The sequence below is a fragment of the Aquarana catesbeiana genome, linkage group LG11 (assembly GCF_042186555.1).
Source record: "Aquarana catesbeiana isolate 2022-GZ linkage group LG11, ASM4218655v1, whole genome shotgun sequence".
Lineage (NCBI taxonomy): Eukaryota > Metazoa > Chordata > Amphibia > Anura > Ranidae > Aquarana > Aquarana catesbeiana.
Genome location: NC_133334.1, coordinates 266014824 through 266086912, shown reverse-complemented (window position 1 = coordinate 266086912; position 72089 = coordinate 266014824).

Here is a 72089-nt window from a genome sequence, read left to right as displayed (position 1 = left end):
TTGCGCAGTCATGCAACGCTGTACACGAATGGCATTTATATATTTTTTTTTCACACAGATAGAGCTTTCTTTTAGTGGTATTTGACCACCGCTGTTTTTTTTTTAATTTTTTATTATATAAACAAAAAATGACCAAAAATTTTGAAAAACAAAACCAATATTTTTTTACTTTCTGCTACAAAACAAATCCAAAAAAAAAAAAATTGAATTTCTTCATCAATTTAGACCAAAAAGTATTCTGCTACATGTCTTTGGTAAAAAAAAAAAGTGTATATTGATCGGCTTTGCGAGGAAGTTAACGTCTTCAAACTATGGTATATATCCTGGAATTTTTATTATTATTTTTTGAATACTAATAATGGTGGTGATCAGCAACTTATAATGGGACTGCAATAGTGTGGCGACACTAACTGACACTGGGTGGAAACTGACTAACTGCCACTGACATCACCAATGACACTAATACAGTGATCAGTGCTAATAATATACACTCCCACTGTACTAATGACACTGGCTGGGAAGGGGGTTAACATCTCAGGTAATCAAGGGGTTAAGTGTGTGCCTAACAACATGTAATGTGTGTACTGTGCGCTGCTTTTTACTAAAGATCTTTGTTTCTTATCCCTTCTTTGCAGGGGTAAGAAACAGGGAGATCGTTCTCTCTGTATAGAGCCCTGTGTTGATTGTCAACACAGGGCTCTGGGCTGTGATTGGACACAGCCGATCAGCAGAATGATATAAATCATTGAAACATACATTTTTTTATTAGATTAGTGTTTTATAGCAGAAAGTAAAAAATATTGTTTTGTTTTCTTTTTCAAAATCGTCGCTCTTTTTTTGTTTATAGCGCAAAAAATAAAAACAAAGTGGGGATCTAATACCACCAAAAGAAAGCTCTATTTGTGGGGGGAGAAAAGGACATAAATTTCATTTGGGTACAACGTCGCATGACCGCGCCATTTTCAGTTAAAATAACGCAGTGCCGTATTGCAAAAAATGGCCTGGTGGGGGGGGGGGGGGGATCTTCCGGAGGTCAGGTGGTTAATGGGTTATTCTTTATCTTCTCCTTTTACTGTAGAATTACAGGCTGTGAGTAGGCCCAGGATGACCTGGGCTTAGGGGAAGTGTGTTGAATGGTGCTGGCCACCAGACTGAGGACATCTGGTGGCAGAAAAAAGCACTGCAGGGGAAGTCTCTGGATTGAGGCTGAATATTGCAGCCACAGCTGTTTTTTGTTATTTCATCTATTAACGGCTTATTAATTATCTTCTCCTTTTTACTGTACAATCACAATCACAGTCTGGGAGCAGGTCCAGGACAACCTGGGCTCAGAGGCAGTGAGTTGAATGATGCTGGTCACCAGACTAAGAAAAAGGAGAACGGTAATATTATGCCAATCTGGTGCCACTTCCGGTATTGGAAGCAAAATGAAAATATCCCCTAAAGTGGACTTTAACGGCACATAAAAGTATAGTTGAAAGAATGTACAAAGTATTTATCGCACAAAAAATATTTAGTAGTGATTAAACATGATCACTAAAGTAGTACATATGTAGATATAGAACGATGGAATGTTTAAACAATTTCTGATGTTGTCCCCATATTTATAAACACATATGAAGTCTTCTTTGCACCCAACGCGTTTCGGAATAAATCTTTCTCCTTCTTCAGGGGACCAGACTAAGGACATCTAGTGTCAGAAACAAATACTGCGGGGGGGGGGGCTTAGGGGAAATATCTGGATTGAAGCTGAATATTGCAGCAACAACTGTTTTTTGTTATTTCATCTATGAATGGGTTATTCCTTAACTTCTCCTTTTTACAATCACGGGCTAGGAGCAGATCCAGGATGACCTGGGCTCAGAGGAAGTGGGCTGAAAGATGCTGGCCACCAGACTGATGGCATCCAGTGGCAGAAACAAGTACCGTGGGGGGAAACCTCTGAATTGAAGCTGAATATTGCAGCTAAAGCTGTTTTTGTTATTTGATCTATTAATGGGTTAATCTTTATCTTCTCCTTTTACTGTACAATCACAGGCTAGGAGTGGGTGCAGGACAACCTGGGCTCAGAGGAAGTGGGCTGAAAGATGCTGGCCACCAGACTGAGGGCATCCAGTGGCAGAAACAAATACTACGGGGGGGGAAATCTCTGTATTAAAGCTGAATATTGCAGCCACAGCTGTTTTTACTTAATCTATTAATGGCGTATTAATTATCTTCTCCTTTTACTGTACAATCACAGGCTGGGTGCAGGTCCAGGACAACCTGGGCTCAGAGGCAGTGGGTTGAATGATGCTGGTCACCAGACTGGAGGACATCTAGTGGCAGAAAAAAGTACTGCAGGGAAAAACTTTTTTATTGAAGCTGAATATTGCAGCCACTGCTGTTTTTTTTTTTTTTTTATTTCATCTATTAATATATTAATGGCTTATTCATTTTTTTTATCTTGCTATTTTTGGCTAATGTTCTGCTTTACATTGTCAGCGTGTGTGTGTTTAGATTTCTTTCTCTTTTTTTTTTTCTCGTTGTCTCTTGTTCGTTAATTGATGGCTTTTAGGTTCTGGACGCGATTCAAATGAACATCAGAAATATGACAGCTCGGGATAATAGAGCAGGTGCTGCAGGCCCGGGGAAACTAACAATGGTTCGGGCTTCCCGTTTGCACATAGTCTGTGCTTATCCATGCATTTTCTAATTAATTTCAGCCTGCCTAGGAAAAGAACTTTGTACGGAAAAATCAGAAAATATAAAACAATAATTGCAGAACGCTGTCCAAACGTCGCAGGGGGCTGGAGACTTTTGTGGCATCTAATAAGCCTTAAAGCTGAACTCCACCAATCCCCAAATATCATCTAAATCCATCCATCATGTGTATTCTTCCTGAATCTCGGAGTGCTTTGTGTATTTCTTCCATATCTGTGCAGTAATCCAGTGTGAGACTTCCTGTAATGAAGACCGCTCACTACTGATCTCTCTCCTTGTGCAGGGTGACTGGTCTTGGCTCCACCCCCTCCTGTGGTTTTCTTCAGGTAGCCTGTAGTAGGTGGGGTCTGCTGGGCCCCTCCCACATCTCTGCTCTTTCTCCTTGTGCAGGGGGACTGGTCTTGTCTCCGCTCCCTCCTGTGGTTTTCAGCAGGGCAGCCTGTAGTAGGTGGGGTCTGCTGGGCCCCTCCCACAGTTCTCCTCTTCCTCCTTGTGCAGGGTGACTGGTCTTGTCTCCGCCCCTCCTGTAGTTTTCTACAGGCAGCCTGTAGTGGGTGGGGTCTGCTGAGCCCCCCCACAGCTCTGATCTCTCTCCTTGTGCAGGGTGACTGGTCTTGCCTCCGCACCCTCCTGTAGTTTTCTGCAGGCAGCCTGTAGTGGGTGGGGTCTGCTGGGCCCCTCCCACAGCTCTAATCCCTCTCCTTGTGCAGGGTGACTGGTCTTGGCTCCGCCCCCTCCTGTAGTTTTCAGCAGGGCACCCTGTAGTGGGTGGGGTCTGCTGGGCCCCTCCCACACTCTGCCCCCTCTCCTTGTGCAGGGTGATTGGTCTTGCCTCCGCCCCCTCCTGTAGTTTTCTGCCGGCAGCCTGTAGTGGGTGGGGTCTGCTGGGCCCCTCCCACAACTCTGCTTTCTGAACAGGCTGTGTTCAGCCCAGTGATGATGTCACTGCTACCTTTGCAAAGTCATACCTGGGATTATAAAGGCATTTGGTGGATTTTTATCCTTTGTGACTGTTGAGGAATTGATTTAAATTAAAGTTTTAAAGCTTAGCTTAAAGATATATCTAAATATTTAGTTTCAGATACAGTAAGGAAATGTTACATTGGTTGTAAACCTCTGACATGAAATATGAACAAAGCATTTCCTTCTATAGCATGAACTTGTCTCACTCCAGAGCAGTAAATGTCATTTATAAATCTTCTTTGTTTCACAGCCATAACCAGACAAATGCTCAACTGGTTATGGCTGTGAATCAAAGAAGATTTTTATTTTTGTCCTCCCTTTGCTGGATTCATCTGGCCAGCCGTACAGGTTCAGCCTCTTTCCTGTGACGAAGCCCCTCCGTTCGGTTGTAAAACTTCCATACGAGGGAGACACCCCCCCAAGCCTGGATACTGGGGGGGCTGGGATACTGGTGTCTGGATGCAGGATTTTTGCAAGCATGTAGAGCACTTATGATCACATCCATTTGTTTGGGAATCTTTGGCACCATATGTGCATTTGCTGGCATGAAATGTACAAGAAATGGTGGGAATAACCACATGGAAGCTAAAATTGTCTGCTTAGCAGGAATCCTTTTGATACTTTCAGTTGATGAGGAATTCCATTTATGAAGAAGATTATGGACTGTTTTTGTGTCAATTTTATCGATTTGTTTTTATCATAGTTTTGTTTGATTTATTTGCGCTGTACTGCCTTTTCTATTGACAATTGGGGGATTTGATCACTTGACCCTCAGTATTTCAGCTGCTGTATTAGGTTTTTATGTTGTGCTGGTTCTCTTTATTTTGTGCCAGTTTACTGTCATTCAGACTCCAGGGAGGTTATACTGTGGCCAGTGGAAGTAGACAATGTCTCAGATTTCAAAGAGAGAGGAATATTGCCCCATCATTGGTATACTTTAAACAATAATGCTCCATAGTTGGTGTCAGCAGAAGGAAAATTGCTCCACTGTTGGTGTCAGTGGAAGGGGTAGCCTCCGACTGTTGGTGTCTGTGGGAGGAATAGTGCCCTATAGTTGGCATCAGTGGAAGGAATAGTGTGCCACTGTTGGTGTCAGTGGAAGGAATGGTGCCTCATTGTTGGTGTCAGTGGAAGGAATGGTGCCTCATTGTTGGTGTCAGTGGAAGGAATGGTGCCTCATTGTTGGTGTCAGTGGAAGGAATGCTTTCCTCATTGTTGGTGTCAGTGGAAGGAATGGTGCCTCATTGTTGGTGTCAGTGGAAGGAATGCTTTCCTCATTGTTGGCATAATGGTAGAAATAGTTCCCATCGTTGGTGTCTGTGGGAGGAATAGTGCCTAATTGTTGGTGTCCATAGAAGGTTTGGTGCCTAATGGTTGGTGTCAGTGGAAGGAATGCTTCCTCACCTTCAGTGTTAGTGGTAGGAATAGTCCCTAATCGTTTATGTCAGTGGGAGGAATTGTGTCCCATAGTTGGTGTCTGTGGAAGGAAAAGTGCCCCATCGTTGGTGTCAGTGGAAAGAATGGTGCCTCATTGTTGGTACTAGTGGGAAGAATACCAACTAGTGCCCTATACCTAGTGTCAGTGTAAGGAAAAGTGCCTCATTGCTGGTGTCAGTGGGAGGAATGCTTCCTCATCGTTGGTGTCTGTGGGAGTCCCATAGTAGGTGCCAATGGGAGGAATAGTTCTTAATAGTTTGTGTCAGTGGAAGGAATAAGGAATAGTGTCTCGTTGCTGGTGTTAGTGGAAGGAAGGGTGTCTCACCCTTGGTGTCAGTGGAAGGAATGGAGTCTTATCGCTGTCTCATCCTTTGTGTTGGTCGAGGGAATGGTGTCCCATCGTTGGTGTTAGTGAAGGGAATGGTGTCTCATTGCTGGTGTCAGTGAAAGGAAGAGTGTTCCATCGCTGGTGTCAGTGGAAGGAATGGTGTTTCATCATTGGTGTTGGTGGAAGGAATGGTGTCTCATCCTTGGTGTCAGTGGAAGGAATGGTGTCCCATCGTTGGTGTCAGTGGAAGGAATGGTGTCCCATCATTGGTGTTGGTGGAAGGAATGGTGTCTCATCATTGGTGTTGGTGGAAGGAATGGTGTCTCATCATTGGTGTTGGTGGAAGGAATGGTGTCTCATCCTTGGTGTTGGTGGAAGGAATGGTGTCCCATCATTTGTTTTGGTGGAAGGAATGGTGTCTCATCATTGGTGTAAGGAATGGTGTCTCATCGTTGGTGTTGGTGGAAGGAATGGTGTCCCATCATTGGTTTTGGTGGAAGGAATGGTGTCTCATCATTGGTGTTGGTGGAAAGAATGGTGTCTCATCATTGGTGTTGGTGGAAGGAATGGTGTTCCATCATTGGTGTTGGTGGAAGGAATGGTGTCTCATCATTGGTGTTGGTGGAAAGAATGGTGTCTCATCATTGGTGTTGGTGGAAGGAATGGTGTCTCATCATTGGTGTTGGTGGAAGGAATGGTGTTCCATCATTGGTGTTGGTGGAAGGAATGGTGTCTCATTGCTGGTGTCAGTGAAAGGAAGAGTGTTCCATCGCTGCTGTCAGTGGAAGGAATGGTGTCTCATCATTGGTGTTAGTGGTAGGACCACTATTAGTGGGATGAACAAGGCCCCATGGTCCAAGATAAAGGCAAGCAAAGGGCCGCAGTTTGAAGACCACTGCCCTATCTAAACTGAAAAAAGTTTGGCTGCAGTTCCACTCTCACCTTTCTCACTAAACTGACAAAGAAACCTAATGTGCTTAAAAAGCTTTTCAATCTATAAATCCATCAAATAAACATTATAATTTTATACTTTCCACTAAATACAATGCAGAGAAATGAATGAGACAGGAAGTCACTTATTACTTGTTATTTCATAAAAAGAGACAATCAAATTAGGAATGCTTTTACATATGTCTGCCGGTGAGCCTAAGCATAACTTATCAGCTCCCTGAACGCCATGGCGCACATCCTGCCAGCGAGACGCCCCAACGCGCGTCTTTTATGCCAACTCTGCCTTGGCTCTCCTCTCAGCTAATTTTTATTTTTTTGTTTGTATCAAATCAGTTAAGGATTCATCTAATTTGCTCTTTTTTTTTTTTTTTTCCTCGCATTGCATAAAATACCGAAGCGCCATGCCAAGGGTGACCTTGCCGCTTCTCATTTTAATTTTCTAATGAATGCAAAAAAGTAATCAGAGAGATAGCCAGACATTCAATTCTTTCGAGAGTGATTCAGATTCACTTGTCCCGTGTAGAAGCCAAAGAAAGAGAGGCCTTATTAATTTAGGCAATTAAAGCACTTTGAAAGCAATATCCAGTGCATTAAAAAAAAAAAAAGTCCCTTCCACTAAGTGCAACCTACGATCGGGGGGAATTTAATTTTTACACCATTTAAAAGAGAAAAAAGGTTGTTTTTATTTCATGAACCTCACAAAAGGATTTTTGGTGTTTCAAAGGGGGATAGCATTGAAAAAAAAAAGCTGGCGCATTTAAAAAATAAATAAAGAAACAACTAATTGAAATTAAAATAATTAACCAAAAAAAAATAAAAAAAAATGTGTGAATGTGAGAATTGAGATCCAGTTGTATCCAAAAATCTATATATATTTTTTTATGTACTGTATTACATTTATATCTATTTACTAAGGCTAGCAGCATACGGATTAATATAGTTCACGTTGATTGAGAGAGTTTAATTCCGCTTTAGGAGGTTCCAATCCTAAGATGCGGTATACTGTATAATAGGGGTGCAACGGATCAAAAAACTCACGGTTCGGATCGTTCCTCGGATCAGGAGTCACGGTTCGGATCATTTTCGGATCAACAAAAAAAAAAAAATCTCCCCCACTGTAATATCCACAATCTCCCTATTGGCAGGGTAGTGGCAGGGTATTGGCAAGGTATTGACAGGGCATTGCAGCAGGGCATTGCAGAGTATTGGCAGGGCATTGCAGAGTATTGGCACTGCTGCCATCCGATCTCTCCCCTCCACTGTACAGATCAGTACACAGAGGGGAGAGAGAGGAACCGGCGTCATGACATGACGCCGGTTTGTTACAAGTGATCGCTCCGTCATTCGACGGAGCGATCACGTGCTAAACGGCCGCCGGGTGTACCAAAATGGCCGCCGCTCTGGAGCTAGGCCAAAGCCGCGGCCTTTCCTATGGCCGAGGCCACAGAGCGCTCCGCGGATCGCGGTTGTCCCGTAGGGATCAACCTCTGCGGATCGGATCACGGATCGATGACGATCCGTTGCACCCCTACTGTATAACCACTTGCCGACCGCCCCATGGCAGATCTACTGCTACAGGGCGGCCATTCTACACACTTCCGGATAGGGGGTTTGCGCATGCGCCCGCCCCTTCTGCTGTGATTAGTTACAGCAGAAGCCTAGCAGCGGGTCAATAGATGTCCACCGGCAGGGTGGAGCTCTGTAAACAATGCAGAGCTCTGTCCTGACAGCGGGGATGTGATGGATTTTCTTTCCCTGCAAAGCAGGGAAAGCAGGGAAAGAAAAGCAGGGAAAGAAAATCCATCACATATCTTAGTGGAAAGCACCACACTGTGTATACATTTAACCCTTTGATCGCCCTAGATGTTTAACCCCTTCCAGTGCATATTTTTAGCACTCATCACTGTATTAGTGTCACTGGTTCCCACAAAAGCGTCAGTTAGTGTCAGACTGTCCGCCGCAATATCACAATCTCACTATAAATTGCTGATCGCCGCCATTACCAGTATAAAAAAAATAAATAAATAAAAATTCCAGTAGAAATCCCATGGTTTGTAGACTTTATAACTTTTGTGCAAACCAATCAATATACGCTTATTGGGATTTTTTTTAAACCAAATATATGTAGCAGAATACATATTGACCTAAATTTATGAAGAAATTAGATTTTTTTTCAGTTTTTTTATTGATATGTTTTATAGCACAAAGTAAAAAATATTGTTTTTTTTTTAATTACCAGTCTTTTTTTGTTTATAGCACAAAAAATAAAAAAACGCACTTTTGTTGCCAGCCAGTTTAGACATTAATGGCTGTGTGTTGAGTTATTTTGAGGGGACAGCAAATTTACACTGTTATACAAGCTGTACACTCACTACTTTACATTGTAGCAAAGTGTCATTTCTTCAGTGTTGTCACATGAAAAGATAGAAGAAAGTATTTACAAAAATGTGAGGGGTGTACTCCCTCCGTATGTTGTTTATTGCACTTTTATGCATTGTGGATGGGGGAGGGGGGTGCATCTTGAACCAGGGGCGGATCCAGAGTCTAGTCTCGGGAGGGGCACTGCCAGAAAATAAGGCTACTTTCACACTGGGGCGGGCGTCGGCGGTAAAGTGGCGCTATTTTTAGCGCCGTTTTAACGCCGCTATTTGGCCGCTAGCGTGGTGGTTTTATCCCATTTATTTCTACTGAGACACACAGCCGCTATATCCCAATATGACATGCTGGTGCGGGTCCTTGAATAAACCCTGCCTGCATTCTGGGATCCACAAGCATGACATATTGGGATATAGCGGCTGTGTGTTACAGTAGAAATAAATGGGATGCTGGCATTGGGATGCATGTAACACTTTATGCATCCCCAAGCCAGTAAAAGACAGCCCTGTATGTTAGACGCATGTCTGCTGCACGCCCTGTGTAAATGAAGCCTAAAGATGAATTTTCTGTCATTCTATATCATCATTATTATCATGATAGTCACACAATACAGGGGCTGTGCCTCAACGCACCTGTACTGTGTGATTATCATGATGATAATGATGATGATTGGTAATTGTAATATGACACATGGAGGGGGTTAATGTACTCACTGATGTATTACTGACCAGTGGCAATTAATTAACCCCTTTGTGCTGCATTAGTGGCACTAGTGGCAGTGTTTATAAACCCCTTCATGCTGTAGCATAAAAGGGGTTAATTAACATTGATAGTGCCACTGTCATTAATGCTGCACAGAGGGGTTAATTGCCACTGGTCACTAATACATCAGTGAGTACATTAACCCCCTCCATGTGTCATATTACAATTACCATTGTAAATTATTTAACCCCCCTCTCCTCCCCCAAAGCGTTAACCTCTTCACAAGGTGTTAACTCATTAACATAAGAATGCCCACCGTAGCTAATTAACATAACAATGCCCGCCATAGCTAATTAACATAACAATTCCTTAGCTAAGTGCTAACTCACTTGCAGTGCACTGAGCTCTGGCTACAGGTCCATCTTGTCTTCAATCCTGCTGCCTCTGAATCGTGAGGTCACACCAGCCGGGACTAGGAAGCTCCTGTCGGGTGGAGATCACTCCGCCTGACAGGGAAGTGAAGTGACACTCGCACCGCTGTGCTGCAAATCTGCCAGTGTGTAGCAGCGGCCCCGGTGTCACATCACTTCCAGACCCCCATAGTGATGCCACTGGCCCCCTCTAAACGAACTGATGGGCCCATGGAATATATTTTAGGCCACCTGGGACTTTGGGAGAGCCAGGGGAAGCAGAAATAAAGTCCCTGCAGCTGCATTTAGAAGCCTCGTAACGCAAATCTGGTGAGGTGGGGAGAAAGCCTTGGAGTCAGTACTATTTTCTGGGGGGGGGGGGGGGGCAATTGCCCCGTTGCCCCCCCCCCCCCCCCTGGATCCGCCCCTGTCTTGAACAAGTAGACATTACCTAGGCATTGCTTGGGTAATTTCCTAATAATGTAGGCATGTCCCCTCTCTACTATTACAGTTTATCCAAATATATTTTATATCAAGTATATTATCTATTTTCCCTTCATAGGTTCTTCATTGCAATTTTATGAAGTGTTTAAAGATGGAGGAGAGAGGGTCATCTTGATTAAGTGGGCCTTACCTGAAGGTCTGTTCATCATTCAAAGGATGTTCATCTTGAATAAGCAGGTCTGCTTTAAGAAGTAACAAAAAAAAAATAACAATCAATAGAGGCTCATCCTTTATCTGATGTCTTGCACTGCACTGGTACTCAAGTTCTTAGATGTTACAGAACCCAAGGCAGGCAACACAAAATAGTTTTACCACATGACTGCTGAGGTGCAATAAACCCAGGTCCATACCATGATCCATCCAACTTAGACCTTACCCCTTCTTCCCATCCAATAAAGACCACTTACCACCATTCATGTTGGAAAGGGCAAGGCCACAGCTTTTATTAAATTCAACTCTTTAACAACTTAAACATACATTTAACATTCCACAGTGCCAGTCACAGTAGCACTGTGAGCACTCAGTTCCGACTGGTGGAAAGGGAGATAACTGAGGGGCCTGTCCTTACCATAAGTGCCGGACTGCCGTCTATCTCCCAATTAGCGTGAAGGGCATACCTCTTACCGCCGTGTTTTGCTGGCAAGGTCACCAAAAACCGCCACCCGCCTGTCAGTAAGCTACTGACTGGCGCCCCACCGCAGCCAGCGCCTGTTCCACGCCCCTCTGGAGACCCAAATTAAAAATATCCAGTCCGATGTCATTCAGATGAACTCCATCCCTCCGCAACAAATCGCTATTATCCCCCTCCAGGTCCCTGTGGCGGACCACTACACCCCCTATCTGGCGCACAAACTTAGCCACTTGGGCATTGACCTTCCTACGAAAATGTTCTAGAAGGGGGCCAGGGACATCACGCGCCCATACCGAGCGGGGCACGATTTCCGACCAAACAACTGTCAGGTTATTAAAGAAAGCACAACATTGGGCAATGTCACTTTTTACAGCAGATATGATGTCCACGGATCGCATATACCCAACGTCATTCCCACCCGCATGTATGACCAGGATGATGGGACCAGAAACGTGGGCACGAAGTCGCTGACATTCCTGAAGAACCTGAGTCCAACGTAACCCACGCAACCCGATCCATCGTATCCTCGCCACATCGTATGAGAATCCCAAGTTCTTGCCGTAAGTTCGGATCTCTGCCCGGCGAGCGGCCCAGTATACGAAAGAATCCCCGAGGATCCAAATCTGAGCCGGAAAAGAACCTGGAAATCAACACAACAGATGTGGTCGGACATACAGAGAAAAACGAGAAGACTCCCATCTACCCAAACGCTGAAGTTCCGTATCAGAGAAACCCAAACCCGACGCGGCGGTCGCTGCGCCAATGCGAAAAGAGTGGGTGGAAAATTCCTTCGCAGGAAAACCCAAAATCTCCAGACAACGACGAAAAACGCGCAAAAATTGAAAACGGCTGAGAGAAGTTGCATCAGCATGGACAAAAAATGTAGGGGACAGGGGGCGCGAAGGCACGAAAGAGAGGGCCAGGGACACCGGACAAAAGGGGCCGCCGCAATAATGCAAGACTACCCGGCGGCCCTTGCCAAAACAATCAGTCTTGGATGAACGCAAGAAAATCGTGACACTGCGGTGCGACAACGCCACGTCCTCCCATAGGATGCCCCCCGGGATCAATTTTGACTTTGACACCAATTCGCCAATTCGAAAGGCACCAAAGAAAGCCCAAGAAAAAGCTACCCTGAAAAGGAGAGTCTCATATTCCGATGAACATACATTCGGAAGAAGAGACAAGATGCCCAAAAGAATCTGAATAGATATAGGGCGTCTGGTATCCGGGAGGTGCGTAACCTGCTTCCAACCCCGGATAACCCGCCGGACAAGAAAAGCTTTCGTTACATCCTCCCACCCTAAGAGCTGGAACCAAAATGACAGGGCCGACAACGCGGATGAAACCTTCGACCCGGAAACGCCTTTTTCCGATAGAAATAATAAATAGGCAAATAAGGTTAAACGACGGTCATCCGGAGAATAAATGTTAAACTCACCGCCCGACACCTGGACCCACTCATGCCAAACCCGGCAGTACGCCGCCCACGTCCGCGAGGAAAGCGACGACCGGAGGAGCTCAGTCAAACGCCGGAAACGAGGTTCCATAAGTGGGCCGGACAGGGGAGGCCCTCCAAAGAAGCCATCGGAGCCAGTGTTCGAAAACGGCAAAACTGTTGACGAGAAAGAGCATCGGCAATATCATTAGAGGTACCCGGCACATGCCTAGCCCTAACGCAGATGTTGAAATGTAAACATTTTAAAACTAAAAACCGTAGCAACGAAACTACCGGAGGAGAACTGGCTGACTGTTTATTCACCACCTGCACCACACTCATGTTATCCGACCAGAAGACCACCTGGTGATTGCGCAACCTTTCACCCCAGAGCTCAACAGCAACAATTATTGGAAACAGCTCCAGCAGGGTGAAGTTGCGCAACAAATCCATGCGGGCCCATGAGGCCGGCCAGTGTTCAGCAGCCCATTCCCCTTGAAAGAAAGCGCCGAACCCACAGGAGCCTGCAGCATCGGTATATAGCTCCAGCTGTGAGTTCGGTATTTCCTCTCGCAACCAGCACGACTGTCCATTGTAAGTCTGCAAAAATGATAGCCATATCCCTAAGTCATCCCTCATAGGCTTGGTGATCCTGACATAGTGGTGAGGGGCAGTTATGCCCTTCGTGGCCCATGACAGTCGCCTACAGAAGGCCCTCCCCATCCGGATGACCCTACAGGCGAAAACCAGATGACCCAGCAACGACTGTAGCTGTTTCAGCTGTAATTTCTTCGTCCCTTTCGCCAAGCGGACCAACGAGAGGAGCCTGGACAACTTGTCACTAGGCAACCTAAAAACCATCGCCACCGTGTCTATCTCAATACCTAAAAAAGACAGGACTGTGGCGGGACCCTCCGTCTTGTCAGCGGACAGCGGGACGGCGAAAAGCCGGCATGTATCCTGAAAAACAGTGAGCAGCCGCAGACACCGCCCACTGCCCGCTGGACCCACAAAAAGAAAGTCATCAAGATAATGCAGAATGGACTGAATACCCGCCTCCTGGGTGACCACCCAGTCAAGGAAGCTACTAAATAGCTCAAAAAAATAACACGAGATGGCACAACCCATAGGGAGGCACATGTCGAAAAAATAGCTACCCTGAAAGTAGCAACCCAGGAGGTGGAAACAGTCTGGATGGACCGGGAGGAGGCGAAATGCGGACTCAATGTCCGCTTTTGCCAGAAGGGCAGACTGCCCCGCCGCCCTGACCAGCTGAAGCGCCCTGTCAAAGGACGCATAGTGCACTCGGGATTCCTCCCTGTCAATGCCATCGTTCACCGAGGAGCCAGAAGGGTAGGAAAGGTGATGAATGAGGCGAAATTTTCCCTCCGCCTTTTTGGGGACCACACCGAGAGGAGATACCCTCAGGTTGTGGAAAGGAGGGAGATCAAAGGGGCCTGCCATTCTTCCCAGTTCCAATTCCCTCCAGAGCTTCTCGGCCACGACGGACTCGAATTCTTCCGCCGATTTTAAATTATGAGACATGGTCGGGGCGTCCGACGGGGTAAAGGGGATCCAGAAACCGCGGTCCAAACCGTCCCGCAGAATCAGGGCCTCTCTACGAAGGGGGTACCGGTCTAGCCAGGGAAGCATCTTTATGACGTTCACCGGCGTCCTCCGGCTTAAGAAGGTCAGTCTTGGCTCCGGGTCTGGAAAACGACTGTTTTCCCTTTCGAAAACACTTACTGGCGGGGTGAGCCCCTCCACAACTGGAGCACTCATGTCTGAAACGACAGGCGGAGTACCACTTGCAGTGGCTTTCGTTGAAAAGCCAGCAGATACCCTTCTTTGGAGCGGCCGACGCTCCGGACTGAGGGGCGCCGACCGCGGACTGAAAGGACGAAGGCCTGTGAGGGCACATAAGCAGCAACCACAGGCTACCGTCCTGACAATCAAAACGAAATTCCCGCCGTGCCGCCATTTTCTGCCGAAATTGAGTGTCATAATGGAACCAGCACTGACCCCCATAGACCTTGTATGCACCCCAAATAAGGTCTAAATAGCAAAATAACGAAGTGGCCAACTCCGGGAACCGCTCACTGAGCACTCCCGCATAGGCACAAAACCCCTGCAGCCAGTTCCCGAACGTCCTAGGAAGCTGTTTGGATTTGTCACCCTGCGCCGATACGTCAACCCGTCGAGATTTGTCGATCGTCTCCCTGTCCGGCGGAACGAGGGTAAGAAAGTCGACGAATTCGCGACGCCATATCTTTTCTTTCGTCTCGTCCGCCAAGTGGGTACCCGTCGGCGACACTGCCCATAACGCACCCCCATAAGCGGAGGTAGGGTTGGGAGATCCCGAGACACCCATACTAGAGAGAACTGATTTCACAACCGACGCTATGCGGTCATCCGGGCCCGATACGGAAGCATCAGCAGCTCTACCCCAAATTAACTCACAGTCACACTCACTTGGACGAGGAGGCATCGCGGGTGATGGACGATCGGCCACCGGGCCCGGCAGCGAATCCGGCTCCAAGGCGATCCCAGAGGACTGTAAGCGTAGGCGGGCCACGTAATCTGCTGGGCTGTCCCGACTCAAGGAAAGGTCCAAGGGCGGGGGTCCAACCACGGACCCGGTCGAATCCGACTGACTATGGACAGAGGCTGAGCAGCGGCAGGTACACCTGTCTGCTCCTCTTGTTTGACCCGGGGCGGATGCCGCCGCCAGCCCGGGTCTGGAGCCGAGATCCCCCGCCCTGGGGGGCGCAGGGGGATGAGGTTGGGCAACCGATGCAGGCATCCCATCAGGACCGCCAGCCCGGACGGGCGCGTAGGGAAGCGGTTGCCCCACCGCTGGGGTGGAGGTCAAACGCACCCGGCTGGCCTCCGCCCTGCGGGGCGCGGGAGGCTGCCGGTGTGCACGGGGTATCAGCGGGGGAAGGGTTAACTGCACATTGCCCGCCCTGTCGGGCGCAGGGGAAATGTGCCTTCCGCCAATCCCCGCAGCCTGGGACGTGGATGGAAGAAACCTGTCCCCTGCCCTGCCGGGCACAGAAGGAACTCCGCAGGATAGATCCTGCACTAGTGATCTCATGCCCGCCCAGGCGGGCGCAGGGGGACAGTGCTGTGGCCAATCATGTCCATCTCCACACACCACACTGCTGTGCTGCCCAACATGCCTAGTATCCAGCTGTGGTGTGTGGAGATTCAAATCTCCCGCCCAGTCAGGCGCAGGGAGCGTTGCGTCCACCAGATGGCGCTGGTCCCGCTCCAAGTCTCCGGCAGAGCGAACATCGCCAGCGCCGAGGACAGCTGCAGAGGACGCAGCAGCGGCCGGCCGACCGATCCGCCTCCTCCTCCCTTTCGTCCCGGAGGGTTGCCCGGCGGAGGAGAAAACGGATCTGCCGCTCAGTACCCCCCCCCCCGCCATCCGCGAACGAAGGTATGCTGTCACCACGCTGGGGAGGAAGGGGGGGCCGGGGAGCGCTGCGGCTCCAGCCCGGCCGCCTCCTGTATTAGCAGGGGGGAGGGGGGGGCGAACACTGGCGCGGGGGCTGCGTGAGCGGGGACAGCGCGAGGAGGCCCGAGTAGAGGCCTTAGCCCGCGCAGGGGACCTCCGCCGCGCCGGCAAACTACGGGGGATGACAGAGGAAGAGCCCTTCCCCGTCGGGACAGGCAGGGGGGAGACAGGCAAAGGAGGGGGAGAGGGGGAGGAAGGATGTGGAGGAGAGCAGTAGGAGGCCCTAGAGGGGCTGGGGCTGAGGCGGGAAGGCGGACGAGTTCGCCTTCTAACCCTGGGGGGGGGATCCTGAGGGGGATCAGGTGTGTGAATAGGAGAAGAATCCCCAGGAGTCAGGAGGGAGAAAAGCCACCCTGCCTGACCCTGAAGAGCCATCTCTCGGACCCTGGCCAGAAGGAGCTCGGTATCCAAGGTTGGAGGGACAGGGTGGGGTTCAGCCACAGCTCTTACCGATCTTCTTCACCAAAAAGGCCCAGAATCCCCTGGGGCAACCACCTTAGTGAGCTCAGGCCCAACCCCACTCCGTCCGCCCACCAATCCACCGTGACCCCTAGTCACCATACTCCGCCCTGGTTATGCCCCCATCAGTCAGGGCTCTCTTTCCCAATGGGTTCAAGAGGCCTGCATGATGACTCTTATCCTAACACTAGCATTTTTGCAGGAATAGTTCCTAGGAGGTGGGATCATTAGGGCTGCTCAGGTCAGTTCTTATTAATGTAGGCACGTCCCCTCCCTACTATTAAAGTTTATCCAATCATGATATTTTATATCACGTATTTTATTTTACCCTTTGTAGGTTCTTAATTGCAATTTTTTGTACAAGGGGAGGGGTCACCTTAAATAAGCGTATCTTACCCAAAGGTCTGCTTCAAGAAGTGACCAAAAAAATGACATTTTAATACACTCATCCTTTGCCTGAGGTCCTGCACTGGTACTCATGTCCTTAGAAGTTACAGAACCCAACGCCGGCAACAAAAAATAAGTTTACCAGATGATGACCCTTACTCTAAGAGCCCATTCACACAGGGGCAACATGACTTTCAGCGCGACTTTGGGAGGCAACTTGGACACGACTTGAGTATGAATCACAGCGCGGCTTGGGGCGACTTCAGCGCGACTTACAACACGACTTGAAGTCGCCTCCAGGACAGGGAGCTGAACATACCAGGCTCTTAGGTCTGGTATGGATGTTAAAGGGAACCCCCTACGCTGAAAAAACGGCGTGGGGGTCCCCCGAAAATCCATACCAGACCCTTATCCGAGCACACAGCCAGGCCAGTCAGGAAAGGGGGTGGGGACGAGCGAGCTGCCCCCCCCCCTCCTGAACCGTACTAGGCGGCATGCCCTCAACATGGGGGGGTGGGTGCTTTGGGGAAGGGGGGCGCCCTGCGGCCCCCCCCACCCCAAAGCACCTTGTCCCCATGTTGATGAGGACAAGGGCCTCTTCCCGACAACCCTGGCCGTTAGTTGTTGGGGTCTGCGGGCGGGGAGCTTATTCAAATTCGGGAGTCCCCTTTAATAAGGGGGCCCCCAGATCCCGGCCCCCCACCCTATGTGAATGAGTATGGGGTACATCGTACCCCTACCCATTCACCTGGGGGAAAAACGTGTCAATAAAAAAACACATTACACAGGTTTTTAAAGTAATTTATTAAGCAGCTCCAGGGGTCTTCTTCCGGCACTTCCGCTCTCTCCGACGTCTTCTCTCGGTGTCCGGTTCTTCTCCCGCTCTCCGGTTATTCTCCTGCTCTCCGGTTATTCTGCCGGGCTCCTCCACTATCTTCTGCTCTTTTGCCGCTCTTTTGCTAGTGGTGGCCCGGATAGAGGATACCGGGGTTATGCTAGCCAGCTAGAGGTTACAGCACACATTACGGCTCACTGATTAGTTGCTAGAGGTTACAGCACATGATCTCCTCACTGCAGGGGAGCATGCTATACATATGAATGCCGCCTTTATTTACATATCAGTGCTGCCGGACGTTGCTATTTACATATGAATGCCAATGATTTACATGTAAGCACAGGGTCTGCATAGCTCCCAACTGTCCCTGATTTGGAGGGACTGTCCCTAATTTGGAGCAAAGTCCCTCTGACCCTCATTCCTCCTCATTTGTCTCTCATTTTGGTCTGATCCATATAGTTGTATATAAAATGCTCTTTTTATCTTTCAAAAAGTGTTTCCCAGTGCTAAACCTTTCATCCAATTTCTAAATTGTTGCATTTGTACATTTTAAAAGCCAATATAAAGGAATAGTAGTGGTAAAAAAAAGTCCTTGTGGATTTAATTAACCTTTTTTTTTTTTGGTTAATTCTCCTTTAAGGGGGCGTGGCAGGGGGCATGTCCTATGCCTACATACATTTGTTAGTAGATGTCCCTCATTCCCATCTCAAAATGTTGGGAGGTATGGGTCTGCAGGTGAGTCATCTGTACATGACAATAGGGCAGAGCTGGGCAGCATTAATAGCAGCACTTCACACTGAGATATCAGGACACAGCACAGGACTAAAACTTCAAGGGACAAAGGAATTTAAACTGGGATAGTTGGAAAGTATGAGGCAGCTGCTTTGGGCCCCACAACAATGACAGGGCCCAGGGCAGCTGCCCCTTTTGCTCTGCCTTAAAGACGGCCCTGGTCAGCACCTCTAATCCAGACGCATCTGGAAGCCATAGTCCGGTCTGAATAATGTGTCTGGGTTTCGGGCAGTCTAAAAGCCGGGCGCCTGATTCCGAACCCGAACTGTCCGGGTGAATCCCGGACAGGTGGCAACCCTATCCTGCACTGGTACACAAGTCCTTGGATGTTACAGAACCCAACACCGGCAACACAGAATAGGTTTACCAGATGATGTCCCTTAATGATGACCCTTATCGCAACACTGGAAAATACATTGAATCCATTGAGGTTGCTTTTAAATGTCAAAGGTAATGGATTGTAAATGCTGCAGCCAAGTTTATTTTTACTCGGCAGGATAATGAATTGCTCTGATCTGTGATGGACGCCGGTAATGATTATTGCCATTAGCTGACGTTTTCAAACTGCAGCAGTTTACAGATCGCCATCGGTAATTTGTGAGGTGGGGTAAGGCGCAGTTTATGTACTCTTACAGAAAGTTCTCTTATATAGCAATTGCTTTAATGAAAAGCAAACTATTTTTTAAAGCTGAATCCCAGGCAAGTAATTAAAATAAACCTTTTACTTCATAAATGATATTAGAAATTGTTAAATTGCTTCTAAAGTCTAAAAGTTTTTCACCGTATTGCCTTCTCTGCATTAAAGCGGAGTTCCAGCGAAAACATTATTTTTTAATTTTTTTTATTGATCCTTGCATTATTACTAATTTAATTTTTAAAAAAGTATACGATGATCTTGATCAATTTCAGTAAAATATACATTTCTTACTGTAATATTCTCTCCCTCCATTTGTGGCCGTTGCCATCTTGATTGTGGGCATGTGAAGCCCAATCCAGATCACTTCCTGGATTAGCTTTGGAGAGGTGTGTGCTGGGTACCCAGCATGCACCTCTTGATCGAGCGCATGCGCAATTCACCGGCAGCCGTAGTGATTTTTAATCACAGTGCTGCCCCCAGACTCCTGGGAAATGATGTGTCGTCAATTCCCAGGAGCACAGGCGAGGGATGAAGTCACGAAGGTCTCCGCGGACCAGGAAGTGGCAGATTACGAGGACTACATAGCAACAGGGCGTTTAGGGTAAGTATAAAAAAGAAAAAAAATTCCTCCAAATGTTTGTTTATAGGTTAAAAGGAGTCTTTTAATGCAAAAAAACATTTTTAGGGAGGAACTCCGCTTTAAGGTAAAAAAACACTCCACTATCTTCCCTACTCCTAGCACCACTTGCATGTTGTCTCTTCTGCGGCACCGCTCCCCCTCACTTCCCGGTCTCACAGGAGAAACTGAGGGCAGCTGGATCCATAGGCTCCTGCTGCTGTCAGTCAAACTCCCGTGAGGAGGTAGCAGGGGAGTGGCTTACTGGCACTGTGTGCGTCTATGGATGCACACAGCCCAGGTCGGGACAGCACATGCACATCCATGGGTGCCTTCTTAGCCTCCTTCTTTAGGGTAGGCTACAAACATTAAAAGAAATAATGTGCAGAGCCAAGACCATACCTCCCAACTTTTTGAGATGGGAATGAGGGACACCCATCAGCAAAAGTATGCAGTCATAGGACACGCCCCTTGCCACTCCCCCTTAAAGGAGAATCGTACAAAAAAACAAGATTGGTTAAACCCACAAGTGCTTTTTTTTACCACTACTATTCCTATATATTGACTTTTGGAATTTACAAATGCAGCAATTTAGAAATCAGATGAAAAGTTTAGAACTGGGAAACACTTTGATAGATAGAAAGTGCAATTTATATACAACTATACAGATCAGACCAAAATGAGGGACAGAGGGACATTGCTCCAAACCAGGGACAGTCCCTCAAAATCAGGGACAGTTGGGAGCTATGCCAAGACCAGTGGGCCTGCTTGATTTATATGTTATGAGGGTGCTATAGGTGAGAATAGACTAAGCATAGCTCCCAACTGTCCCTGATTTAGAGGGACTGTCCCTGATTTGGAACAAAGTATCTCTTTCTTCCCCATTTGTCCCTCATTTTGGTCTGATCTCTATAGTTGTATATAACATGCACTACTTCTCTATCAAAAAGTGTTTTACAGCGATAAACCTTTCATACAATTTCTAAATGACTGCACTTGTAAATTTTTAAAGCCAATATAAAGGAATAGTAGTGGTAAAAAAGCACTTGTGGGTCTAACCAATCATTTTTTTTGTACAATTCTCCTTTAATCGCGTAGCGGCCGCCCTCCGTAGATTTGCTGCAGCAGGGTGGCCGCTCTGCACCAGATCACGTACCTGGTATGTGATCTGACAGCTCCAGGTCTGGGGCGCGCACGCGTCTCCGGCGACCCGCTCCCGCTGTGATTGGACACAGCGGAAGCCAATCAGTGGGTCCGGCGGACGCAATGTCCGCCCGGACCTGCCGATCATTCAGGAGAAAGGCAGAACGGCGGTCTTACTATGTAAACGAGACAGATCGCCGTTCTGTGAGAGGGGAATGTGCTGATCTTGTGTTCCTGCTTAGCAGGAACACGGATCTTTACATTCCACCAGTCAAAGCACACCCCCCCCCCCCCCACAGTTAGCAATCCCTTATAGGGAACACATTTAACCCTTCGATCACCCCTGATGTTAAGCCCTTCCCTGCCAGTGTTATTAGTACAGTGACAGTGCATATTTTTTATCACTAAGCGCTGTATTAGTGTTACTGGTCCCCAAAAAGTTTTAAAAGTGTCAGTCAGGTGTCCGATTTGTCCGCCACAATATGACAGTCCCACTATAAGTCAGTGATCGCCGCTATCATTAGTAAAAAAGACAAATAAAAAAATCCCATAGTTTGTAGACGCTCTAACTTTTGCGCAAACCAATCAATATACGCTTTGTGTAAAAAAAGAAATTAATTTTCTTTCTGCATTTTCCAAAAACTTGTGGCAAAACAATGCAGTCTTCAGAAGACTTACTACAACTCTTATAAAATACCTTGGGGTATTTGCTCCCCAAAATGGTCATTTTGTTGGTATTTTAACTGCCCTAGTGCTCCAGGGCCTCCAAAGATGTGATAGGTAGGCAGGAAATGAAATGTGTAATTTATGCCTCTAGAAAGCCTGAATGTGCTCCTTGGATTTGGGGTATCTCTGTGTGGCTAGACTATTCAAAAAAAGTCTCAGTATGAGGGGTAGCAGAATGGTGTTTTGGGGTGTCATTCTAAGTATGCCTATGATGTGTGTTAGAAATATCTTAATTAAAAATTTGTGTAAAAAATTAATTTTCATCTTCTTTCTGTCTCTTCCAAAAACTTGTGGCAAAAAAAAAATGCCTTTCAGAAAATACCTTAGAGTTTGCTTTCCAAAATGGGGTCATTTTGTGGGTGTTTCCACTGTCCTGCTGCTCTAAGTAATCAGGAAATTAGATGTGTAATTTATGCTCCTTGAAAGGTGCTCCTTGGATTTTGGGCCTATCTACGCATCTAGGTTGTGAAAAAGTCTCACACATGTGGTAACCTCATACTAGGGAGGCATAGCAAAATGTGTTTTGAGGTGTAATTATAAGTATGTGTGTAAGAAATAACTTGTTAAAATGATAACTTTGTGAGAAAAACATAAAAACAAGACAAAATTAAATTTCTTAACCACTTCTGGACTGACGCACGCCGATATACATTCTAACTTTGCCTCTTCTTTGGTTTCTGATAATAGTGGTCTCTGCGGTGGATTCGCCCCCTCCTGCCTCGCTCCGGTGCCCTCCGCAGCTTACCGGCGATCGGATGCTCTTCCTTGCTGGGTATGAAGACGGGTGAGGGGAAGATGGCTCCCACGCATCTTAATACCATTGTAGGGCGGAAGCGACGTCAAAACGCCACTTCCGCCCATAGCTCTTAAAGGGTCATTTCTTTTTTTTTTTTAAATGACATTTTTTTATTATTGCATTTTAGTGTAAATATGTGATGTGAGGTCTTTTTGACCCCAGATCTAATATTTAAGAGGTCCTGTCATGCTTTTTTTCTATTACAAGGGATGTTTACATCCCTTGTAATAGGAATAAAAGTGATCCAAATATTTTTTTTTTAAAAGGACAGTGTAAAAATAAAAGGTAAAATAAATAAGAAAAATATAATTTTTTTAAACGCGCCCTGTCCTGCAGAGCTCGCGTGCAGAAGCGAACGCATACGTGAGTAGCGCCCGCATATGAAAACGGTGTTCAAACCACACATGTGAGGTATCACCGCGATCGGAAGAGTGAGAGCAATAGTTCTACCCCTAGACCTCCACTGTAACGCAAAACATGCAACCTGTAGAATTTTTTAAACGTCGTCTATGGAAATTTTTAACAGTAAAACTTTGTCGCCATTCCATGAGCGGGCGCAATTTTGAAGCGTCACATGTTGGGTATCAATTTACTCGGCGTGACATTATCTTTCACAATATAAAAAAAATTGGGCTAACTTTACTGATGTCTTATTTTTTAATTCAAAAAAGTGTATTTTTTCCAAAAAAAGTAAGAACGCTGCGCAAATACGGTGTGACAGAAAGTATTGCAACGACCACCATTTTATTCTCTAGGGTGTTAGAAAAAAATGTATAATGTTTGGGAGTTCTAAGTCATTTTCTAGCAAAAAAAAAAACTGTTTTTAACTGGTAAACAACAAATCTCAAAAAGAGGCTCGGCTGGACAAAAAATGACAACTTCAAAAAACTTGAAAAGCCTCTTACTAACTACCTTGGACTGTCTACTTTCCAAAAAAGGTAATTGGGGGGGGCGGGGTGCATTTGTACTGTCCTGGCATTTGGGGGCCTGAAGAAATGATACAGGCAGTCAGTGCATCAGGATTGATGAATTAAAAAAAATATATGTATACTGTAAATATACCATAGTTTGTAGACTAAAGAATATGCACTGATTTGGTTATTTGTACAAAAGAACTCTAGCATAATACATTTTGGCCCAAATTTATAAAGAAAGATTATTTATTATATATAAAAAATATTAACAGAAATGAACAAAAACTTGTTTTTTTTTTTCAAAATGTTGGGTATTTTTTCGCTCATATAGCAAAATCTTATTTCAAAAAATGATATAAATTTCATATGAGTGCAGTGTTGTATGACTGCCCAGTTGTCATTTAAAGTGTGACAGCGCTGAAAGGTGAAAACTGACCTGGGCAGGAAGGAAGTGAATGTGTCTGGTCTTTGGGTGGGTACAAAAGACCCTGCTTATACCCCCCCCCCCCAAAAAAAAAGTACCTAATGCTTGTACCTGTCTTAAAGAGGAGCTCCAGTCTCCCCAAGAAAAATTAAAAGTCAGCAGCTACAAATACTGCAGCTGCTGACTTGTAATATGAGGACACTTACCTGTCCAGGGATCCAGTGATGTTGGCACCTGAGCCAATTCTTCAATCAGCTTCGGGTCCAGGCACAGGGGATCTTAGGTAAGGAAACCTGGCAGCTTCACAGCCGGTTTCGTACTGCACCTGTGCTGTGCTTTCTGAATGGTCCCGCAGTCTTCTGGGTCCTGTGTGCAGCAGGAAAGGGGGGGGGGGGCGGACATTGTCGTAGATCACCACCGCAATCTGAGCAGAAAGTGGGAGCGGGTACCTGTCAAAACCAGGTACCCACTCTCCCCTTTCTACCAAAAAGTGGCAAATGTGGCAGTGGAGTGTGCAAGCAAGCGAAGCTTCCCCTATTGGGTGGGGCTCTGCCTTAAATTAAAAAAAAAAAAAAAAAAAAATCATACTTACTAGACCATGGAGTCCAGCTCTCCCTTTACCTTTCTTCTTCAGCACTGCCATCTTTAATTGAGATCTGATGCATATGCAGACACGCCACAAGTCTCTGCTGGGTCTAGGGGACCTGGCAGAGATGACCACAGCATGCAATTCCGTGTGCATGTACAGGCACACCATAAGTCTCTACCAGTCCTTGCAACACAGCTCCTTGGATGGCAGGATCCCAGGAGGCAGATTACATGATGTTGTAAAGAGAACTGGCAAAAACCCACAGTATGTCTGCACATGCACAGGGATCTTGCATCATTCTGGTCTTTTTAGATCATTTTTTTTGTTAATTTGCAAGAGGGAGGAGAGTGGAGGCAATTACAAAAATGGGTAAAGTTCCACTTTAAGATCAGATACTTTAATGCCATGAACTTTAATGGCATCCCAGTCTTAGTCCGTAGGGTTCAATATTGAGTTGGCCCACCCTTTGCAGCTATAACAGCTTCAACTCTTCTGGGAAGGCCATCCACAAGGTTTAGGAGTGTGTCTACTCTCTGCCTCTCTAGGTTTAGGAAGGAATTTATTTTTTATGGTTCAACTTAATGGACTTGTGTCTTTTTTCAACCTGACTAATCTATGTAACTATGTATGTCTATGAGAATGTTTGACCATTCTTTCAGAAGCACATTTGAGAGGTCAGGCACTGATGTGGACAAGAAGGCCTTGTCCGCAATATCCGCTCTAATTCATTCCAACGGTGTTCTATCGGGTTGACTTGAGGACTCTGTGCAGGTCAGTCAAGTTCCTCCACTCCAAACTTGCTTATCCATGTCTTTTTTGGACCTTGCTTTGTGCACTGGTCCAAATCATTTGGTGGAGGGGGGATTATGGTGTGGGGTTTTTTTTTTTCAGGGGTTGGACTTGGCTCCTTAGTTCCAGTGAAGGGAACTCTTAAGGCATCAGCATACCAAAACATTTTGGACAATTTCATGATCCCAACTTTGTGGGAACAGTTTGGGGAAGGCCCCTTCCTGTTCCAACATGACTGCGCTCTTCCACATCAGTACCTGACCTCACAAATGCTCTTCTAGAAGAATGGTCAAACATTCCCATAGACACACTCCTAAACCTTGTGGACAGCCTTCCCAGAAGAGTTGAAGCTGTTATAGCTGCAAAGGGTGGGCCAGATCAATAGTGAATCCTACGGACTAATGCCGCGTACACACGGTTGGAATTTCCGACAACAAATGTGCGATGTGAGCTTCTAATTTAGACTGTGTGTAGGCTCCGGAATTTCCGACAATAAAAATTTGAGAGCTGGTTCTCAAATTTTCCGACAACAAAATCCGTATACACAATTCCAACGCACAAAATTCCACGCATGCTCGGAATCAAGCAGAAGAGCCGCACTGGCTATTGAACTTCATTTTTCTCGGCTCGTCGTATGTGTTGTACGTCACCGTGTTCTTGACGTTCGGAATTTCCGACAAAATTTGTGCGACCCGGTGTATGCAAGACAAGTTTGAGCCAACATCCGTCGGGAATAAATTCACGGTTTTGTTGTCGGAATGTCCGATCGTGTGTACGCGGCATATGACTGAGATGCCATTAAAGTTCATGTGCATGTAAAGGCAGACGTCCCAATACTTTTGGTAATATAGTGTATTTCAAGTATTTTTAAGAAAAGAATACTGTATAAATCTGAAATGCTCCTTTAGCCTGATCAACGTGGAAGAAAAAGAGACCTCCTACTGCCGATCTACCGTCTCTAAATGCCGACATACTGTATGCAAATTCAATTCAATACCCATTCACATCGCATCACACCATCTTATAATACGCAAACTTCAGATAAAGAGAAGTAATCACTGGCGTCTTTCGAGAAAGGACGCTACGACATAAGCATATAATTCTTTAAAATATTGCTTTTCTATCTTTTCTATCTCATAATCTGCAATGATCAGTGGGAGCCATTAAGAAGTCCATCGCAAAATGGCTATTAACATAATCTGGAAATAGGGGGGTGAGATTGATGCGTTCTCTACCTCGACAATGGGAATTTTTGGAACATAATATTCAAATGACAGAACGATAAAGGGATGATGATTTTTAGACAAAATAAAAATTGACTAACATCAAATAAGAGGGATTAAATATACATTTCGTGATGACAGGATTATCAGGCAATGCCAAGCTGGAGGACAGAGATAGCTTTCAAATTGATAAAAGAAAAGAAAAAAAAAACTGGTGGGATTAGATTTGAGGGGAAAAGCTGAAAGAGCCCCAAAGAGATGTGTGCGTGGGAGATTCTATAGCCGCTTATGTTTATGTTAAGTACATAACTCTCCTATTTTTCTATCTAATACCGGGCTGGGAAGTTCGCCACGGCGAGATTAATCACAGTCGGATAACAAATGTTTATTTGGAGTTTGTTTTTCATCTTCCCAGAATGCAATGGGTGAAGCAAGAAAAGAGGCCGTGGTTGATAGTCTGCACTCTTCAGGGTGTTGAGTGGTTTGAATATGAAAAGCCCACAGAGGGTCAAGGGCTTAACAGAAGTAGGAAAATGATCTGCCTTGTTTCTTTGGTGTTAAAGAAAAGAAAAATCCACAGTATGTGCGTGTGACCAGCTTCAAGTAGGTCATATTGCCAGCTTACGTAATCCTTTCATATGTCTACTCATAGTTTACAATTATATATATGCGTGGGAAGCCATGCTTGCTCATTCTATACAAGGTATACTTCCTGCTTTGTACAGCAGTCAACAGGTGCATGTCACTTCGATCAATCTAACCTCTACATTCTGGGGACTTCGGGCTTTGGACTTCTGTTGTTCCTGAGTTTTTGCCTCTACCTTCTGCTCCTGGTTCCTAATTTGTTCCCTGGGCCTCCTGACTTTAACACTTTTTTGACTGGTTCCTGTTGTTTATCTGTTTTTTTTTTTCTTGACTTAGTTCTTTGCTTGTTCCACATATCCATCTAAACTTGCCTTTTTATAGAATGCAGTCTTGCCTGATTGTTTGGTACTTCTCTTTGGTGACCGGTGGGGCATAACCAAAGGGGTGTGAACTGAAATTGTGTAAACCTTCTAACCTTGTTTGTTTCTTTTGGTATGCAATCTTGCCTGATAGCTTGGTTCTTCACTTTGGTGGCAGTCGGGGCACACCCAAAGGACTGTGATCTGAAAGCATCATGTCAACCTTTCAACCTCATTGAACTGAGATTGTTTTTTTTTTTTTATGTAATGCAATCTTACCTGATGGTTTGGTTTGGAATTGTAGTCGTAAGGGTGGTTTTGAACTGAAATCATCGTATAAACCTTCCAACCTTCCAACTGAGGTTTTTTGTTTTTTTTTATGGAATGCAATCTTGTGTGATGGCTTGGTACTTCATTTTTGTGACTAGTCGGATATATCCAAGAGGCTGTGACCTCCAAGTATCATGTGAACCTTTGCACCTTGTTAGGGTGACTTGTGAAGACCTAGTGATACATCTTGGATGAGTGCATGTCTACCACTGCTCATGCAGAGAATCCAAAATGCATTGTTTACCTGGTTCCTGTTATTCATCTGTCTATTCGTTTATTTCCATTATTCATCTGTGCTTCATGCATTGATCTTTGCCTGATTGTTAAATACAGACTTTTTGGGTTGTTTGAAGCTTCATTTTAATGGCTTGTGACCTCCTCAACTGTTTCCATTGGGGAATACAGAAAAAGCTGCAACCTGAGAGCATTATGTGAACCCTTGCCACTTGTTAGGATTCCTTGTGAAGACTCTTGCTCTCCATCTCATAGGAGCCCATGCCAACCAAGAGAATCCAAAATGCACTGGTTGTCTGGTTCCTGTGACTTGTTGTCTTCTGCTTTTTCTTTATGTAGCACACCTCCCACAGGAGCCGCTATGTTTTGACTAGTTCTTTCCAAAAGGTGGATGCAAAGGCAGCCAGATGCACAGCATTTTTCTCGCTCTCAGGCTCAATGAACAGTCTAGGGGGTGTCTTTTATATATTTGATTGATGTAGAACTTAGAAGGGGAGAGGAGGGAGCATGGGATACCCCAAGAACACTAAAACAAGACAACACGTCTACTTCTCTTCAATCTCTCTTCACTAGGGCAAGAGGTGCAACTGAAACACGTCCCCATGAAAGGCCTCCTTAAACCAAGCAACTACAAGGTCCCTCTTGAAGTAAAGAGATCTGCGCACAGACACTAGTACTCGATCATCGGTTGCCTCCTTCCGATATCAACCGGGCACTCTATAGTGAGGGAGATTCAGCTCACAATACCACAGGGCATCCTCCTCCAGCTTCCATTTGGTACACTTTAGCGAGCTCTCTAGACCAAAACCTTTGCTATATCCCCCCTCAGCTTTGCTGGGACCTCAGAGAACTTCCAGCAATACTTCAGGGAATAGTCCTTAGGGGCAGAGCTCCCTTAGTCTGAGGACTCCTCCTGCAAGACTGGACCCAGGACCCACTCACTCCTAGCGATTTATGGGCTCTCTAGCCATCTACTGGGCACACCTCCCCAGGAATTGGCTGGACTCCTATAAATATTTAAACTCTGTCTTTCCTCCCGTTGTAGTTCAGAACCCTCTAGAATGCTGGTGGGCAATAATAAGACCAACAGCCTGTGAAACACTGAGCAAGCCAAAATAATCAGGCCTTTGCTTGTGTCACCTTTTACAGCTCTACCTAATTGACCTTCACTGTTATTGCAATACAGTATCTAATGGTTTGGTGCTTCATTTTGGCAGCCTTTCACCTCACCTCACCATTTGTTGCCAGGGAGTCACATTTTAAAGGTTGTCTTTTGCTGGTTTCTGGATTACAGCCTTACCTAATGACTTAATACATTATTTTTGTGGGTTGGTTGTATCTTGTCAGGGTCCCTTGTGAAGAATAATCTCTGCATCTCGACATTATGTCTACCACTGGTGACACAGAGAATCCTCATCTTTTTCTGGGAGTCTTCCTCAAGTCTTGAAAGTTACGATCTCCCCAGCCCTTTGACTAGAATCTCTCTGCTGCTCATGTCAGTTTCTAAGCAGTTGTCTCTGATCTAATGTAAGCCCAGCTGAGTCAAGTTCTGAGGCACTGACAGATGTTTTACTTCGTGACAGTCCCTTAAATCTCTGTTTTATGTTCGAAAATTTCCAAACAATTCCTTGGCTCGCCATAAAAGCCTGATAGCCGCTAATCTTCCCCGATGGCCCCTGCTACCGATGAAAAGAGGACATTGGTGTCAGCAGTATATTATCTACATTTAGAGGCAGATAAATGCAGCATCAGGTATTATTAATCTGGGGCTTTTATGAGCGTGTTAATTGAGGTAATTCGTATTCCAACTGGTGTAGAGAGGCATGCTCATTAATACTTCAAATTGCCAGCCATGTTGTATCACGGTAATACGCCGCCTCTTAAAACAAACAAACTCCTTCTGTCTCCATCTTGGCTGCGCTTCAGACTGTTCAGCTTGGGAACATATGTCCTTTGTTTCTTGAACTACCTACAGAAGTGATGTGCTTAGAGATTAGCAGCCTTGGCAAATGGTTACAGACTGGAATACTTGGATATGTTACGGAGCAGTGGTACACCGATACACTTTAACACATTGTCACCTAAAAGGGTGAGTCACATTTCCTTTATGGCATTCAATTATTCCTGTTGCAGGACTCCGCTAGGGTACTCGTTTTTCACAATGCCCCCTCGAGCACACCCCGTGGAGATACTTGGCTGGGACTAACCCATGCTTACCACCTACTGCATAATACCCACTCCAAGCCTCTTGGTGTTGAACCCTGCTAGGGCCCCTGAGGGCACAAGTAAATTCCAGAGGACATTCCCAATGGTAACCGAAATAAGGCAATGTCCAGTCCTTGATGCTTCCTGAATTAAATGTTTCTGTCTCAATACACAGTGTACACCATCGTCCGAAATGCCATGGGCTTAGGAATACAGTTACAATTGCATAAAAACCTATTTATAAAGCAAGATTCAGCAGAGTGAGTCACCCTAATTAATTGGCACAGTTCTTGAAAACTTGCAAACAGGTAACTTCAGTAAGCGACACTGAGATGAATAAATAGATGGAGAGCAGTGCTGAGACCTGTGCCCAGGGCCAGTTCATTGTATTCCTCATCCAAGGAATGACTGACTCCCATCAGGGAGATATCCATCTGCTTCATCCCCTATAAGGAAAATCTCATGTGCAATGTCCTGTTACCTTCATCCTTGCTTAATGAGAGTCCTAATCCCAGAGGACCATCCAGCAGAAGAGAGCCTAACAACATCCTACTGTATCCATTTATGTTCTAGCCCTTGGGGCATTACCAAAAGAAACGGTCCCTTACCCAGGGATGGGCTTTCAACTAAAGGGCTTCCTATACTATCTGTCATGGTCAGGCTCGGAGACCAGAAGCTATAGCAGTAGAGAGATTCCCATCAACCAACAGGATAGGTATACAATCAAGTCACCATAGTGGATGATGCAGGCTCACCTGAGGTACTGTGTCTAAGTACTAACCAGTAATCACCAGAGCTCTTGACAGTGTAGATGAGTTTTGCTGCATGTTAGTACCAGGTTGTGGTCCTCAGGATAGCTCCACCAGGAGGTAAGCAAGCAGGATTTAGTAGTGGATATAGCAGGTAGGGATCAAACAGGAGCTTAGTCAGTAAAGAAGCCAATTGTCGGTAAGAAGTAGTTGCAGGTTGGAATCAGGCAGAAGCATAGATGGGGAACAAGACAAAAGTCAGTAACGAGTGGTAGCAAAGATACGGACAGCAGAAGGAGTAACAAGAGAGAGATATTAGCTTAAGAGTGCACAATAATCTGGCAAATAGGAAGTGCAAAAGCATGAATTAAATAGGAAGTTCATGGAAGGAGCAAAGGGTTCAAGGTAAGATCGTTCAAGCAATTGCCCCGGGAACTGTCCAGCACTCCAGGTTGGTCAACGAGAATAGACAACACCAGACACAGCTGAGGTCCCAGACTTAGATCCAGGCCATGACACTGTCAGTGCCCTTGACTGATGCACTGTCATGCCGACCTCTAGTGGAGGCCCAGGGGTATAACAACAGGGACTACCCTTGTTCATCTCAATGTTATCTGCACTCCCATACTGATATAAAAGCTAACCCGCAGGCATACTAACTGTAGGCAGCTAGCTGTGAGGCTGCTCACTGCACATGCGTGAGCCACGCTGCACTATCTGACCAGTCCTGCAGCTTTCTGGGACTTGTGTTGTGTCCCAGAAGGTTGCAGGGGAAGGAGGGGAGGGCAAACTTCCACTCAAATTGCCCAGAAGTGGGGGAGCTTGTACCTGTAAAAACCATGTACCCGCTCCCCCTAAAAAATATATTTTGTGCCAAATGTGAAGGGGGTGAGGAGGAAGGAGAGTGGAAGTTCCTCTTTTGGGTAAAGTTTCTGCTTTAGGTGAAGCTGGGCATTATTTAGTCAGGAAGAGGACATCTTGTGGCTACGAAGAGGTACTGCAGAGGACAACTCCAAATAAAAGGCGGGTATTGCAGTCTGAGCCTGGAGGACCATTTACAATAAACGAAAATTTAGACCAGAGAGGGGCTTCAGCTTTTTTTTTATTTTTCAGTACAGTTGGACAATAGTAAAGCAATGAGAAATGCCTACTTTATAGTAGTAGTAGCAAGAGGTCAAGATGGACATGAGCAGACCTGGATACTCTGGCAGGGAAATCTCATCAATGGCCTTTTGGAAAATTATAAAAAGTCAACAACTCAAATATCAGCTTTGGGTGGAGTAACCCTTTAAAAAAAATGGTTTACAGCTAGCTGCCCTACTGAAGCCTGCTTATCTTTTTAATTATCAAGAGCTTCAAGGGGAATGGGATGATTCGACAGATACGATAGCAGGCCCAGCTCACTGACTGCAGAGCCTAGAAACGGTCTTGCCTTGGCACTGCTTAATCTACATGCCGCCGAGTAAGATTCCGCACAACAGAGGGCCGCGCTGCGGGATATCTCAACTCCCAGCAGAGTGACTTGTACGGTATTTGTTCATTAAACCACGGCCTCGCCGGAGGATCTCCTCTATCACTTCATTAACCCCAACCGGCAGGCACGGCTGCTGCTGCACAGCAAGCACAAAGGTTTTCATCTTTTCAGATTCAGATGCTGTTTGTAAGGTCCATTTATCAAGGATCTCAATGGTGTATGTCATGATAAAGAAGGGGGTAGGAACTAAAGAACCAACAGCCTGTCAAGTGAGATATAGTGACCCATCCTATGCTGAGAATTAAATCAGCGCACCAAAAAATGGATCTTCTAACGTGCGGTAAATGTCGAAGAATTAACCACTTGTCGACCGCAATACGTATATATATACGTTGTGGTCTTCAAGTGGTTTACCTGGATTATGGCTGAAGAGATCAGCTATAACCCCTGTACCACTTTTTTTCAGCAGACGGCCGGCTTTCTTAGGAAACCAGTCCAAGTGGGATTGCTTTCTCATAAGCAGCAAAAGAGGACTCCACGGGGTTTCTCAGGCTAACCGTTTCCTTGTAATAGGAATAAAAGTAATCCAAAAAATTAAAGGGATAGTATATAAAAAAAAAAATTAAAGCGCCCTCATCCCTCCGTGCTCGAGCGCAGAAGCGAGCGCATATGTAAGTCGTGAAACACATATGTAAACAGTATTCGAACCATGCGTGTGAGGTATTGCCGCAACCGTTAGAGCGAGAGCAATAATTCTAGTACTGGACCCCTGTAACACTAAACTGGTAATCTGTAAAGGCGTTTAAAGCATCGCCTGCAGCAGTGAGGCTGCATTCACGGGCACAGTAAAGCTGCATTAATGGGTACAGTGAGGCTACATTGATGTGCACAATGAGGCTGCATTGATGGGCACACTGAGGCTGCATTCATGGGCATAGTGAGGCTGCATTGATGGGTACAATGAGGCTGCATTCAGGGGCACAGTGAGGCTGCTTTCACGGGCACATTGAGGCTGCTTTCAAGGGCACAGTAAAGCTGCATTTGATGGACACAGTGAGGCTGCATTGATGGGCTGAGGCTGCATTGATGGGCAGTGAGGCTGCATTAATGGGCACAGTGATGCTGCATTCATGGGCACAGTGAGGCTGCATTCATGGGCAGTGAGCCTGAATTCATAGGCACAGTGAGGCTGCATTCATGGGCACAGTGAGGCTGCATTCATGGACACAGTGAGGCTGCATTTGATGGGCACAGCAAGGCTGCATTTGATGGCACTGATGAGGCTCCATTTGATGTTCACTGGTGAGGCTGCATTGATCTCTTGTATCATGTCCGCAGTCCCTGATCAGCTCTTGTATAAAGTCCGCAGTCTCTAACCATCTCTTGTATCATGTCTGCAGTCTCTGACCATCTCTTGTACCATGTCTGCAGTCTCTGACCATCTCTTGTACCATGTCTGCAGTCTCTGACCATCTCTTGTACCATGTCTGCAGTCTCTGACCATCTCTTGTATCATGTCTGCATTCTCTTGCCATATTTAGTATGATGTCCGCAGCCTCTAACCATCTCTTGTATCATGTCCGCAACCTCTAACAATCTCTTGTCTTATATCATGTCTCCAATCTCTGAGGGAGTCTGGAGAGGAGCCAAGAGTGGGAGTGCCGCCAGGATGAGGGTCATGGGAGAAGTCAGGTGTGTGTGTGGACTGTGAAGAAGAGACTATAGGATAAAACCAGAGCCACCAAGCTGAAGCCAACTGACTGAGCCCTGCATGGTGCACCTGAGAGGAGGTCAATGATAGCAATGCCAGACCAGTCTAAGGAGGGTCACTGATGTAAGGGGGAAGTGAATACAATAATTTAAGGGGGCACTGATATAAAGGTTTCCCCCTTATATAAGTAACCCCCCCCCCCCTTACCTTAGCGTATTCTTTCTGCGGAAGGTGGTCTCTGGTCAACAGAGTCATTCCCACCCCCCACAATCCCAGAGTTCCTGTGGTCCCCCTTGATGATTGACCACTTTTACCGCTTTTAACTCAAATTTGCTTTTATATATACAAAGCCCTATGTGCTTTCATATCTGTCTTCTCTATATATAATACACTCTTCAAATGTGCTTGGTTAAAATGCATGGTTTTCCCTTTCATGAACAAGAAAATAATGACGTTATGATGTTGGGCTGGTATAATAATGCTATGGGGCTGGTATGAAATTTTTTCCAGGGCCAGTTTTTTATTCCCAGTCTGGCCCTGAATATCACAAATTCTGCACAATGTGGCTTGTATGGGAGGGTTGCAAAAAAAAAAAAAAGCCACTCCTCAAGAGAGGCCACCTACAGTCACGACTGAGCCTTGCCAAAACGCACCTTGAACATTCTGATGCCACGTGGAAAAAGGTGTTATGGTCAGACTAAAATTGAATTATTTGGCCTCAAAACTATATCTCTGGGGGAGATCCAATACAGCCCACCCTCCAAATAACACCATTCCTACAGTAAAGCATGGAGGTGGTAATATCCTGGTATGGGGTTGTTTCTCTGCAGCAGGGACTGGAACACTTGTCAGGATAGAAGAAAAATGGATGTGGCAAAATACTGTCAAATTCTTGGGGAAAGTCTAACCTAAAGGAATAGCCTCTGTTTTAATTCAATAACTTCAACAGATAATTTTTTTCTACCGAAGACCAAAGAAATGCCTGTAATACACATTTTGAAATCTTCAGATGTCTTCATGGCTGTAACTTTACAAAATGTAGACCTGTTTAGCACAATGCTCTGTTGGTTGCAGCATCCGTCGCCCCCTTTGCTCTTTTCAATTACCGTGCTTTCCAGTCACTTTTGTGCTTTTGCTCAGCAGGGGACTGGAGCAGAAGAGTTCTTAATAAATTCTTTTTATTTGATGATTTGAAGCAGCAGGCAGGAAATTTTGTGCCGTGAATAATGGAAGTCATTTTGCTATTAGTTCGCCAGCTGATTGTCCCGGAATGGCCATGATATGACTTGACTTAGAGACGGACCTCTCAGGAGCGCTTCCCAAGATCTCTAATGATGTGGCGTCCATCTCTCGCAGAACAAAATCAATGTTGTGTGAGAGGCACATCATGTTTATTTCATGTTAGATAGAAATGGGACGTTGGTAATTTACCACAAGGTGCCTCCGCAGATAAGTCCCCTTTAGATGCATGCACTGCTGAATGTCGATATACCTTGTCGCAAGTCCACCAACAAGTCCCATGCCTGGTCCTGTAGCATTTCAATACATGTCCAGTTTCACAATGAGACTTTATTATTTAACATTACCTTGAACAGAATGGTATTGCACTGAGATGTGTGTGATCAACTGAGAAAGTAGATATCGGAACACCAAGACGTACAAGACTACATCTACCAAATGAGGAAACCTGGCCACTGCCTATTGCAGAAGCAATAAGAGGGCTTGAGGGTATTTTTTGATCGTTGGGTATATAGGAATATTTAGATCAAAGAACTCTTTCAGGTAGACAATTTCTTCTGTCGTGAGACATAAGAGGGTGCATCTAAGTGCAGCAAGTTAATCATTTTATTTAAAATAAATAAGAAGAGAATCTAAGCTATTACAGTGGAGTTCCACCCACTTTTACAACTCTTCAGCATCCCTCACTAAACTGTGCACTGTAAACGAATTGGATATTTTTAAATTTTTTTTCTCAATACCTACTGTATATCTGCTGTATTCATTTTTCACTTCCTCCTCCCTGGCCGCGGCCCATTGCATCATTTCCTGTTTGCAATGCCTTCTGGGAAGGGGCAGCAACTTCCTCTGAAACCGCAGTTGCTATGGAAACCTGACCTGAAACCTATTACACTGCTTGTGCTGCACTGAGCATGTGCGAGATCTGCAAGGATGAGATCCAGGAAGAAATACAGTCTGGCTTCAGATGCCCACACTTAAGATGGCCACGGCCTGCTGTAAGTTTATAAAATAACAAACTACTGCTATAAACTAACAAAACAGACCTTCGTTTACAGACTAACTTTAGTAGAATACATTAAGCTTGTGTATTATAGGGGTATTTTTATTTAAAAAGTATCATTTCGGCCGGAACACCACTTTAAAGAGGTACCCCATCCATTTATAAACATTATAAAAAAAAAAAAAAAAAAACCTTATTATGTTGGACTTTACTGGTACCAGAGAGGAATGGCCACACCTTATGTTGTATAAAATAATATTTATTACAAATAGGTATAAAAAAAAATCCATAAAATCACGAACATATACTCTAATTGGACAATATTCGCCATATAATAAGACACATATAATACATTGTTGCTAAATGTTGTAAGAGGTTGACGCATTTTGCATCTATTCACTTTCTCAGGACCTCATTATGTTGGCCGCAATGAAATTTGGCATATCGCCCTATGAGCGTTGCACGAGGATGGTGGTATAACATGCAGTGCAGACTAAATATATTGTATGGTACGGCGGAATTAGGTGTATAACATATAAAAAAAATGGCCTTAATTGGGAATAGCATGGGAGAATCAATACAACAGGTATAGAAAGATGTTATATCTTATTCAAATGTCCATTCTTCTAAAAGGACTGGCCAACCTGTGTTTGTACAATGCCACTGGAAGAATATTAGTAGGAAACCAGCCAAACCTTCCACTGTGTATTAATAAATCAGTTTATTCATCCAATTCATACCAGGCCAAGATGACAGTCCACCAATCTCCAGCACTTGCGTCCCACCATCAGCAGCCCATTGCCCAGATGCCAAATGCGTCGACCTCTTGGAACATTTACTGTAGCAAAGACGTATTATTTGTGTCTTATTATATGGCTAATATCGTCCAATTAGAGCATATGTTCATGATTTTATGAATTTTTTTTGATACTTTTTGTAATAAATATTGGTTTTTTTTATACAACATAGGGTAAAGTCGTTCCTCTCTGGTACCAGTAAAGTCCAACATAAAAAGGTCTTTTTTTTTTGGCAATTATTTAAAATAAACTAAATTAACCACTCATATGTAGTTGGATAAAAGTAGAGCATTTAGTAAAATGACAAAGTCACAAATGTTGCTGAACAGTAGAACTGTTCTTCTGTTATTTTTTGCAGTTCGAATTTCTTAAAGCGGTAGTAAACCGCTAGAAAAAAATTAAAAAATTGGGCCCCCCTGCAAGTTTAAGTCATAATGTACTAGTATGCACCGCATACTAGCACATTATGACAGACTTACCTGGACACAGAGCCCTCCAGCGCAGCACTGTCACGGCTCCCCATCACTTCCATCTTTACCCGGTCTTCCTTCGGCGTTCACGGGCTCCAGCCATATAAATGGCCGGTTACAGCTGGATAATGTCCCTCCCGTGCATGCCCGTGGGAGCCCTGGCCCTGGCACAGAGCTCTGAAGGTACGGCACAGGTATGCCATCCCTTCAGAGCGCATGCACCGTTGACGTCACCGGCTGCATGCTGTGTGAATATCTCCTAAACAGGGCGAGTTTAGAAGATATTCACTGGACCTACAGGTAAGCCTTATTATAGGCCTTATTATAGGCTTACTTGTAGGTACAAGTAAAAAAGTGAACTTTACTTCCACTTTAAGACCATGAACTACTGAACTGGTATTATCAACCTACTGCAAAGATGGAGGAACCTAGTTAGGGCTTAGTGGTATGTTAATAAAAGATCAGAAGATCCATTCCATAAAGCTGTTGAAAAGAAACAATTTGACTCTTCCATTCCTTTTGAAGACAGGAACAAAAGATGGGGGGAAAAAAAAGGGAAGGGGAAGGAGGAAAAGAGGAGGGGAGGGAAGAGAAAAGATAAGGCTAGAGAAATGTATAGGGTAGTGATGGGAAGAGAGGGCAGGGAAGAGGGAAGGGAGACAAGAAGAGAAGGAAAAGAGAGGGGTAAAAAAGGTAGCGAAAGAGGAAAGAGGAGGGGGAGAGAAGAGAAGAGAGGAAAAAAGAGGAGAGAAGAGAAGGGAAAATAAGAAGAGGAAGAGAGGGAGGATGGAGGGGAAGGGCAGAGAAGGAGAGGGAAGAGAAAAGAGAAAAGTGAACAAACCTTAGTGAACAAACAGCATCATGAAGGCCAAGGAACACACCAGACAGGTCAGGGATGAAGTTGTGGAGAAGTATAAAGCAGGGTTAGGTTATAAAAAATATCCCAAGCTTTGAACATCTCACAAAACTCTGTTCAAGCCATCATCCTGAAAATGTAAAGAGTATGGCACAACTGCAAACCTACCAAGACATGGCCGTCCACCTAAACTGACAGGCCGGGCAAGGAGAGCATTCATCAGAGAAGCAGCCAAGAGGTCCATGGTAACTCTGGAGGAGCTGCAGAGATCTACAGCTCAGGTGGGAGAATCTGTCCACAGGACAACTATTAGTCGTGTTCTCCACAAATCTGCCCTTTATGGAAGAGTGACAAGAAGAAAGACATTGTTGAAAGAAAACCATAAGATGTCCCATTTGCAGTTTGCAAGAAGCCATGTGGAGGACACAGCAAACATGTGGAAGAAGGTGCTCTGGTCAGATGAGACCAAAATGTAACTTTTTGGCCTTAAAGCAAAACACTATGTGTGGGGGAAAACTAACACTGCACATCACCCTGAACACACCATCCCCACCGTGAAACATGGTGGTGGCAGCATCATGTTGTGGGGATTCTTTTCTTCACCAGGGACGGGGAAGCTGGTCAGAGTTGATAGGAAGATGGATGGAGCAAAATATAGAGCAATCTTAGAAGAAAACCTGTTAGAGTCTGCAAAAGACTTGAGAATGGGGCGGAGGTTCACCTTCCAGCAGGACAATGACCCTAAACATACATCCAGAGCTACAATGGAATGGTTTAGATCAAAGCATATTCATGTGTTAGAATGGCCCAGTCACAGTCCAGACCTAAATCCTATTGAGAATCTGTGGCAAGACTTGAAAATTGCTGTTCACAGACGCTCTCCATCCAATCTGACAGAGCTTTTGCAAAAAAAAATGGGCAAAAATGTCCCTCTCTAGATGTGCAAAGCTGGTAGAGACATCTCCAAAAAGACTTGCAGCTGTAATTGCAGTGAAAGGGGGTTCTACAAAGTATTGACTCCGGGGGGCTAAATACAAATGTACCCCACACTTTTCACATATTTATTTGTAAACAATTTTGAAAACCATTTATCATTTTCCTTCCACTTCACAATTATGTACCACTTTGTGTTGGTCTATCACATAAAATCCCAATAAAATACATTTACGTTTTTTGTTGTAACATGACAAAATGTGGAAAATTTCAAGGAGATTAATACTTTTTCAAGGCACTGCATGTATGCATATAAGGAACGGACCTTAGACTGTAAGCTATTGTGGCAGGGACTAAATGTATAATACGTAAAAGGCTGCATAAATTGTCAGCACTTTATAAATATCTAAAACCTAGCACTAATAACAACAACAACAAAAAAATAATTAAAAAAGGAAAAGGAAGGACTTGCTTTTTGCAATGCACTGAATGCAAGCCTCACAGGAGGCATCCTCTTCAACATGTTTGAGTAGACAGATGGCTTATCCGCCTGAAAGGCAAACGCAATTTTTACAGAAAAAAAATAAAAAAATCCCAAGAGGTACTAATTGACAAATAATGTTTGTTTGCTTTTCACATCTTCAATAGGAATCACTTTGTCAAGCCAAAATAAAAGCAGCCTCTTTACCAGAAAAACAAAGAACTTTATTAGCCCGCCCCCTTTTATTTGCAGTCTTATCCCCATTCAGGCGGCGGGGCTTTCTGCGGCAGTCAAAGTCAATAGCGGCGAGTTTATTTCTAACAATTGCGGATAAATGTCCAAATAAACGGGAGGGAAAATGGACAGAGACAAGTGGTGTTATTTTCATAAATCATCTAATCTGGCCTGAATTGGAGCTTCTGGCGAGCGCTTTGTTCTGAGGCTTGTGCTTCATTGTTGATGTTCGGAGAGAGGGTGTTGACACCAAGGCACGTCTTGTACTTGTGAATACCAATGAATCGGTTACCGTGGCAACGGAACCTCGTCAACGCCGGTCTCAGAACTTTTCCTTAACTCTCTTTTTTTTTTTTCTTAATTTTTAAAGCGTTTGTAGGAACGACATACGTTGCATGACACAAGAAGAGTCTCTGCGCTTCCAGCATCAAAATAACTGAGACTGAGCAGGTCTGCTAATCCAATAGCGCTCTGAGAAAGTCGATTTTTTTCATTTGAAATAATAATGGCCATTTCTAAGGAGGAAAAAAAAATGACTTTGATGCACTTTTAATCGAGTGTAGAAAAATCACAATTTTTTTTTTTTTTATTTGTAAATTATGGAAAGGTTTCTGTTATGAAAGAGAATCTGTAATATTCTGTTCAGGTGCGCGTTAGTAGGCAACCAACGTAAAGCTGAAATCTAAGCAAATAGCTAAATAGATGAAAAATGAAATAGATAGCCATGGGCTATTTTACCAAAGGATTATAAGGATCTGGTGATCCCATAATGAACAGAAGCCAGCATGCCAAACTAAGGAATCAGATGGTCAAATTTACCAGAGTGCAATTTCGGCAACGCCAACGCCAACGCCAACATTTCAGAGCACCACAGCCCTCGTCACGGATCACCTAAAAGTGGATAGAGTAGGAGATAGTCAGACAGATTGGGGTAGGGAATTCCAAAGGATGGGAGAGGCTCGGAAAAAGTCCTGGAGGTTGAGCATGGGAGGAGATGACAAGGTAACTAGAGAGCAGGAGGTCTTGGGAGCTTGGGACAAGCTTTTCCTGGACGCCGAAGCCCCGGTCCTCCTTTGGAATCAAAGGGGAGGTTCATTACTCTCCGAGGCCTTTTAGGCCTCCCAGTCATCCCCGGACTTTCCTGAAAGTCCCCGCAGAGCGGAAGCGATACACACGTGGCAGTGGCTCAGTACGGGGATCGTGGCTGGTGAGTCGTATCCTGGATTCCTAGTGGTCACCAAAGAAGGAGTTGGAGTCAGGGCTGTCTTTAATATTAATTTGGACCCTGGGCAAAACTTTTCTTGCCCCCTCCCTCCCCAACAATGCAGTTTCGCTCTCCACCTGCTCTGAGACATACAATAAATAGCAGCTAGACTCAAAATCAGTTTACTGAATCAGATCAGGCAGCTATTGCGATTGGTTGATAGAGGTTACAGTGTATCATTACTGCTTACTGACTGGTTGCTAGAGGTTACAGCACACGCTATGGCTCACTGATTAGTTGCTAGAGGTTACAGCACATGATTTCTGCTTGTTGATTGGTTGCTAGAGCTTACTGTGGATACGACCTGAGGGGGGCATGATATACATATCAATGTCGCCGGACACCGCTATTTACATATGAATGCGGCCGCTATTTACATATGAATGCAGGTAATTTACATGTAGACACAGGGTCTGCAGGTGAGTCATCTGTACACAACAATAGGGCAGAGCTGGGCAGCATTAGTAACAGCACTTCACATTGAGATATTGGGACACAGCACAGGACTAAAACCTTGAGGGACGAGGGAATTTAAACCAGGATAGTTGGCAAGTATGAGGCAGCTGCTTTGGGCCCCACAACAATGACAGGGCCCAGGGCAATACCAACTCCACCGCTCAGGTAAATCCAACCCAAAATGCATGCTTGTATAGGTAGAAGTAAACAGCCGCACACCGGAAGAAATTTCATATGCCTTTTATTCGTAGAACAGGATCATGAAATACACAGGGCACCACGGCAAGGGCAGCTGCCCCTTTTGCCCTGCCCTAAAGACGGCCCTGGTTGGAGTACCTCGTCTTTGGAGTTCGATCCACGCCCACTGCATCCACGTCTATGTCTGTTTGATTCACCGCCGCTGGCGTGTGGATCCATTACCCAGGTTAAGAGTACTGAACCCCCCCCCATTCCCAGAAGGCACAATCCCGGGTGTTGTCACAACGGCTGATCGTGTGTGATTTTTTTCTAAGATCATTAGACATCTGCATGAAGCACAGACATCACCCCTAAGACTATTCTTAATGTCTGTCTGTGGCGTCATAATCACATGGACTTACGTAGTTTTATTTATTTTTGGTGTATTGGTACTGTTGATTTGTACTTTTATTGTTTTTCTTTCGTGTTTGTATTATGAACACCATATTTTATACGTACGCCTGCATGGTTTATATTTAAAATACATTCATTTGTACATCACTTGTTCACGCCATTACACTGTATCACATTTTTGCACATAGTGTGGACACCGATTATATGTTAGTATATGATCATTCATGCATCTTCAAATTTTTTTTTTTCCTTTTGCAATAATTTGCGATAATTTGCAATATTTGTATCGTATACGGTTTCATTACCTGCATCTCTATGTACACTATTTTTAGTTATACATAAGGTTATCATTGCACACTAGTGATACAACACTGAATTCATAGATCGCGTTGTCTCCTGATTATTACTAGTATCAGGTGACCGCGATTAAGACAATACTTTTAGCGCTACGCATTTATTCTACATAAGTGTATACTAAGCCTGATAGAATTTCTGGCTACTTCCAAGAGTCATATATATACAGGAAGAATTTCTTAGAACTGGCATTGCCATTCATATCGGGTTTTTCCTTCCACATTATAAAGTGCTTCACAAAGCCTGGATGAATTCTCTGAAATTGTAGCAAGCCGCAGACAGGAGCTGCAAGTAAATATTTTTTACAATTCAACACACTTGGCAACAGCCGCAGCCACATCTAGCATACTCTTAGGAAATTCTGTGTGATGTGAAAATGCTTCACATGGGGAGAGATCCTTTCTAGTAAAGGGATCTGGCTTCTATTGATAAATATTGTTTGCGGAAACAAGAATTTTTACAGCTTATATTTTTTTTATTAATCCCCATTAATATCTTTCCAAGTCACTTCCTCTGAAGAGTGAAGGGAGAGTAAAAAAAAAACAAAAAAAAACCAGGAGCACCACACCAAGAATCCTAAAATGTTTATTCTACTAAAGTCGTTTATCAAGGTTGTAAGGTATAGTCAACGTGTTTCGGGGTGGGGTTAGAGTTGTCACCAGAGCAATAGGTAAAAGGAAATCATCCGATGGGGGCAACTGCCCAAGATGGGAATTTATTTTACCAGGGTTTTTTTCTCAGAGAATAGGTGCAGGTACTCCCATTTAGAGTCACTCCTTGTCTCCACCCCCTACCCACCTTCAAGCACCATCCCTTGGTTCCACCCCCCTACCCACCTCCAAGCACCATCCCTTGGTTCCACCCCCCTACCCACCTCCAAGCACCATCCCTTGGTTCCACTCCTACCCACCTCCGAGCACCATTCCTTGGTTCCACCCCTACCCACCTCCGAGCACCATCCCTTGGTTCCACCCCCCTACCCACCTCCAAGCACCATCCCTTGGTTCCACCCCCCTACCCACCTCCGAGCACCATCCCTTGGTTCCACCCCCCTACCCACCTCCGAGGACCATCCCTTGGTTCCACCCCCCTACCCACCTCCAAGCACCATCCCTTGGTTCCACCCCCTACCCACTGTTATGGAAATGATTAAGAGCTCCAATCGAGCCCAAGGTTATCTGCTGCTGTCTCTAATTTGAAAGTGTTGATATGCATGCATATAAAAGTAAACACTCTGAGACACGCTCAGCTCCGTTACTTCTTACACTTCTAATTTATTCAAGGCGGTGCTAATGTTTTATACACACAAATACGTCATTGCTATGTTAGTCTAATAGGTACATCTCATTGGTTAAGATAGAAAAAGAAAATGGAGAATCTTCATAACGAGGTCTGGCTGATCTTGGTTTTATCTTCAGTTCCGCGTTCTTCTGATGTGTGGGATGTAGGGGGTACCCGCCATCTTGAGAAAATATAGGAACAGAGCAAACCTGTATACTTATATAATGAGTAAGGAGAAAAATATGTATGCACATAAGAAAATAGACATTTTCATATTACTATTATTATTATTTACATCACATTCCTTCACAATCCCCCCTAAAATGACTATTTTCTTTTTTCTGTCCCTAATACTAAAGGTCCCACTTTGGCCTGGCCCTTCTCCTCAGCAACTCTTTTAGGCTGTATATAGAATTGGGCAGCAACTGTTCACTTCCCTCCTCAATACAGCTGGAGAGGTGCAGTCAGGCGCTATCTATCCCTAAAACCCTATAGGATTGTGAGATTATGGACAGGGAGTGACTGTAGAGGAGTGAAGGGTTTGTCATCTTCCATCATAAGGGGGTCCTCTTCTTCTTGGTGGAGAAATGTAGGTGTGTTTATTGTCTACAGCCTTGCTCATTAACTTTTTACAAAAGGTAGAATACAGCATACAATCAGGGCTAAAAGAACCAGGATTATTTATACCCTTACCCGTATCTGGGCGAGCACCTTTTGCCACCCACTCATCCAGCTAAAATATTGGTCCCATGGGTCTGTGATACCTAAGTTCTTCTTCAACTCCAGTGACAGATCTTCTAATTTCTTTATAGCTAGAGTAACCTTACCATTTGGGCCAATATTATCAGGGATGTATGTGCAGCAAGTTCCTGTTTTTTTTTATGATTTTACAAAACACCTCCTTTCCCAGCTAGCACCATGTCTAAGGCCATCAGGTCCTGGAATGTCATGTAGGAAGTGGGGGCTAACTGGTCAGCAATTCGCTGGAGGGCATCTTTAGTGTAATTTACAAATCTCTGTTGGTTATAATATGTGTAGTGTCAGGTCACCTAGAGGCTGGGTGACAGATGCACACCGTTGGGATCAGGAGTGCACCGCAAGGTAGTGGACCCTACGGGTGACTCCTGCGGATTGAACCCTGGGAGGTTCAGGAAGCAGGTCTACAGGATCACTGACACAGATCCCACTGGGAGCTAGAGCATAGATTCCTCAGGGCGCGGAGTCTAAGAGCCAGCAGGTGTTCACCAGAGCCTTTAATGGTAAGGATGGACTGCGCTGCAGTCTGGCTCCAGGTCGCGGCCCCCAGGGTCTCACAGCTCACGCTCACGGTAGACTACAGGAGAAGAGGAAGGAGGCAGCAAGCTGGAACAACAAGGAAAGTAAGGTACAAGCCAAGGTCGGTAACAGGAATCAGATGTAGGAAACACAGCAAGTACACACAGAGGCTAACACACAGTGGTTGATCAGCACTGCTGGCTTGCGGTGCACAGGTTAATATAGGGTTCCCTGATAGGGCCTGGGGTGGGGCCATGCTTAGAGGGGAGGTTACAAAAGCAGTCAGGTGAGGGTCAGCTGGTCTCTAGAGATGAACACATGGAGACAGGTATGCTGATCGACAAACTCTATTGCATAACCATGACATGTAGTTAATCCAATCTACATTCTTGCTGACAGTTTTTATGGGGATCAGAGACTCAAAACCAGCTTTTACCTGGTCCCTGGCTTTAAATTCATCAGGTACCCCCCTTGGGACCCCCATGGCATCTATGTATACATGAGGGTCCAAAGCTTCCGGAGAGAGCTGCTCGCTTCCTCCTCTGACTGTATGCTGGGTCAGTGTATGTATCAGGGGTATCTTTGGTTAGGATATGGGGGCTTTCTATTTTCATCTTTTTTGTCTAATGCACTCTGTGGTTGCCCGCCCCCACAGAAACCACAACTCTGTCCCCAGTAACTGTCTGTGTGGCATACATATATGTCCTTACCGTCAGGGATATCACTGTACCAATGGCATCACCATGAAGGGTCAAACGGACAAGGTACTATGTCACAGTAATCTAAGGTAAAGGTGGTCACATGTGTACCTGAAGAGTTACACCAAAACGTAATTATGTTATCTTTTTTGTGATGGCCACCTCCTGGGCCCCTCCCCCCTAGATCAAACAGAAAAAGGATATGCAGCGCCCGAAAACACGCTCTCCTGCAGTGATAAGCGTGCATTCAGGTGTTCTTCCTGGCCAACTTGACTGAGGTGGCTGTGGTCAGCAAAACTTGGAATGGACAATCATAACTTGGCTCAAGGATCTCCAGACAGTAGTTGGTGTGTTCCTGTATCTAATTCAGGATCTGGAATGGAAGAAAACACCTGGACATGCATTCAAGTTAATTCTCGTGATAATGTGGTTACATAATTAGTCAACACATCAGACTGCAACTGTAACTGTTGTGGAAAGTAACAACCAAGTCTGGGAGCTGAACCAAACAAAATGTCATAAGGGGATAGGGCATGTTTCCCCTGGGGGTGTGTCTGACACTGAACAGGGCAATGGGCCAACTCATGTTAGTCTCTTGGGCCATCTTTAACATCCTGTTTTTAGTGTCCCATTCATCCTTTCTACCTTCCCGCTACTTTGAGGGTGGTATGGGGTGTGTAGTGCCAACTGAACCCCCAGTGCTGCCCAAATCTCTTTAGTAAGGGTTGCTGTTAAGGCTGGGCCCTGATCTCTCAATATCACCTCTGGGACCCCAAATCTACATACTATCTCACTCAGTAGTTTCTTAGCTGTGGTCCTGGCAGTCATGACCACTTCCACTAGGGCGTATTCGAATCTGCCACTTCTTGGTACTTGAGAATGATCAATTTGCATCCTCTGGAATGGGGTATAGGGCTTTTGCCAGGTGCTTCTTCTGTGCTTCTTCTGTGCTTCTTCTGTGCATCCTGGGTTACATTTGGTGCAGATAATGCATGATCTGCAGAAGTTGTCGGTCAGTGGAGTAACTCTTGGTGCAACACTTGTTGATAAGAGAGTTCATAAAAGTCTTTGTCAAGTGGGCAGCTCCATGTGCCCATTGCACCACAGCTGGGTACATACTCCTGGGTAGACAAGGCTTCTTGTTGCACTCGAATAGTCCATTTCTGAGAGTTGCTCCTCTCCGTTTCCAGCTTTCCTTCTTATCCTGACTTGTTGTTTCCTGTAGTTCTTTTAGATAAACTCTGTCCACTGGGAAAGTCTGTAAGGTAAGCACGGGGTGGTCTTCTTCTACCACCCTGCTGTCCACTTCCCGTGGACCACCAGCTGTCTGTTTGGCAGCTGAATTGGCTAGATGATTGCCTCAAGCTTCTTTTGAGTTCATTTTGTCGTGTGCTTTACTCAGAATAGTCACTTGGGTTGGGAGAAGCAAGGCATCAATTTTTCACAGGTGTTCCTGCAGCCGTCAGGAATCCTCTGTCCTAGATAACACCATTATCATGGGCAATGCTGAAAGCATATCTTGAGTCCATATGAATGTTAGCTCTTTTTCCCTCTGCCCATTTACATGCTGTAGTAAGTGCTTACAGCTCTGCCTCCTGTGCAGACATCACCGGTGGTAAGGCTTCAGCTTGTAGAACAATGTTTTCAGTGGTGACCGCGTGTCCTGTGTGGTCATGGGGTGACAAGTCAAGACTCTACTCCTCCTCCTCCTTTCCCCCCTCGAGAAGTGGAAGAAGGGTGGTAGGGTTCAGTGTTTGACAACTTAATAGAGTAATGCTGTCCAGTAGGAGGGAACACAGGAGTCTCAAGTGTCTGGTAGTGGACAAATGTTTCGACTGGATCTTGGTTGAATATGGCAACAACGTCATGGGGGGCAAGCACAACGAGGCAGTGTCCGAGGACCAAGTTCAAAGTTTTGTCAAGCAAGGCTTGTGTAGCAAATCCAGCTCGCAGACACAATAGGCCTCCTCTTGCTACCGCATCCAGCCGACAGGAATAATATCCTATGGGGCGTAGGCTGATGCCGTGTGATTGGGTGAGTACACCTGCAGCATGTCCCAGACGTTCGGATACAAAGAGCTTGAGCGTTTTGCCGTAGGCTGGGAGCCCTAGCGCCTGAGATGGCACACTTGAGGGCCTCAAACTTAGATATTTCTTCAGGAGACATCTGGAAGGGTCTGATTGCAGAGCATCAGTAGGAAGGCTTCTGGAATCCATGCTCTGCACTAGGAAATTAGTCCAAGGAAAATGACAGGTGTTGAGCACCACTGCATTTTGGGCTTTGAGGCTCTGCAGCCCTGGTTGGCAAGATAGCACAACAGGCTTTCTGAGGTGACTTCAACAGGGGGTAAGTCAGCTGCACAAAGGAGAAGGTCATCAACATGTTGGAAGAGAATCACTTCCGGGTGTTCCTCCTGTCATGTGTCAAGGATGATAGCCATAGCTTTTGCAAACTGGCTTGGAAAGTTCTGTGCCCCTTGTGGCACAACTATTTAGGTATGTTGCCGTTTCTTTCCGTGGATGAATGCAAAAAGGTACCAGCAGGAGGGGTGAGGGTGGACACTGAAGAAAACGTTTGTAAGGTCCACCTCTGTGAGGTACTTTGCAGTCAAAGGCATCCACAGCAGGTACCTGGTTCTCCTTTAGGATTCTCTTCTTGGGGTTATTGTGGTTTCCGGGGCAATGAAGCGCCCTCTTTTAGCTTGACTGAAACTGGTGGCACCTTTAAGTGACCGTTGTCTTCCGGTCCTGTGGACCATAGGCACGCAGGGATTCTGTCAAGTACTTCCTGCAGTATTGACCTTGAAGTTTTTGCTTCATTAAGTGTCATCAGGAGAGGCAGAGAACACAAAGCAGATGAGTCTTCTAAAGATAGGGGAGTATGTAACTTCATCCCCCCTTCAGGCGTGTCCTGATTGAGGCCTGTAGTCTGGACAACGCATCAGCTCCTAGTAGATTCAAGGGACATGTAGAGGACACCACAAATCTGGCAAGCAAATCAGGAAATGTCCCCACTTGGAGTGGCTCTACAAATGGACTGGAGCGGAGCACCCCATCCACTCCCACGCAGGAAACGTGTGTGTCTCTTTTCATAGAGGGAGAAACTCAGATCATCAAAGGCCTGTACGAGTTTAGTATGATACTTCTTCAGACTCCCCTTTATCTTGGGTAATATCTTGGATTGTGGTCTTCTGATCCGTTAACTTCTCCTTTGCCCAGTCGTGGAGTTGTGCACAGAACTCCACGCCTGAGGTGTAGGAAGTGGCACTTGTCAGGCTGGCATCATTGAAGGCCGTCTGCATGACTGGCCAAAAGACATATCCTGCTTTGATTTGGCATAGGCTGATCAAGTCTCTCCAGGCAGCTGAGTAAGTTTCTTGTATCTGCACTATCCTGTGGTAGAAGGGAATTGGCTGCTTCTCTGGGTCAGGCAGACTTGTCACTAAGGCCTCTGCTTGTGATGGAGTAAAAGCGACATACATCACTGGTGCCCCTTCTGGTAACCGAGACTGTTGTTGGGGCGGGGGCTGGCAAGAGGCACTGTTCCTTACGGTTGCCAGCATGTGTTTGAGATACTCTCGGAACTGAGAGACTGGAGCCGGATTGGGGGTTAAATCAGTGGGTGGCTTTGCTGCCTGCTGTTGGGCTTCCCACTCAGATGCTTCTTCATCATTAACATATCCGGCCTGGGAATGTGATGCTCCCGTATTGGGGAAGACAGGTGTGTGGTATGAACCATCTTGGTTTAAAACAGGGAGGGCTGGGTACAGGCTGTTTAAGCTTACTGGGTGTACCAAGATGGCCGCCGGCAGGAAGTGCACTGGGCTGGGTAGAAAGTGAAGGCATGGGTGCACTAAGATGGCCGCCGGGCTGAGTTGTCACAGTGGGTTGTGCTTGGGTGGTGAGAAAGGAGTGGTTGTTAGACGGAGGGCAGTGCTGTCCCTCCCCTCCTTTGTTTCAAGTTCCAACATATCATCAGCTCTGTGATACACATACATAATACAATCGCCATCTTTCTTAACTTCCTTTATCCAATTTTCTTTATCACACAGGATTTTTCTCCCTGTTTCTTCAGCAACATAACTTTCGCCACTTCTTTCAACTTTGTTAACTATTTCAACATCTTTTCTCTCCTTCTTTACAATATCACTTTCTTTACAATCTCACTTTCTTTACAATATCACTTTCTGTTTCTCGGCTAACGGCTTGAGAGGAGAATACATACAACCAAGGGGTTAATATTTTTCTCAGCGTTCTTTATCAAAAATTCCTTCGGTGGGGGCACATACTGCGCTCCTAGCTTCTACTGTTTGCTATAACCCTGTAATGTACAGTTAATCTCAGAACAAGAACAAACATGTCAGGGGTAGTGAGGAGCAATGGCCCGCGACCCAACAGATCCCCCGGGCAGCCCCCCCCAGGACCTTAACCAGTCCCCAACCCCTCTCGTGTATAGCAAACAGTAAACCACAAATACACTCACGACAGGACATTACACCTGCCACTCTTCGAACTGCAAAATTTCAGCAGGCTAAGATAACCACAAGGGCAGACCACCCTGCAAAAATGAACCCGTTTATAGACTTTTTTTTTCCAGCTCTACACCAAGAGGCCGACAACTCTTCTTGGGGTGAGACTTCTGTAACACTTTCAGACTGCAAAACCAGCAGCTGAGATAACCCTCAAAGGTTCGTCGAACCCAGAGTAACCCGTCTTATAAACGCTTGCTACAAGGGAAACCATCTCATACCAGAGGCCGAAAGCTCATCTGGAGATGAGACCACACATTCACACATGTAGCACTTTTAGACTGCTGAGTTTCGTAGCCCAAAGAATGGCAGACAGTGAACAAATACAGTCAGCAGAAACCCATTGACAGGTTCGTTAAAACAACCTCAGGCGAGGAAATACCTGCCTCTAAGATAGTCTCAGCATACCGACAGAATCCAGCCGTCAACCGAAAGATAAGAGAGTCGTACAGTGGTAAGAATATAAATCAAACTTACCGGTACTGTTAGGGCTGCGCAAACCCCACTCTCATCAATCAGTTAACGCCCGAATGCTTATCACGGTATAGCTTCGACTGTAGCCTGAGGTCCCGGGTTTCGGCACCATCTGTTATGGAAATGATTAAGAGCTCCAATCGAGCCCAAGGTTATCTGCTGCTGTCTCTAATTTGAAAGTGTTGATATGCATGCATATAAAAGTAAACACTCTGAGACACGCTCAGCTCCGTTACTTCTTACACTTCTAATTTATTTAAGGCGGTGCTAATGTTTTATACACACAAATACGTCATTGCTATGTTAGTCTAATAGGTACATCTCATTGGTTAAGATAGAAAAAGAAAATGGAGAATCTTCATAACGAGGTCTGGCTGATCTTGGTTTTATCTTCAGTTCCGCGTTCTTCTAATGTGTGGGATGTAGGGGGTACCCGCCATCTTGAGAAAATATAGGAACAGAGCAAACCTGTATACTTATATAATGAGTAAGGAGAAAAATATGTATGCACATAAGAAAATAGACATTTTCAGATTACTATTATTATTATTTACATCACATTCCTTCACACCACCTCCGAGGTTCGTCCCTTGGTTTCATCTTCCTGTACCACCCCTTTTAGAGAATACAGGACCAAGTATAATTTTGTGGTGCTAAGTCATTTGTATGGAATTTGATAATGCTAACAAGAAAAACCATAAAAAAGATCCCCTGTGGCCAACAATAGTCTCCCCCCCCCCCCCAAAAAAAAATAGATCTCCCAGCAACAATAGATCTCTCACTGCAACAACAGATTCCCCCAGCAGCAATACACTCACCAGCCCCTTTATTAGGTACACCTGTTCAATTGCAATCCAATTGCCATCTCTTGGGTTTACAGAGAATGGTCCAAAAAAGAGAAAATATCCAGTGAGTGGCCGTTGTGTGGAGGAAAATGCCTTGTCGATGTCAAAGGAGAATTGGCAGATTGCTTCGAGATGATAGAAAGGCAACAGTAACTCAAATAACCACTCGTTACACCCAAGGTATGCAGAATTCCATCTCTGAATGCACAACACATCCAACCTTGAAGCAGATGGTCTACAGCAGGAAAAGACCACACCGGGTGCCACTCCTGTCAGCTAAGAACAGGAAACTGAGGCTACAATTCGCACAGGCTCACCAAAATTGGACAATAGAAGATTGCAAAAATGTTGTCTGGTCTGATGAGTTTCGATTTCAGCTACGACATTCAGATGGTGGGGTCAGAATTTGATGTAAACAACATGAAAGCATGGATCCATCCTGCCTTGTATCACCGGTTCAGGCTGGTGGTGGTGGTGTAATGGTGTGGGGGGATATTTTCTTGGCACACTTTGGACCCCTTAGTACCAATTGAACATCGTTTAAACGCCACGACCTACCTGAGTATTGTTGCTGACCATGTCCATCCCTTTATGACTACAGTGTCCCCATCTTCTGATGGCTCCTTCCAGCAGGATAATGCACCATGTCACAAAGCTCCAATCATCTCACCATTGGACAATGAGGTCACTGTACTCCAATGGCCTCCACACTCACCAGATCTCAATCCAATAGAGCACTTTTGGGATGTGGTGGAACAGGAGATGCGCATCATGAATGTGCAGCCGACAAGTCTGCATCAACTGCGTGATGTTATCATGTCACTATGGACCAAAATCTAGGAGGAATATTTCCAACACCTCGTTGAAGCTATGCCACAAAGAATGAAGGCAGTTCTAAAGGCAAAAGGGGGCCCAACCCGGTACTAGCAAGGTATACCTTATAAAGTGGCCAGTGAGTGTAGATCTTCTCATCAGCAATAGGCACCCCCTCAACAAAATACTGTACCTCCCCCCAGAAACAATAGATCCCTCCCAGCAACAATTGACCTCCCCCCAGCAACATTACATCCCCACCAGCAACCAAAGATCCTCTCAGGAGCAATAGACCCCACCCCACCCTGAGCAACAATAGACCCCCCCCCCCCCAGCAACATTAGATCCCCACCAGGGACAAAAGATCCCCTAGCAGATTGCATGAAAAGACCCTCAGGCACCCCTTGCCATTACATACAATCAGTGCTGGAGGTGCCGGGACTGTGTTCCCCCGAGTTCCCACTGGAAAAAAAAAGCCCTGCATCTTATCTTGGAGAGATTTCATCTCATCTCCTGTTGTGTCTCAGAGACAGGGAAAAAAGGAAAATCTCCCCAGTGGGACACAGACAGCAAGAACAAAAAAAGATAGGGAAGCTAAAGGCTAAGGCTAAGCTCAGCCATTGCTACTACAGGGAGAGGGGGCTTTAAATGATGCTGGGGCCAAGCGTTCAACATGTATTCCATTCTAGCTTCTAGGCATGATGGGGCTGATTTTTTGCAATGGAAGTTTTTCAGCCAGGCTCTGGGGGTTGCCACTCATGGCTTACAGCTATGGCATTTAACCTACTGGGGCTCCTTGAACACATAGCCAATTTTTTTCAAAAGGTGAACATAGCCATTAATCCTTCCTTAGTCTATCCCAGGGGTCTCCAAACTTTCAAAGCAAAGGGCTAATTTAATGTCCTTTAGGCTTCAGGTGGGCCAGACTGTGGTCAGTGGGAGAAGAAATTTCCCCAACATCAGTGCCCCATCATTGGTTTCTAAGGGGAGGAATAATGCCCCATTGTTTATATCAAAGAGAAGAATGGCGCCCCATTGATGGTGTCAGTAGGGGGAATGGTGCTCCATCACTGGTGTTAGTTGGTTGAATAGTGCACCCAAGGGCCAGATAAAGGGAAGCAAAGGGCCACACCTGGCCCCTAGGGCCACGGTTTGGAGACCACTGGTCTGTACATAACAAAATAAACAAGTTTTGGCTTTTCATTAACTTTTTTAATTATTTTCCTTAATTTTTTGCCTTCCTTGGTCCCATTCAAGTAAACTGCATTGGATTCTTTAAAACACAGTAAAAACACTTGTAAACACGCACGGCAACATATGTTGTGCAAGTTGCATGCATTATGGGGAGGACAAGTCCCAACTATGCAACCTTTGTTCATAAGCCTTTCAGTCATTGTGTCCTTCAGGTATGCCATTGATGTGCTGTCTACAATCATGTGATCAAGACAGGTCTGATGGATAGGTGTCCATGTGGGTGTTCAATAATGACAGAAGCTCTGCTTTAGACCATCTATTTTACCTCTACGTGATTGAACCTGGCTGTGAGGAAGAGATAGCACACTAAGCTGTCTGTGTGGGTGAAGATTAGCAGGTCATGTCTCCTCTAGCTGCATCTTATATAGAGAAAATGTATGTCTTCCTCTATCCAGATAAAATCCTGGTGGGGTAAAGTCACTGTAATCCTTCTCCACACACCGCCATGTACTGCTAAGTGAAAAAAAATGTCTTCATTACATTTGGACAAAGGGATCCTTAGCCTGATATTGCCGGAGATACTCAGAGGTCTTCATGTCCTCCAGGACAGAGGTGTCCAACTTCTGCCCATGAGTCAACCACCAATACACGTATTTTGGTTCTTTTTTATAGTCACATACGTATACTATATTACCAAAAGTATTGCGACGCCTGCCTTTACACACACATGAACTTTAATGGCCTTCCAGTCTTAGTCCGTAGGGTTCAATATTGAGTTGGCCCACCCTTTGCAGCTATAACAGCTTCAGCTCTTCTGGGAAGGCCGTCCACAAGGTTTAGGAGTGTGTCTATGGGAATGTTTGACCAATCTTCCAGAAGCGCATTTGTGAGGTCAGGCACTGATGTTGGACAAGAAAGCCTGGCTCGCAGTCTCCGCTCTAATTCATCTCAAAGGCGTTCTATCGGGTTGAGGTCAGGACTTTGTGCAGGCCAGTCAAGTTCCTCCACCCCAAACTCGCTCACCCATGTCTTTGTGGACACACTTCAAAGACATGCTGGTAGGTTAATTGGCCCCAGTATGTATGTAAGTTAGGGACCTTAATTTGTAAGCTCCTTGAGGGCAGGGACTGATATGAATGTAATATATATATATATATATATATATATATATATATATATATATATATATATATGTGTGTGTGTGTAAAGCTCTGCGTAAATTGATGGCACTATACAAGTACCTGAAATAACTAATGACAAGGATGGAAAAATTTTATTGGTTCCAATTTCCAAATGTTGAATTTGCTCTCAGCCAAGAAAAACCTTAATGTGGACCTTTACTGCATCTGAGCACCACAAAACAAAAACGCAATTTAAATAAAAAAATAAATAAAAATAAAACTAAAGGCAAAACTTTTTTTTTTTAGTTTTGGATAGAGTGAAAAGGGATTAGAACACCCACCATCAGTTTTTATTGCTGCCTGTGCCCCCTGTTAAGGAGATTCACCCTCTCTATTTGTCCTGTTTACCATTATCACTGAAAGTAAAAGTAAAAGAAAACCCAAATTTTTGGTTGTCCCCAGAAAAGTAACAGAGGAAATATTCCAATGGGGACACTAGTTCTGGTGACCTTGGGGCCCCCAAGGAAGTCCCTTCATTTTCAGGGATCTCCTCTCACTTCCAGTTAGGCCGTGGGACAGAAAGTGAAGGGAAATCTCCGCAATGGGACACAGATGGTGAAAAAAAAATCTGACAGGGGTTATAATCCTCCTTTGCTCTAGTCACAAAAGTTTTGCCTATAGCTCTAATTTAATTCATTTTTAACATTCAAAGCAAACTTCCCTATCCATCCATGTCTCCATTGTTGAGAAATCACTTTGAAAAACACCCTGTCAGGGCTGGGCTCAGCACTTCCTTCTCTGAGCTGGCCGCTCAGCTGTCGACTAATTGCCAGCTCCTATCTCTCCACAGTTATTCAGCTGTTGATGATATCCTGCTTGTCAGTCCTGCCTACTTAAGCCGTCCAGTCCAGAGGATCTCTGCCTTCCCCTTGGTCAACATCCCAGAAACTCCTCCTGCGATCCTGTTCAAGACTTGCTTTGCTGACATCCCTTCTGGCTCCAGATCCTGCTTGCTGTTCCTCTACATTGATCTCTGACTTCTGGCTTGGTTGACTATCCGTTCCGGTTACTGAACTTTGGCTATGTTTTGACTACGTTTGTTCTTTTTACTTTTATTATTAAACAAGTGTGATTTAACTGTACTTCTGTCTTGGCCTGATTTCATGGTTTCTGACACACCCCCCTAGTATTTCTGGCCCGTACTTCCTGAAATCCATCTGCCCTTAGCTCTGACATGAAAGCAGGAGGGTGTGCTTAACTGAGAAAACCCCTCGTCCTCTCCTGAAGACTCCTGGGATGAATGACATCATTTGCCTAGGCATGGAAACCAGGAAGTAAATGAAGAAATGTAAAAAAAAAAAAGTTAAAACAAGTAAATACTATATACTTTCCTATCTTTTTTCTAATGCTTACAGCATTAGGATTAAGAATAGTCAAGTTGATTGAGAGAGTAAAGTTCCACTTTAACTGGTCTTATATGCATGCACTTGTCAAATCTTTCTACAAAAAGTGAGACACTGACATGGTCCACTTCTAAATCTCAACTTAACCTAATAACTCTCAACTAAATTCCTAGCCTTGGCTGTCAACCCAACTCCTAACCCTCAGCCTAATCCTTAACACTGACCCTAATTGAACTAACTGCAGTGCTAAACCCCTAGCTTTCAAACTAATTTCTAGCCCTGGATTTCAGCCTCACACCCAACCCTCAACCCAATTTTTCTTACCAACCTTAGCTCTCAACCTAATCCCAATACTAAACTTCTCCCTAACCCCTAACCCTCATTCTATTCCCAAATACCATTATTACCTTGGCACAAAAATGTCCTTAAAAACTTGTATGTTGCATTATTTTACAGAAAAATGCTGCCTCTGAAATACGAAGTGCTAAGTAAATGGACACCAAAATCTCTGTGTGTTGAAGACATCTCAGCCATGACCTACAAGATGTTGTTTGTTCTTTAACTGTATAAATTACCACTCTGATGGGACTGAGATCTTCTCCATACTGACAACTCCATTACACAAGCTGTCTTTATTATAAGTCTAATCATTTCCCTCTCCTGCTAATCAATTTTAAGAGAAGGCATATCTACTACAGGTGTGATTTCAGGTTCTTGATTATGTTTGGCAAATCAATATGAAAAAAAAATGTTTCAAGTAAGTGCATAAGTACTTTACAAAATTCTAAGGAGTTCTTTGAGAACTGTTCTGTGATTTAACATTTTTGGACAGCAAAATTAAAAAAAAAAATCATGCTAATATGCATTTTTTTCATTGCAAGGTCTGCTTCATGAGCCTTCATCAATACCCTTAGAGCAAACCTTATGTTGATATATCAACCAGCTGTAGTATCTTCACTTCACTAAAAATGTTACCAGAGACCCATAAGTCATATCACAAGGAATAAAAAAAAAAATATATATATATATATATATATATATATATATATATATATATATATATATATATATATATATATAAATACCTTTTCTCATCAGCAGTATATAGCAGACTTGTGACCTATATTAGTTCCTATTAAAGCTTGTAGGAGGAGTTTTCATTTCCCCCACCATTGTCCTATCAGGCTTCAAGACCCCAGATCCCCTGTCTGGACAGTGCTGATTGGCCCTGTGCTGATCACATGCACTCTCCCAAGAAAAACAAAAAACAACTCTCTAACAATACACACCAAACTAAGCATGTGCAGCCTGACTCCAGACTATGTGTCTTATCCGGACTTGTCCATGGGGACAGTGCAGGAGGGGGAGGATCGGTGCATACACGATCAAACAGCCTTCTTACACAATGCAGAGGATTAACCCCTTAGGTTCCACAGGGAGTATAACAAGCATGCTATTCTGCATATACTGACTGATGTGGGTACTGTTGTGGGTATATAGCAGTCTTGCGACTTCTAGTGTCTGGTTAAAGCTTGCAAGTGGAGTTTTCATTCTCCTCTGACTGTCCTATGACCCTGCAGGACCCCTGACCCTTTGTCTGGACAGTGCTGATTGGCCCTGTGCCGAGCACATGCACTCTTCCAAGAAAAAAAAATACTCTCTACTCTCTAGTATCACACACCAAACTGAGCATGTGGATAGTGGAAGAAGAGGGGGATCAGAGAAGACAGGATCAAACAGCCTTTTTACACAATGCGAAGGATTACCCCCTTAGGTTCCACAGTGAGTATAACACAGTGAGCTTTACTGCATATACAAACTGATTTTACACTTTAAGTCACAGCCTGTGAAACCCTGAACAGACCAAACCAAGCAATCTCTGCTCCATTAATTACACAAGGAAGCAAAAACAAAATTTACCTAGTAGAGAAACTAGGGGGGGGGGGGGGTGCTGTATCTGTTACTTATCTAAGTTTGTTTGTGGGCAGAGGACTAACCACTGGTCTTTTGCTGCAGGTGGCCTGGCCTCTGTGTGAGGAGTGATGAAATGGTGGTATACCATTGGGTCACTTCTCCAGTTCTTCCTGGTTTTTACAATCAATTTCAATGAAGTGGTCAGATGACCAATGCGTTGATGTTGACACTAGAGGGAACCCAATATTTGGACTACTGTCAGGAAGGGCACGGCAGCAATCAAGATGGCAGCCACAGAAGTTCCTCTGTTCTGCATGTCCCACTGAGAAGGGCTGCGTGGGCATGTTTGCACGCACCTATACACACGCGCACACGCTTGCAAACTAGTGCCGCATGGAATGCCAACTGTTTTGTCTATCAGGGGCCTCGAGTCAGAGGTGTAAGAGAGGCCTCCCTCTGCATATCAGACTCCACCACCAGATACGTGACAACTACTGTGTCTTCTGCTCTGGGCTTCTGGCACCATCTTGGGGGAGCCTGGGTCTAGCTTTTGACAAAGTTCTTATGAGACTTCTGTGACCATTTTGAGATGAAGATGTGCTATAAATAGGATGATCTGCATCCCCAAGGGCCCCTAGAGTGTAACGTTTAAGGGACAGGAACCAGTTTGGCATGGACAGATAGGGACTGGATTCTGCATTGCCCTGCAGGCAGAATGGGTGGGGAGTGAGGAGGATCAGATCCGGCATCCCCAAAATCAACATCCCCATGGGTAACTCAGTGGGCAAGGAGCACCACCCTGCGGAAAGTTGTTGCTAGAATTTGGAGTTTAAAGGAGGCATCTTCTGGTCATTCCCATCACTTTGTAAAAATTCTGTATTTGAAGGTCGAACTTTTGGCACCTTGACTGTCTGTAAGGTTGAACTGGAAAGCTTTTTTATTTTATATTTTGTATATTCTGAATTTCTGGATAAAAAGTTGTCGGAAAAAGAACTGTCAGTGTGCTCTTCCTTTACTGCCCGGATAGTATATCCCACTATGCCATATCTATGTCCCTCGCTGGTGGCGCTTTCGGCTTTGGTGATTGGTCATTCTATATCTTCTGCAACTGGTTGTCTCTTTGTGATTTAATCACACTGTGTAGTGCATGGCAGGACTCCCCATGGATGATAATAAACAGGAATTACCGTATATACTCGAGTATAAGCCGAGTTTTTCAGCACATTTTTTTGTGCTGAAAGTACCCCCCTCGGCTTATACTCGAGTCAAGCACTTTTCTGCAGCAAAAAATTTCATTTTCTGAACTGACTTTGGGGCCCGAGGTGCTAGGAACCCCAAATTTGGTGTGCAAACCCAGTGGAACGGGTACCACAACATATCCAAAGCTGGGGTTCCTAGCACCAAGTTACCCCGAGATACGGGGCCCCAAAGTCAGTTTGGGAAATGTCATTCTCTGCTGCAGAAAAGTGCTTGACATTTTCTGAACCGATTTTTGGGGCCCTGTATCTCAGGGCCACTTGGTGCTAGGAACCCCAGCTTCGGATATACTGTGGAGCTATTTCCACTGGGTTTGCACACCAAATTTGGGGTTCCTAGCACCAGGTGGCCCTGAGATACGGGGCCCCAAATTCAGTTTGGAAAATGTCATTCTCTGCTGCAGAAAAGTGCTTGACATTTTCTGAACTGATTTTTGGGGCCCTGTATCTCAGGGCAACTTGGTGCTAGGAACCCCAGCTTTGGATATATTGTGATGCTAGTTCCACTGGGTTTGCACTCTAAATTTGGGGTGCCTAGCACTAAGTGGCCCCGAGATACGGGGCCCCAAAATCGGTCAACTGTGTCCATCTGCAGCAATGTCATTTCGGGACCCTTTGGGTCCAGAGACCCCAAATTTTGGCTGCAATTAGGGGGCATCTAGGAACCCTTAACTACCGAGTTTGAAGTTCAGGGGACCTATGGCTGCAGATGGGCACAGTGAGGCATGCAAATGGGCACAGTGAGGCTGCAAATGGGCATTGTTGACCCTCTTTTCCACTTACAGTAGCTGCTGCATTTCTCACCCTCGTCTTATACTCGGGTCAATAAGTTTTCCCAGTTTTTTGTGGTAAATTAGGTGCCTCTGCTTATATTCGGGTCGGCTTATACTCGAGTATACACGGTACACTAACTGGCTACTGTCAATGACACCAGGGTCTCAGGACTAGGAACATAGAGTAAATAGGTGTGCGCTCCTAGTTCTTAAATTATCATTCTCGGAGTACATTATTGAGAACATTAATCTACAGTGTGAAGGTTGTGATGTGATTAAAATAAACTTGTCATGGGAGAAACATGAAGGGTGTCATTGCTAAACTCTCCTGAAAATGCTGCTTGTCTGGCTGCCACACTGATCCCTTTGCTTTAGTTTTTAGAACTGCAAAATAAAGCAAATAAGGAGTTTCTCTGATTTGCCTACTTTCCGCACAAGGGGCGAGTTTACATTTCCCCAGAATTTTGACAAAATTGGGAATATAAAAATAGGACGTTAGCTAAATTTCCCATCACATTTTACATCAAAATGAATTCATCTGAAACCACTCCGCACATTCCTACTTCGCGTTTGTTCTGAGGCAGTGGCCTATGAGTACCAAAGGCAGTGGATCCGCGTTAAACAATCAGCCAGCTAGAATTTTCAGAAGTAGGTAAATAATAGTGACCCCCCCTAATTTCTCTCATGATAGGTTTATAAGGGTAGGGCGATGGGGTGGTCGTCACATCCTCCATCTTTCTCTCCTCGTTGGGCACCAATTGTGTGTCACATAGAAAACCTACCCCCGGGTGGGTTCTTCTGGACTATGCTATAGCACTTTGTATAGGGTCACTGCTGTACACATGGGGTACCTTTACTTGAGCCACGCTCACAACCTGGACAGGTGACTAAACATGGACGAACTCTAATAAATTCTATCGATGTACTAAGCATCACCACGGTGCAATTAGGAGGGGCATGCAGACCCCTTGCCCTCTCCACCTGTTCAGCGTATCACCTCTACCTCACTCCCAGTAATGGTATGGGGTCCCACCATGCACCTAGCACGGACTTCATGCACACTTAACTCTTAACCTCCCGTACTTATGAGGGCCTCGGCGGTGCAGATCTGCCCCCATAGCTATGAGAGAGGGATCGCTGTCGAAGGAGTGCTAACAACATCTCTCTCACTGCAAGCGGCTATCTCCTCTGCCACACGCTTACAACGGGCTGCTAGAGAAATCTTGGTAACCACTTGTATCTTCACACCGGTATTAACTCTTGTACCATTATCTTCATACCTCAATGTGTTTAGTGACCCCATCTGTAGACTATGTGTGCCGGTTGCTTGCATTACACCCCTTTAGTATCTTCAGACCAAGCAAAGTTTCATTTACTTACATTTTACTTGAAGAATAATGACATAATGACAGCAACAATCGACACTCCAAGATAAAGTGCCAACATTACCTAACATCCCTAGTCCATAACTTCAGGCTTGTGGTTGCCCCAGCATACCTACATAGGAAAGAGGCCATACTTGGCAGAGTCCATGGATGGTATCTTCAGGAAGGATTGCAAGTTCCAGCAATTCCCCTACATGTAGAAGGCTCCTGGACACAGATGAGTAGCAGCTTTGCTGTAATCAGGAACAGGAACACTCCCCTACATCTTACAGGCTGTCTGTGTCTTTCCTTCCCATGCAGAGTGAGTGTGTTGGTGCAGAGCCCTCCCCCCTTTTATTTACAGCACAGGGAGAGAAAGGCAGAGCCCAGCAAAAATGTGGGAAACTGGTTAACTGTTTCCCTCCCAGCAGATGCAGCATTAATTATTACCTACCAACAGGTTGACTTTAAGGATAACACAAAAAGACAAAATTAGAACTTTTTAAATCTTAAAACCGAACTTCAGGCACATATAGAGGATACACATTTATGCGGATCCTAATTTGTTGGTCCATCATAAATATCTGAAAGCTGTGTAAATACCTGAGTTTGAGCTCCCACAGCAATCCTCAGATTAGGAGTGGGGAACAGCGCAATCAGTTGTGTTGCAGTGGTCATGTGCTAACAAGGAACATGCTGATAGCAGTAGAAAGCAGAGGGACAAGGTCATCAATCAGCTGCTTCTCTTTTCACTGTCCAATCACAGGCTGGGGGAGGGACAAGACCTGTAGGTGTTGGGCAGGCCATACATTATGCAAGTTTCTTTCCTTTATCCACGGGTGGAATGAATGAAAATTGCTTGGTTCCCCCATCAACACAGTTACAGTAGTGTTGATGGGGGAATCCATCCCTCTGTTCTATTGTATTCCTACAGTAGGAGGTTTCTCAGTCATTAGAATACAATGATGATAGATCGACTTCACTACAACCAGCCTGTCAGGTTTTTGTTTTTTTCGTTTGATCACTGCTGGCGGCTACAGCCTCCAGATCGATAGATTGACTTCAGTATGACTAGCCTGCCCATAGACAGATCGAAACTGGTCCAGTTCCTGCCAATCTGGCCTAGCAGAGGAAATCTTGTCTCCTCCCCTGGCAGATGGAGTTGTGCTGTGTGGCAGAGCTATGTAAATCTCAGGACTGGATTAGCAAAAGCAAAATCATTTTCGGAGATAAAAGAGCTCCCTTTTATGTATTTCATCTGTGTATTAAGCTGTTTGCCTGTTGCTCCTCTACTTAAGTTTTTCTTCCTTCAAACTATTGAAATTATATTCAGTGTCCAGACCCCCGCTGACCATTTCTAATACATTCCACACCGTCAGGAGAACATCTTATTCTGGGGTTCAATGCCATCTTTTTTTGAGCAAAAAAAGGGTATTATTTTAAATATAATATACAATAAAAAAATAATAAGGTAACATAATTTTTTAATTGAAGGAAATGAAAATCGGTGAGACCCCCCGTCTCATCATCCCCATTTTCATTAGTCTCTTTTCTCAACAAAATATTAAATATCCCAAAGCAACGTGAGGATTCTGGAACCCCCGGTGAGGAAAGAGAAGTAGATTCTGGTCCTTCTCGGTTGGGATCTTTTTGAGGAAAGTAAAAAAATTACTTTTTTTTTTTTTTGCCGAGTTAACTCGCTTTCGAGAACTTCAGTAGAACTTTCAAATGGTGCCCAGCTAAATTGTAATTGATCACTGGAAAGCAGCAGAGGGTGTTAAAGTCAAAGTCAAGTAAAAGTCCAATCTAAAAGTGAGAATTCAGCTTTTCACAGGTGCAAAACCCTTAAATAAAGTAAACCCAATCATTAGCATTTCATGTGAACTTGAACATGTTGTTATCATTTCCAAAGTCTTTTTTAGTCTTTTTAAATGTACAGCTTTCATTCAAATAATCCCTTGCCATGAAGGTCCTTGTTCGGGCACTTCCTGTTATAGGGTGACAACGCTGTGTTCTTGTCTTCCCGCTGTGTTGTCATCCAATGGAGACTACAAGTGGTAATTTTGGCACAAATTACACAAGTATGGTTTACTGTTGTCCAACATCAATAATACAGAACAAATCCTGGGACGGGCAACAAAAATCATCAAAAGCTCTGTGCATGTGTTGGTTTTGAATAAACCAGAGCGCTGGTTCTTATTCTAGCATTCTAGCTAGTGTCCTAGGTGTACATAGCTTTAGTTGGTAGTGTAGGTTAGTGTTGGCTGAGATCCAGGCCTGGGATGTGAATCTGGGTCAGGGGCTCATCTGCCAGTTCTTCTGGTGCCTCCTCCTGTTTTCTGGAACCTTGGAGAAGGTTCTAGATGTAGTAGGTGGAGGCTAGGAGGGGCTGTCATGCATATTTATGAGGGCCTCGGACAATCCCCAGCAAATGGGCTGGCAGGGGGCAGACTCACCTCATAAATAGAAGCGGGCCATGCCAGCAGGGGAGTCGGGTGGAAGATGGAGATGTAGTGTTGTGGAGGCTGTCAGAGGCACTCACAGGGCACCCCCTAGTCTTGGGGGGGGGGTGACCTCGCACCTGGGGCTCGGTTGCTAGAAGGATCCCCCAAAACACACAGAGGAAGCCCTTCCTGGATGCACGGGAGCGGGTGAAAAACCTTCCGTAGTGCAGCAACCCCCCCAGAGCCCCCCTTTTACTTACCTGAACTCGATCGTTCCAGCGACGGGGATGAGCACAGCAGCTCCAGCCGCTGTCTCGGGTTCTCATTGGAAAGATTGACATCAGCGCAGCCATTGGCTCCCGCTGCTGTCAATCAAATCCAGTGATGTGGGGGTGGGCGGGGACGAGCCCTGCCGTCTGTGTCAATGGACACAGCAGCAGGACTCGGGAGCGCGCCCAGAAGAATGCCCCCATGGAAAGCGGCTCTCCCTGGGGGCACTCGAGAAGAGGAGGAGCCAGGAGCTTCGCTGAGGGACCCCAAAAAAGGAGGATCGTAGGCCGCTCTGTGCAAAACCCTTGCACGGAGGAGGTAAGTATGACATGTTTGTTATTTAAAAAAAAACAAAAAACCTTTACACTCACTTTAAGACCGGATTAGCCGGGAGGAGAAGCCGGGGAAGCCGCGACCGTGAATGGGGTGAGTGCAGACCTGGCGGGGGGTTTGTTTGCCCCCCCAAAAAAAAGTTGAGCACCAGCCGCCACTGATGTAGAGTGTGACCTACCTAGGAGTTTTTTGGACAGGCTTGAAAGAGGGGATGCGTGGCTGGGGATGCTGGAATACATGGGCAATTTTATTGTAAAGGCGAACTAACCCTTTAAAGTAGAACTTTAGGCAAAACTTTTTCTTCTACATATTTTTGGTAAAAAAAAAAAAATCGCAATAAGCGTATATTGATTGGTTTTCGCAATAGCTATAGCGTCTACAAAATAGGGGATATATTTATGGCGTTTTTATTATAATTTTTTTTTTTTTTACTAGTAATGGTGATCAGCAATTTTTAGCAGGACACTTTTAACACTTTTTTTGGGACCATTGACATTTATACAGCGATCAGAGCTAAAAATAGCCGCTGATTACTGTATAAATGTCAATGGCAGGGAAGGGGTTAACACTAGAGGGCGATCAAGGGGTTAACACCCTATGGAGGTGTTTCTAACTGTGGGGGGGGGGGGACTGACTGGAGGAGGAGAGAGAGATCGCTGTTCCTGATCACTAGGAACAGCAGATCTCTCTCTACTCCCCTGTCAGAACGGGAATCGGTCTGTTTACATTGGCAGATCCCCGTTCTGGCTCTCTGATAAGCGATCGCGGGCAGGGTTGCCAACCTCCAGTAAATTTACTGACAGTTTGTAAAAATCTGTGATTTTTTTTTTTTTACAACTGCCAGTAAATATCAGGGGCTGATAATGTTATGCTGTGTTAAAGAATAGTTCCACCCGAGGTCCAGTCAAAAAAAAAAAAATTAAAAGTCAGCAGCTACAAATACTGCAGCTGCTGACTTTTAATTGGACACTTACCTGTCCCTGGGTCCAGAGATGCGGGGGATCGAAGCCCCGCTCGCCCCCCCCCCTCCGTTCAGCGGCGCCGGCATTGCAACTGTGGGCGCCGGACTGTGGCTTCACAGCCTGGCACCCACGGCGCATGCGTGAGCGGCGCCGCGCGCCGTGATTGGGCGCTCAGTCACCTGGAGCCTGTAATGGGTCCCAGATGATTGACAGGAGGGAGGGAGCAGAGCTGAGCCCTTCCTGTGCCGAGGGGGAAGTGATGTCACCAGCCCAGGCACTGGAAGAGGCAGACTACGAGGGACCCCCTAGCAACAGGCATTTAGAGGTAAGTAAAAAAAAATAAATATCCAAATGTTTTTTTGTATTTTTTTTTTTTAGGATTTTTCATGTAGTTTTTTTTTTTTGGGTGGAACCCCACTTTAACTTTTTAAGTGTTAAACAAGCAAATGACTTTGTTATAGGTATTGTCAGTGTTTCCATATCATGTTTATACTGTTCATTTTCAATAGGTGTTCTGTAATTTCTCAGTAAAAAAATGTGCTCCGCCAGTAAATTTCCCATGTTTTGTCAGTAAAAAATGCTGCGGGAGGTTGGCAACCCTGATCGCGGGTCGCCGGCAGACATCTCGGCCACCTGCCAATGCGCTCCGGCGCCGCGCGCCCCCCCCCCCAGAGCTCTTAAAACGGCCGACGTACACCTACGGCGATTCGCTCAGCTGTGCCAACCTGCTGCTGTATAGTGATGGCGGCTGGTGGGCAAGCGGTTAACGAAGAACATTTGATCTGCAAAGAATATACTGTAGCCTGGGAACATTCCATTGTTTGCCCCATTCATGCAGAATAGATTTTAAAGGCCTGTAGTTATTTCTATAAATATAGGAATTTAGAAAATTAAATCTAATTTGGGGTTAAATCTGGCTAGGGGTTACTATAAGGCTTTTTTTTTTTTTTTTTTTTTTTTATCAGTTCATTACATTATAGCTTGTAAACCAGTTTTCATATTTGATGGGGAAAAAAATAAGAATTGAAACGCATAAAAAAAAAAAAAAAAAAGCCTAGTGCAGAGCAGATTGCCTCTAATCAGTAAAACAAATTAATTACCAGGACCGCCCGAGTCACTAAGGCGTGAAACACTTGCGTTACAGCAATGGGTTAAAACCTGCTACCCGGCGCCCCCTCCCCGCGGTGTAAGGTTAATTCCCGGTTTCCTTAATGTAAGCCCCCAGTCTCGTCCCCGCTGATCTCCGCTTCCAACCAAACCTCAGCAGATAAACCAGCCTGGCCTTATCTAGGCTGATAATTGCTATGTAATCTCCGGGAACCAGTTGTAAATGTTTCCTGCCGGTCACTTCCAGAAAGAGGAGGTCAATACGGCTTTCTGCAGGGGACACATTTGTCCCCCCCGGAGGACTCAGAGTTGATAGCAGACAATTTAGCAATTGCTCGAAAAGGGCTGTTCCTCGGTGAGATGGTATTAACAGATCCCAATCAACGCCATCACCGCTGTGAGCCTGAGTTATACTCGGCCGGCCGTCAACTGGAGCAAATTTACCAGCCATAAAACACGGGAGGGGGAATATACGGCGCGCTGCCGGGCCGGTGCCGAGTGGATTATCGGTGCTTTATGACACGGCCGAGGACAATAAAAATATTGGTTGTCTGTGTAAATGTGATTAGAGGTCCGATAGCCGGGCTTAGGCCACGTCAAGGACTCAGGTGGGAGAAAGGCCTAAAGGTTTAAGGATAGGGCAGCTAAGCATAAATAAAAAGTTTATGTAGAGCCGTTTATTTAAGGGAAAGTACGGCGCATTTTCATGGCGTGTACTGCATTGTCATTGTAACATCCAGCTGAAGGTCGTTCCTAATGAGCCCAGCTACAGAGATCAATTAGCCACATAGGACATTAAAGGGGAACTCCGGCCTTCTCTTCTGTCTTGCACAGTTGTACACGCTCCTTTCCTGTACTGAAATGTCTTACTCTGATTTCACTGCGAGCATTCCATAATGTGCGTTAGAAAGCAGATAGAGCCCACCTCATTTCCGGGCTGTAGCCCAGCAGTCTCCAAACTACTTACTCTGATGGGGATCCTGATGTAATGGGAACTCTTATGTAAGGGATGGGGTGGACTCTGATGGGGACTCTTATATAAGGGGGGTGGACTCTGATGGGGACCCTGATGTAATGGGGGACTCTGATGGGGACTCTTATGTAAGGGGGGGCGGACTCTGATGGGGACCCTGATGTAATGGGGGACTCGGATGGGGACTCTTATGTAAGGGAGGGCGGACTCTGATGGGGACCCTGATGTAATGGGGGACTCTGATGGGGACTCTTATGTAAGGGGTGTGGACTCTAATGGGGACCCTGATTTAATAGGGGACTCTGAAGGGGACTCTTATGTAAGGGGACGGACTCTGACGGGGATCCTGATGTAATGGGGGATTCTGATGGGGACTCTTATGTAGGGGGGGTGGACTCTGATGGGGCTCCTGATGTAATGGGGGACTCTGATGGGGACTCCTATGTAAGGGGTGTGGACTCTGATGGGGACTCTTATGTAAGGGGGGGTGGACTCTGATGGGGATCCTGATGTAATGGGGGACTCTGATGGAGACTCTTATGTAAGGGGGGCGGACTCCGATGGGTTCCCTGATGTAATGGGGACTCTGATGGGGACCCTGATGTAATGGGGGACTCTGATGGGGACTGTTATGTAAGGGGGGTGGACTCTGATGGGGATCCTGATGTGATGGGGACTCTTATGTAAGGGGGGCGGACTCTGATGGGTTCCCTGATGTAATGGGGGACTCTGATGGGGACTCTTATGTAAGGGGTGTGGACTCTAATGGGGACCCTGATGTAATAGGGGACTCTTATGTAGGGGGGGTGGACTCTGATGGGGATCCTGATGTAATGGGGGACTCTGATGGGGACTCTTATGTAAGGGGTGTGGACTCTGATGGGGACTCTTATGTAAGGGGGGGCTGACTCTGATGGGGATCCTGATGTAATGGGGGACTCTTATGGGGACTCTTATGTAAGGGGGGCGGACTCCGATGGGTTCCCTGATGTAATGGGGGCTCTGATGGGGACTGTTATGTAAGGGGGTGGACTCTGATGGGGATCCTGATGTTATGGGGGGACTCTGATGGGGACTCTTATGTAAGGGGGGGGGCGGACTCTGATGGGACATTCTGTGTACAGAACAACTCCAGGTAGCCATATTGATTTGCATTTATAGAAAATTACAGCGGCTGCAGATTGAAAAGGCAAGGTAATTTTTAATAACATTCAATTACAATATGACTTGTATCGCACATGTTTACGCTAATATATTTTTTCTTTATTTGCTATTTTTTTCCCCACGAAAGTGGAGTTACCCTTTAATGAAACACTGTTCTTTTACTTGCTGGCCATATCCAGCATTCAGCGCCAGCAAACGCTTTGGTTGGCGCCAAGTTTTTGAATGTGTACCGTGCACAATATTTTAATAATTACATCTAAGTGTACAAAAAAAAAAATAAAAACAACAATCCACACTATTCTCTATCTCAGCTACAATAACCAAAAAAGCCGCACCAACCAACTTCAGTATCAGACGATGTTATTTGTCAAGAGCCTCTGTGAAATCATTTAGAGTTTTTGATATTTTTTCTTTTTTTTTCCAAGTGTCAGTTGGAAGGCGGTATTAAAAAGACTGTAAAATTGGTATGTGATGGCGCGGGGTAAGTGCTCTTGTCTGTGTAGGAGTCTTCCACCACACTGTACACTGTCGAGCCTTTTGATTGACATTATCTTCTCCTATTCAGAAAGCAATTTCGGGAAGAAAGCTGCAATTGGAAAGTTGAAGATGTAACATGCAACGGGAGAATTATCCTCCTTCTACAAATTGCAGGCCTGTCATTGAAAAACGTTTTTCTTTTTTTTTTTCTTTTTTTTTTTTTATTGGCGCAAGGGCCACCATTTATCGTTTTCGCTCATATATTACAGCGGTCGGGCCTGAAAAGTGAAAACAGTACCGTCTGTATACAATTAAAGCTGAGCTCCTGCCACAAAAATTTAATTCAAATATATAAATATATCAATCTACTTTGTGTACACCCAAAAATGCCTTTGCAATCCCAGATGTTACCTTTTAAACGTAGCAGTGACATCATCACTGTGCTGTACATAGCCTGTGCAGAGACCAGACTTGTGGGTGGGGCCCAGCAGGCTCCACCCACTATGTGCTGCCCACAGGTCGGGGGGTGCAAGGCGGGGAATTCAACGGTTGCAGCTGATTGGGACAGCAGTGACAGTTTCCTGCAAGTCCGGGATGAACTTAGTTTAGCCAAAACATTAGTTCATCCCTAGTCCTGAGCTCCCCAACTTTAGCTTATCCCAGGTCCTGAGCACTTCAGCTTTAGCTCATTCCTAGTTCTAAGCTCCCCAAGCTGAGCAAATTCCTAGCCCAAACACCCCAATCTTAGCTCATCCTTAGTCCTGAGCACTTCAAACTTAGCTTATCCCTAGTTCTGAGCACCCCAAACTTAGCTCATCCCTAGTCCTAGACTCCCCAACCTGAGCAAATGCCTAGTCCTAAGCCCCCCAATCTGAGCTCATCTGTAGTCATGAGCACCCCAACCTTAGCTCATCCCTAGACAGTGAGTAAAATTAATCAACAGGTAGCTTCTCCCCACGAATTGTCAGCTATGATAGAGATTCTTCTCCAGATGATGTTATACACTGAGCACGCCAACCTTAGTCCATCCCTAGTCCTGAGCACTTCAACCTTAGCTTATCCCTAGTCTGAACACCCCAACTTTAGATCATCCCTAGTCTTAGGCTCCCCAACCTGAGCAAATCCCTAGTCCTAAGCACCGCAATCTTAGCTTATCTCTACTTCTAAGTTCCCCAACTTTAGCTTATCTCTAGTCCTGAGCACCCCAAACTTAGCTTTTCCCTAGTCCTGAGCATCCCAACCTTGGCTGATCCCTAGTTCTGAGAACCTCAAACTTAGCTTATCCCTAGTCCTGAGCTCCCCAACATTAGCTCATTCTTAGTCCTGAGCTCCCTAAATGTAGCCCATTCCTAGTCCTGAACACCCCAGCCTTAGCTCATTCCTAGTCTTGAGCACCTCAGCCTTAGCTCATTCCTAGTCCTAAGCATTCCAACCTTAGCTTATCCCTAGTCCTGAGCTCCTCAACCTCAGCCCTGAGCAACCCAACCTTAGCTTATCCCTAGTCCTGAGCTTCCCAACCTTAGCTTATTTCTAGTCACGAATGCCCCAACCTTAGGTCATTCCTAGTCCTGAACACGAACGTCTTAGCTCATTCCTAGTCCTGAACACCCCAGCCTTAGCTCATTCCAAGGCCTGAGCACCCCATCCTTAGCTTATCCCTGGTCCTGAGCACCCAGCCTTAGCTCATTCCTAGTCCTAAGATTCCCAACCTGAGCAAATCCCTAGTCCGAACACCCCAATCTTAGCTCATCCTTAGTCCTGAGCTTCCCAACCTTAGCTCATTTCTAGTCCTGAACGCCACAACCTTAGCTCATTCTTAGTCCTGAACACCCTAGTCTTAGCTTATTACTAGTCCTGAGCACCCCAGCCTTAGCTTATTCCTAGTCCTGAGTACCTCAACGTTAGCTTATCCCTGGTCCTGAGCACCCCAGCCTTAGCTCATTCCTAGTCCTAAGACTCCCAGCCTTAGCTCATTCCTAGTCCTAAGACTCCCAACCTGAGCAAATCCCCAGTCCGAACACCCCAATCTTAGTTTATCCTTAGTCCTGAGCTTCCCAACCTTAGCTCATTTCTAGTCCTGAACGCCCCAACCTTAGCTCATTCCTAGTCCTGAACACCCCAGTCTTAGCTCATTCCTAGTTCTGAACACCCCAGTCTTAGCTCATTCCTAGTCCTGAGCACCCCAGCCTTAGCTCATTCCTCATCCTGAGCACCCCTACCTTAGCTTATTCCTGGTCCTGAGCACCCCAGCCTTAGCTCATTCCTAGTCCTAACATTCCCATCCTGAGCATATCCCTAGTCTGAACATCCCAATCTTAGCTCATCCTTAGTCCTAAGCACCCCAATTTAGCTCATCCGCAGTCATGAGCACCTCAAACTTAGCTAATTTTAAGTCCTGAGCACCGCAACCCTAGCTCATCCCTAGTTCTCAGTATCCCATCCTTACCTCATCCCTAGTCATGAGCACCCCAACCTTAGCTCAATGCCAGTCTTGAGCACCCCAACCTTATCTCTTCCCTAGTCCTAAGCATCCCAACTTGAGCAAATACCTAGTCCTAAGCACCCCAATCGTAGCTCATATGTAGTCATGAGCGTCCCAGCTTTAGTTCATCCCTAGTCAGTGAGCAAAATCAATCAACAACCAGCTTCTCCCCATGAACTGTCAGCTAGGATAGAGATTCTTCAGCAGATGATGTTATACACTGTTCATTTGAGCACCCCAACCAAAGTTTACCCCTAGCAAAAAAAATCAACAGCCAGCTTCTCTAGGTGAATTGCCAGCTACAGTTTTCAAAAGTTTG